We start from the raw sequence: 72,089 nt of genomic DNA on the forward strand, positions 1-72,089 counted from the left end.
ATTTTGGGAAGGTTGATTAGTACTACTTGTCATTTTAAGATTTTTTTTAGAATATAGATCTTTTTTATGTACTTGAATTTTAATTTATTTTTATCATTTTAATAGAAATGGCAGATATGATGCATTTTCATAATATATTATCTTTTGTATGAATCACAATCATATACTTTTACTTTTTCACATATTTTCTTATATCAATTCTTAAATTTCAAATAATAAATATTCAAATAGTAATGACAATAATTCATGATTCAATTTTAAAAATATCATTCATGTTGATAAATTAACATTGTTGATTCATTAGGATTGTTGAATAAAAAAAGATAAATTTGGTAAAACATTTCGCCCACTAAAAGATGAAGTTGATGTAGAACGTGATATTTGTTCTTGGTCAATGAATGTTTTTCATTAAGAGTATTCATATTTGAAATGAAAAATGACCATTTTTTTTTTACCTTTCACAAAAAGAGTAAAATTATATTTTGCTACCCTTTTGAGCCTATTGAAATTTTTTTCAAGAAACCTTGACCAAAGATCACTCCTACATTGGGGGTAAAGTTTGAGAAGCTTAAGAAAGTGAATATCCTTAATGATTTTAGGGGTAAAGCCCTTTTGTGCTTAAATTTTTCTTTAAAACTGATGAAAAGTGCAAGAAAAAAGTAAAAAAAAAATGAAAAGGAGAACAAGAAAAAAAATTGGTGGGGCATAGTATCGAAGTGCTCTATATGAAAAAAATGATCATTGGTTTGACTACCCTTTAAATACAGTTTGAGTCTATTTTATCCATTTCTTTCATAACCTCTCACCCTAGCCTACGTTATGTCCCTTAAAAGTTCATTTTGATCAAATATGATACTCAAGTTAGAGAATTATAAGTTCAACTAAGGTTGGTTTCCAATTGGATTGGTTGGATTTTGATGTCATTGATGGATCAAGGGGAAAGAAAATCAAAAGAAAAATGAAAAAGAGATGTGGAAAAAAAAGCAAAAAAAAAAATTTTAACTAAAAACATGAAAGAGCAGTTTAAGTAAAAATATAAACTCCGAAAAATAGCTTCATTTAAGGTTCTCAAGAATTTTGATAATAATTGGTTCAAAGATCGAGAATATCGATAGAATGTGTTTTTGAGAAAGAATTTTGAGTTAGAGCTCAAAATTGTCTAAACTATCATTATTTTTTATGTTAATATCCCGTTTAAGCATACACAATATTTTTGCTTTTTGATTTGCTTTTTACCAAATTCCTTTTGATAATGAACACCTAATTTTTTTATTCTTTACCAAATGTGCATCCCCTAAATGAATTAAGAAAATTTATCATATTTGTCATGAATTAGAATGATGATAAATAAGTGAATGATAATATCTGTAAAAGATTTTTTAATTCCTTTGAAAGAAATCTAAGATGACAGAAATGAAAGAAGCATGGGAAAATTATATGAAAAGGGTAAATAGGATGATCTAGTGATAAATACAATGATGGATTAGTCAACATAACCTGTGAATTGTGACTAGATGAGCAAAATAACATGGATTAATTGATGAAATTTGTTTTGAGATCATTAGTGTTAAAAAGCCAAAAAGGAATATATGAGATGGTGGAGTCTTAAGAACCCTATTACTACAATTGAAATTTCATGGCATTGATTTAGTGGCATCTACATTACATACATTGTGTTTACATACTTTGATAAATATTTGAATCCTTGGTAATTTGTATCAAGGTTAGGGTATGCATTTACATCATGTAGTGAACATTTGAATCAGGTATGGCATTTGCATTATTGTTTAGGATATGCATTTGCATCATTTAGTGAGAATATAGATTATTGCATTTGTATCATTTAGAAGTCATTTGATTTATCATATACAAGATTTTGTCTTTAATGGGAGAAATGTTTGACATTTGAATATTTGAATGAGGAAGATCTTTCATAATAAAAATTTTTTTGACAATGAAAACTTTTCAATTTAAAGTTATAAAGCCTTTATTTAAAGGAGCCTTTTTTTCAAAAATCTCATGATTTATAAGACCTTTAGGCATAATCACTAAAATTTCTTGAATGAGAATCTTTAAAATTTTAAATGTGAAGCCAAAAAGTTTTGAAAAAAAACCTTTGAAACTTTGGATGTGAATCTCTAAAATTTTTTTAATATGAATCTTTGAAATTTTAAATGTGAATTCTTAAATTTTTCGAATGAAAATCTTTAATTTTGGGTATGAATCTCTAAAAATTTTCAAAAGACAATATTTGAATTCTGAAGTTGAGCCTTGAAATCTTTAATATGAATCCATGAATTTTTTATGTGAAACTTTAAATTTTGGATGTGAATCATTAAAAAAATCTTTTGAATACTAATATTTGAATATTGTATGTGAATTATAGTTTACGAATCTTTACAACAATTAAAATTCTTGCAAACTCGAAAGTTCTTATGAATCTAAAAATTCTAAAAGTTTTTTCAAAACTGAAATTCTTGTGAATCTAAAAGTCTTGCAAAACTTTGAGCTCTTAAGAATTTGAAAAGGCTGAGATATTACAATTCTTGCAAATCTAAAAATTTTTGCGAATATGAAATTCTTGTGAATCTTTGAATTCATACGAACTTGAAATTCTTGTGAATTGAAAGTCATGTGAATTTTTAAGTTCTTATAAAACTAAAATTCTTGCAAACATGAAATTCTTACAAATCTAAATTCTTGAGAATCTGAAAATTTTTATGTACTTGAAATTTTTGCAAATTTAAAAATCTTGCGAATCTTTGAAATCTTATTAATATGGAAAACCTTTACGAAACTTGAAATCTTTGTGTATTTGAAACCTTTGAGAATTTTACAATTCTTACGAATCTTGAAATTTTTTACAAATCTTGAAACCTTGTGAACCTTTGAAGTTTTGTGAACCTTTGAATTTAATGACGAAACTTGAAATTCCAAATTGTAAATCTTTGGATTTCAAGCTAAAAATTTTGAATTTTTTTGGACCTAAGCAAAATGGATGTCTTTTGACATATCATATTTAAAGTTATTTAGCCTCTGTATAGAGGAGCCATTTCTTAATTTAAAGTTATTTAGCCTCTGTTTAAAGGATCCCATTTTTTGATTCATTTTTTAAGTTGCATGCCTCTATGTAAAGGATTTTTGAGTTGAATTGGACACAATGGTTATTTATGTCTTTATGCAATTAATGTTTCATAGAAAATACAAAAAGAGAGGTAACTGTAGATACCTCAGTTTAAAGTTTTTTGGTTTTTAGTCTTAGTTTTGGGTTAATTATCTGGGGAATTATGAGTTTAGGGATTTTTTTTAGATTTGTTTAAACCTTTTGAAATTTGTCTTTAGGATTTAATTCTTGGTGCTTTGAAAAGAATTTTGGGTTTTTTGGGAAGTTAGCAAGTATTCTGGAAAATTCTATGGTTATTCTGAAGTTAAAGTTGAACTTTTGGTATTTTTTTGGGTTTTTTGAATTTTGGTTTTCTGATTTGATTTTTAAAATTGTTTTGAGTCCTTGGGCTTTGGGAAAGTTATTTTAATTCTAGGTTGATGATTTTTTTTTTAGTTTTGTTTGGAAGTTTTGACTTGAATTTCTAGGATTTAAATTAAAATTTTTGGGTTTGGGTTTAAATTTCTAGGCTTTTTTGGGAATATTTTGGGTTTTTCTAGGTTTTATATGAATTTTTTTTATGAAAGTTTAGATTTTCTGATAAGGTTTATGGTGGCTAGAGGATTTCATGGCAACTTGAATTTGGGATTCTCATTGTATTCTAGAATTTGTCACTGGCTTCTAGGTTTTTTCGCTAGGATTTGAAAGAGTTTGAATTTCATAGTTGAATGGGTAGAGAGAAGGTAGAGAGAAAATTTTTAGAGAAAGAAGGGAGAAGACTTATCTAAAGACAAAAGCTAGAATTTTAGCTTTTATATGCAACATCAAATGGTGTCATTTTGGTAATGGGCTGACTCGCTTGAACTCGCGTGGATTTGCACAGATACTCGATTAAAACCCACTCGTTTCATAGGTTTTTCTTTTCTTTTTTTTTGTTTATTTTCTACTTTGATTTTTTTTTTTTTGCTTTATTTCTATCTTCTTATTTTATTATTATTTTTTTTATATATTATTTTTACATTTATATTTTAATATTTATTATTTTAAATGGTTGTTTGAATTAATGTGGTGAGAAAAGAAAAAGAAAAAAAATTCATTTTTGCATGATGTCGTTATGTATTTATTTTTTATTACTTATTTGGCATGAGTTTAATATATTTGCATGATTTTTCTTCATATCTAATTGCATGTTTTTCATATTTATTTTGTGATTTATTAAACTTTTTTGCATAAATACTTGATTATATTTAATTGCATGATAGTTTTTTATTATTGCAGGATATATTATATTATAATTGCATGATATTATTTTGTATGATAATTTTTACTTATTTTAATTAATTTTTTTAATTTAAAAAAGGGCTTTCAAAAAAACAAATTTCTAACCCTATCAAACTATTGGAGAATTTAACTATTGAATTAAGTCTTACTAAACTATTGAAGTACTTAATCAATTTTCTTGAAACAAATAAAATTTTAATCCTATCAATATATTTGAGGATAATCTGTGACAAAAAATCTTACTAACATATTAAAATATATTTTTAAAAATAAAATAATTTTTTAATTAGATTTAGATTGGTTATTACAAATAAATTTTTTTTTCATAAAAATTAAATGAATCCAATGATAAAGCCTTTTTCAGAATAGGACACTCATCTCTATGAATACTCTTGAGGTGAGAAAATTACCTTAAATTACTACCCAACTATTGGAGTAATTTTATGATTAATTTTTAATAATTAAATTATTTGATAAAATTATAAAAATATTTTAAGGCTTGGATGACTTGAAATCAAATTGGTACCATCTTTTGGATAGATGTTATAAGGGTATTATATTTTTCTCATGCATAACCGCACTTTCAAACCTAAATTTGGTTTCATAGACTAGAATCTGTCGTTTAAATATACCTAAAACAAACTTAGGACTCCTCTTCAAAATGGGTTAAATTCAATTAGATGGCTAATCAGATCTAAACAAAAAAGATTGGTGATGACTTCTAAGTTTCTCTAACGATAGGTCCATGGATCTATATATTATGATAAAAAGTGAATTTAAAAATACATGTATCTTTTAGAGTGACGATTTTATTTTTTACACATTAGACATATTAGGAAAAGTTTTATTGATTGCTGATTCTCCATGGTTTAATATTTGTTTGAAAAAGTTATAATTAATGTTACAATTTATGGATGATGCAGTGAAAGTTGGATTTAGGCTTAAATGTATTGTCACATGTATGTTTAAAGCCAAAACTTTTCTTTCTGTAAGAATTAAGACAACTAATGTAGAAATAGAGTTGAAAGAGGTTACAAAAAAGATTACCTCACCTTAAAAGAATTAGAGTCGCAAAGATATCATTAGACTAAGTTATGGAATAAGTTGGAAGCCATTTCTTAATTTAATAGGATTGACTTTTCTTATGAAGTTACATAGTTAGCTAGTAATTTTTTTATTACTTTCTTATTTCAACATTTCTCTTGTTTAGGAATTCTTCTATTTTAGTGTTTGTTAACATTTTTTTAATGATATTGATATCTTTTCTTCATTTCTCTATTGTTAGTAATTTTTTCTATTAGTTGAAGAAAGATAATATGTATGTATGTGTCTAACTAATAAAAAATTCTTTCAACTTTACATCAATGAGAGAGTATCTGTCAACTTGATGTTTAAGCGATTGATTCAATACTTTTGGAAAACGTAAAAGTTACGATCAATGTATGATTTGCATGTATAAACAATAAATCTCGATCAAAATATAAGTGATAAAGTTGCAATTGTAAGTAATAAAACACAACCAAAATATAAATGATAAAGTTGCAACTATAAATAGTGGAATTCAACCAAAATATAATCAATAAACCTAATGTTGAAGTAAAATTTGTTTCTAATTTTATACACTAGAGATAATTCTCAACTTAGAATCAAGGGAGTTCACTTGATAACAATAAAGCTACTGCCAAAGAATGAGCGATAAACTTGATCTAAAAATTGCTCTTATGTTTATCTTCCTTCTTAAACTCATGAAAGTTTACTTCAAATGTGGTAAACACTTTAATAAGCAAGAAAAGAAAAACAAGCATAAAAATTATAAAGATTAAGACTTGAATTGAAGTTTAATTAAGTTCAAAATACAAAGAAAGAATTGAGAAAAAAGTTTAAAAAATTCTCCCAAAAGTTATTTGGATAAGGATTGCAATAGGTTCAACTAAATGGTTGAATTGGCACCAAAATGCTACCAATTTGACTTTAAATCATTATTTTCCCATTTGTTTCATATTTTACATGTAAATTGAATATTTACACAATTAAGAATATTTTTGCCATAATTTCTCAAGGATCAAGAAATAATTCATCACAAAGAAACCTAAAAAGCTATGATAATTTTATACAATAATAGAATTATTAGAGATTTTTTAACTTTTTACTAAGGAAAGTTTTGATTTAAAGCATGAATTGTTAAATTTGGTAGCTAAAAATGGATTCAACATAATGACCAAATTAATTTATCAAACTTGTATCTTAATTGATTTTTTTTTTTAACAAATAAGAACATGTTGGAATTAAGCATAATTAGAAATGATAAAAACTAACCGATTAAACTTTTATTACGATGAGTATGAATGATTGCATTCACATGCCCTCAAGATTTTAATAAGTTGGGAGTGGATTATTTTGAACTCCATTGTTTCAATCAACACTTTTTTTTTCTTGTATTCTCTATGAAATATCTTATGAAAGTTTTTATATTCAGCAAATAGGTGATCAACTACTTGGTGATAATCACAATACCTTTCATTAGCTTTTCTATTGTTAATGGCCATAGAACATATGGTAGGTTCACATTTCTATCTATGATCTATTATTAGAGAAGTGCTTTCATTCTATTTATTGGAATTGAGAATGGTGGAGTCATCTTTTCTAAGGGGCATATTCGGACATTAAGGTTCTTTTATTTCTTTTACCCTTTTTTTAATTGCATTCACTATAAAAATATTCTTGCGAGTGAAACGATTAACTTCTTTTTATGTAAGAATCATGTTATTGGTTATTCATGTAGTTTCAACCAAAATAGTATAGGTTAGAAATGGTAGTTTCTCTAAGTGCACCTTATATTCATCAAACATTTTTTAAATACATATTTTCTCAAGCTTCTTCTCATTATGAGAATCTTGGATATCTTAGCACTTTACCCTAAATCTTTCTTTAACTTTTGATATTCTTTTCTTAAGTCAATTAGAGTAAGCTTCTTTTTGGTAGGAAAATAATTTTTTTCAAACATTCTACACATCTAACTTCAAGATTTTATAGAGCTAGGTGTTAGATTAACATACCAAGTGTATGCCTTTTCAATGAGAGACTTGAAGAATTCTTTCAACTTTAAATTATCGTCTAATCTAGCTATTCCCATAGTTTCCACAAACTTCATGACATGATCATGGGCATCCTTGATCTTGCCATTGAATTGCTTAAATGTAGGACTAATGTAGTCTTTAAAATATGCCTTAATAGCCACAATAGCTAGATAAGGTAATTTGAAATTAAACTAAAAAAGCGTAAGCTTTTTTTATTCTCTTTAAGTAACTTTTAGAGCTCATCTTTCATGACAAAGCCTTATATCATTGTCAAAAGAGAAGTCACGGTAGAAATATTAGCAATTAGGGTGTCATTCACAATAAGATTTTCATTAAGACTAGGATTAGGCACATCAAGAAGTGTTTTCTCCATTCTAATTTGTTAGAGCAATAACTCCATTTGGAGTGTTCCCATTCCCATTAATAACAGGTTGGACTTAAGCGGTTATGGAATTGGAAAATGTAAGTTGGGAGATAGTTTCATCCAACCTTTGCATCATTTTTTAAGAATTTTAAATCATTTTCATTAGTTCCTAGATATATGTTAGGATGTGAACATTTTGATTTCCAATAGAATTTTTCATTTTTTTGACAAAGTAAAAGCAAAAAATGTTTTACTTAATGTAATCACTCATCTTTAGTAAAGTCACCAAAAAGTAAAGGGGGTTCTTTGATAAGAAAAGGAAATATTATAAATAACTAAAACATAATGTACTGAGAGACAATAAAAAAGAAGGCTAGAGCATACCTTGAAGTATTGAATGAAGCGATGGGTGATAGTAGAGGTGAAGTAAGGCTGAGTAAGGAGGAAAATAAGATTGAAAATTCAATTTTGGAAAAAATAATTATAGAGAAAATGTGAGAGAAGGTTGCGTGAATCTACTGAAAGTCTAAAAGTCTCAAAATAAGTTGTGAGAACTCTTATTTATAAGTTTTAAGAATATGAGTTGCATATCTTAAGAATTAAATAAAATAATGGTAAAATTGATAGTTAGAAAAAGTATTAATGTTTTATCTAATTAAAGTTTAGCTTATGATGATAGTGAATAGTGAACAAAAAAATCTATTATTTGTTCTAAAGGAAAAGGAGAAACATTTATACTTTATAAAATGGTTAAAATAAGATCACTTAACTATTTCCATATTGATCCATCAAGTCAATCTTTTCAAAATGTCCCAATAGTAAAGTTAGCCTAAGAATCTTGTTATATTTCGAAATTATTTTCACTTTTTTTAATTAAGTAACATTTGGTTAAGCATCTTTTATAATGTAATTCATAATAAAAAAACTTATGCTAATAGAGTTTTGAATATATGATACCAGTACTGTTCCATGAAAGTGATGTTCCATGAAGATACTGTGTTGTGAATAAGTGTTATTCCAGTGAAGCAAACTTTAGTAGAGTTATTATGTACAACAACCTTCGGTGAAACAACTTTGTTACATGTTTTAACTTAACTTCTACTTTAGCAACTTTAAAAATAAATTTAAAGGAATTAAATATTAGTAGTCAAAATCAAATATCTACAAATTTTAAATTCATTTGTATTTAAATGTTAATACATAATTTTTATATTATCATTCTTTTAGTTGTACTTATTGAAATTTAATTTTAGAAAAACTTGAAAACAATCCAATTCATCCATCTTGGATTATTATCTATAATTGATCTAACATATTTGATCAAATAATTTATAGTTTGAAATGTATGAAAATTTTAATGCTCGTAACATAATATGAAAATCACATAATGAAAAATTATCAGAATATGTCAAATATTAGATTTAATTTGTTTTATTTTAATATATTTATTATATTTTCCATATGGATTCATATTTTACATTTTTAGAATAAAATAAATTGTAGATATATAAATGGCTAAAAAAATTAATTGAGAACCTTAGCCTTAGTATTGCAGGGACAAAATTATAGTATTATCTAAAAACTAATTAATATTTATGTTAAGAGGGTATAAATAGAAGACTTTATTCTGAATTTTTAGTTAAACAAAAAAATTTCACAAATTCATATTTTTAGATATAGTAAAAAAGTGAAAATTTAGGAACATTATTACTCACTTATTTATTAAAATTTAAATTTAAATAGCTTTTTTTAATTTAAATTTATAGAAGCAACCTTACGTTTTGTATTAATTTTGTTTCTTTCATTAAATTTAGGGATATTAATTTTACTTGAATGGAGATGGAGATGGATATAATTTTAAATTTTTATTGGGTACGGAGATGGAGACGAGTAATATAATACTTGCTTCGTATACATACTCTACATATATATTTATATATATTTAGTAGATAATTTTTATTAAATAATATAAATTATTATTTTGGATTAATTATAATTAATGTATTTTTATTAAAAAATATATTAATATATATTTATAAAAAATATTTAAATATATAAAATAAAAAAAAACTAAAAAAATAAATTTTTATTTTTATTTTTTTTACAAAGTTACAGGTACAAAAATTATCTATACCCATTGAATATCTACAAGGATAGAAATGAATATAGATTTGAAATACTCATTGGACATGAGTACGAAAATAGATATAATATAAAAATTTAAGAATGAGGATGAAGATGGGGGTTCTACCTTTTCATATTCTACCCATTATCATCTCTAATCAAACCCTTAGTACTTTACATATGTTAATAGCTTAAAATAAAACCAAAAAAAAAAAAAATTATCAAAAAACACATGAAAAAAATCCTCTTCATTATTTAAAAAATAATGAAAAGCTTTTATTATTTTATTCAAGGGTGATAATTTAAGGGTGATAAGTAAATTTTCAATTAAATCTAAGGTTAATATTTATTCAAATATTTTTTATCTTTCTAATTAAATTTTATTTTTTATATTTAATTTAAAATTATTAAATTTCAATCATAGATTTAATTAAAAATATATAATTTCATTTTTAAAAAAATAATAAAATCTTTTACTATTTTTTAAATATTAAAACGAATATTTTTCAAAAAAACATAAAACCGAAAAAACAAGTAAAAAGGTATTATTTTTTTCCAAAATAATAAAAAAGTTATTGAATTTCACATTTTACTTAAATAAATTCGCTTGCTTTAATTTTAAATAAAATTTTAATCTTTAATTTAAATAAACTCTTAATTTTTAATATTTTAGTTTTTGTAGAAAAAGAAGAAAAAAAAACAGAGATGGCACGATTGAAAAAAATAAAAAAAATGGTAGGTGGTAGTGAATAAAAAGGATGGAAAAGATAGAGGAGGATAGAAAATATTAAACGCAATGGTGGTTTTATACAGTTCTCATGTGTCGCTGTCATACCCTACCTTCCCTTCTTTGTTTTTCTTTTCTTTCTTTTTCTTTCCCATAAACATGGAAAACAAAGCATAATTATTATTTGTTAAAGAAAGAAAGAGATTTTGCAGCACTCTTTTGCTTTCATCTTGGCTTGGTCAGTGCTATTTTTGTTTTTAGGGATTTGGGGTTCCACTTTGAGTAAGAGAGACTTGTTACAAGTTATTAAAAAGCAATGAGAAGTGGTAGAATTCAGAGCTGCACTTCGTGTTCAGCATCATCATCATCCACATTTCCTCATCCTCCATGCCTCTCCTCTGCCTCTCGCCATTGCAAGTTCCCTCTTCTGTATGTCCTTTTCGTATCAACTTTAATGGGTTTTCTTTCTTTGTTTGTCTTTTCCCTTAATCGTTTGCTTTGATAGGCTGTCGCCTGGAGCTCTTTCTCTTTCTCAAAGGGTGTCGAGAAATTGCCTAGTTCCAAGGTATTCCTCTGGGTGGTCTCAGACTCAATTTTCATTTTCTAAACAATCGAATTACAAACAGTTGTTGAGCGTGGGCGTGGGAGCTTTGGTGACTTCAAACACCCAAGGTATCTCCACTGGGACTCTTATTGCCGATGAAAAGATTGGAGTGTTGTTGTTGAACCTTGGAGGTCCCGAGACTCTTGAAGATGTGCAGCCCTTCTTGTTTAACCTTTTCGCCGACCCGGTTGGTTACATTCTTTTGCTTTCTTTTCTGATTTATGACTCATCTTCAATATGCGAACACAACAACTTCAGCAGTTTCTTCTATGGAATACCATCACTTAGGCCTTGCTTGGTTGCTCTAATACTGACCATTGAGACAACTTGAGCTTGTTATGTGAACCATGAGATCATGGAAACAAACATAATTATACTAAAAAAAAAAATACTAGCAAACAACTTGGGCTTTATCACCATGCTAAGTATCCTACCCAAGATCAATTGGCAATAGTGGAGAGATCCAACCTGAATATATAGCCGCAACAAATCCTATATGGCATAACAATACTTAACAATTAGCTTGTCTCGTTAATATATAAATCCTTTGTTTCAAGACGTACTTATACTTTTTGCTGTGCGATTGAGATCATGATGATCCAACAAGCTGTGGTTTCTTAGAGGGAAACATGGTTGGTGTAGTAAATCAAGTACAACCTCAGTTCTTAGAAGAACTTGAAAAGCCAAAGATTAATTCCTTTTGATAAAAAGTAGAAAAGGGTCTAATACAGTTATCTCATAACCTCTATTTACACGCTCTGAGACCGTAATAGCATCTAATAATAACCCTTAGCTATGTCCATGTATTATTATATGCTTCTACTTAAATAAAAAAAATCCAAAACCTCCAAAAGAATTGAATTCCCTTTTGTCCCTGCATCAAGTTACTACGATAATTTTTGTATTCCTTTCTGTTTTATTATGTTAATCATCTAATTGGACAGGATATTATACGGCTACCAAGGTTGTTTCGTTTTTTGCAAAAGCCCTTGGCACAGTTTATCTCTGTTGTTAGAGCACCCAAGAGCAAGGAAGGTTATGCTTCAATTGGTGGTGGTTCTCCTCTTCGACAAATAACTAATGATCAGGCATGATTGTTTTTGTTATCATTAGAGTTTCTGATGGACATATTTATATGTTATAAAACCTACCATTTTCAGTTCACTATCATGCTGATTAAGTAATCCGGAAGAGAAAAATTAAAATTGTGCCCAAACTATTATGAATGAATTTTTACACGTTTGAGTTGTGGCCATGCGCAAACATGTGCTGTAAACATTCACTTTTTGCTTATTTTTTGTTGCTGTTAGCTGGTGTTACCTTTAGTGGTAATATTTTATTCTTTTTTCCCCTCAAATAAGTTCTGTTGGAGGCCTGTATCCTTGCTCTTGCAACTTTGAGGCAAAAGTTGATAGAAACAAGCAAGTGAAATTAATTAAATGTTGGAACTGGTAATGCCAGTTATCAACCTAGAGGGTAATGCTTCTAGATTTGACTTTTCACTGTGGCAACCAATTAATTTTTAAAATTTTTTAAAATATATTCTTTTCTATGTGCAACTGCAAAAATCAATGAGTCAAAATTGTAGAAATTGATTAATTGTTATTTATGAGTTTATTTTGTTTATGGTTTAACTTTTGCCACCAATTTAATTAAGATTTCAAAGAGCAGATAAATAATTGGCATTGTTTTGGCTGATGGTTTGGATGACTCCTTGGCTATCAAAACTGAATATGTAGCTTATGTACATGTTAGTATTTCTTTCGTCAGCTATGTTGCCCGGACTTGAGGGTGACTGTTGGATACTTACTGGTGTATGTCCAACAAGGGTATGCTCGATTTTTTCTAAGTTTTTTTTTTTTTTTTTTTTTTTTTTTTTTTTTTTTTTATTTGGAGGGTCAACCCTCCATACTCCTGTCTGGATATGTGTCAGACACAGGTAATTCAGAGAAATGAAGAGTTAGAGCAACATAGTTTGTCTGTCTATAATTTTTATTGTCCTATCATTACCCATTTCAGGCTGAAGAGTTGAGAAAGTCACTTTGGGCAAAGAATGTCCCTGCAAAAGTCTATGTTGGTATGCGTTACTGGCATCCATTCACTGAAGAAGCTATTGAGCAGGTATTTGGTTGGTATTGGTCTTATTTTTGCTTGACTGTTTGAAATTCTAATGCGGCTGCCTTTTTTGTTTTATTAATTGATGTTATTTCCTTTCTTAACAATGCTTTATGTTTGTCATACATGAGCATGTCAAGGATGTATGAAACCTTGTACTTGGTAGAACTTCATTCTGATGGTAATTTACAATCAAAATCTTATCCATCAGGTTTTTCTTTTCTTTTTTTTTTTTTTTTTTGAGTTGTTAAAATAAACAATGGGAGGGATCTTTGGAAATTTGAATGCTCTTCCTAGATCCTCAATATGGCATGTTGATATTCTTTGGTATCCAAAATTAATGTTTGACAGTTCATATTTGATTAACACATTTCAGAAAACTAGCTGTGGATGTTCTTCTGTCTATTGCCACCTGCTAATATTCCAATATTATGTATCTTTGAAAATGAGTGCATTTAATTAGATCCAGTAACTACAATAAGAGACAAAAAAGCAAAATGGAACAGTGAAAAGTAATTATTGGATGTTTTGTGAAAAGTTAATATGGACTGTTATTTTAGGATGGAGTATCTGCATGTGTCCTTGTGTGTGTTTGCTTGCTTGTATTCTGAGGACTAAAGGATGGTGTATATGTTGCTGCTATACGCCTCTTGAAGCAGTTAACTTTAGCCTCTGATTCGAAATCATTTGAACTTATTTGATGAAGATATTACTTTACCTTTTGGAAGGTTCTGAAATAAATTTTATTCAAACTTGATTGGATTTGAAATTTCTTTAATACTTTTCATGATGCAGAAATAAGTGAAATTACCAAAGTGTTGTTTAACTGTTGTAATGTTTCAACTGTAAGTTATTATTTAATGTGCACATTAAAAGTTTTATTGCTTGCTTTCTGAATTTATGGGTTGCTACTGGATAGCTACTCTGTATGATTGGATTCAACTGACTTCAAGTTGGGTTACTGCTTGTTGTCTTCTATTCTTAAAAATGGGTCCACTTTTTCACAGATAATATTGCTCCTCTTGGTTTCCATTGTGGAATTACTTGTAATAATCTGCTAGTTTCTTTTGGTAGTTCTGCTGTCTATCCGGATTGCCTGTCAATGCATCAATCTACTATAAAAAATAATCTTTCTTTTTTCTCCACCTTCCTTTATTTGAATGTGGGTTCTGGTGATATATTCTTATTTTTACGTTCCTCCTAACAAAAATGTAGATTAAAAGAGATGGAATAACAAAGCTTGTTGTACTTCCACTTTATCCACAATTTTCAATATCAACTAGTGGTTCAAGCCTTCGACTCTTGGAAAGTATATTTCGGTGAGGAATAAGGGCACTTTTCTTGCATTCTTTGATGTAATCTTGCAGTATAATCTTAAATCAATTTTCTTCCTCTGACAATGTAATCATTTGTTTCATCAGTGACGATGAATATCTAGTGAACATGCAGCATACAGTCATACCTTCTTGGTATCAACGTGAAGGATATATAAAAGCTATGGCAAATTTAATTGAAAAGGAGCTGCGAAAGTTTGATCGTCCTGAAAAGGCATGTTTTAAAACTTTTCTTGTATTCTTGTTGACTGAATTTTGGCAAATTGTTCTTTCATGGTTGGTCATGGTCTGAATTAACATGTGATGTAGTTATGTTATTTATTGTTTGATTTACACATCAGAAAAAAGGGTGTTGCATCAAAGTTTCGTATGAAACTGATGCAGTTTTCCTAAGTGAGTTTCTAATTCTCTTTTCATGTTTTACTTCACTATATTGAAAACCTGAAAGCTACCTGATAATATTGTGAACAGAGCTGGTTGACTTCCTCCTGAAGTTCAGAAGATTAGCCTTTTAAATTTGTGCAATACTATTTGAGTAATCAAATGAAGGCAATCGGTTTAGATCTTATTTTTAAAATGGTTTTCAAAATATTGACCTTTTGTGTAATTGGATTTTATTATTATTAGACTCATGGGTTTTGCCTTGTTATTTATTGGTTTGTAACTGTCTTACATGTGAGAAAGAAGAGAATGGTTGGCTTTATATGGACCAAAAAGATTAAAAAAAAAAAAAAGGCTGGGTTTGTTACACATGCAATATGAGAAGGAGAAGTACGTCAGGAATTAAATCCGTCTTTTATTCATAGAAGTCAGACCATTATTTTGCCTCATTACTGATGAGCTAAATAGGTTCTTTCTGGTCTTTCTTGGGTATCCATACGGACTGTTTCTATCCTATATCTCTTCTTGGGGATTGCATGATTTAATCAAATTGCAAGGGAGAACCATGCTGGTTCAGCTATTTGGCAGTTGGGAACAGTTTGAAGACCTATCTGTTTTGGGAGAGATGTTCAGCTATTATTTTCATAATGTGTAAAACAGTATGAGAATATGTCTTATTTCTTAAAAATTATCTATTGCAGAAATTGAATGAATGATGTTTGAAATTTTAGCTCAAGTAGTTAGATTTTCTATTTCTGTTTTATAATATGGCCAAGTTGCAAAAAATTGGTTGGTAAGATTGCTAGAAGCACACATATTAAGTTTTGGAGTGTTTGATTTCCTTGCTTCAGATAAAATTTCCATGCAACAACGTGAGATAGATATTGCTGCCCAGGTGCTCAGCCTGAGCCTTTGGATAATGGGGTTTAAGTTAATTGTTTTTGTTTCTTTGAGGACAATAATTCAAGCAAACAAAGTGGGGCATATATTGTCTGTGTGCTTAGCATAAGTGAATTGATCGTAGCGTTGAAATTTCTTTAGTGTTTATTAATAAAACAATAGTTCTCCTGTAAAATACAAATAGTTTTTTTTTTTTTTTTTTTTTTAATGTAGAAATCTGATTCTCCTACATTAGTGCAGCTTGATTTTTTAATTTATTTTGGAAATATTTCTCATTTTCTCTTATGATTTAGTCAACTATTTTGATTGTGAAGTTTTTAGGGATTTGTTTATATTCTAGAGTAGAATAATTTTCCTTCCTTTTATTATTTTTTATTTTTTGTTTCATGTAAGTTGTTTCCTAATAAGGAACTTCGTTGTTCCTATTTATTTTGATGTACTCGTTCATTGTAGATTGAATAAGAAGAAATAAGGACAAATGTTCTTTAAGTTTTCTATATGGTATTAGAGCAAGTTGGCCTGAACCATTAAACTGTAACCACACGAGTTTCTATTATGGCTAGTAGGAGTGAGAACTCTTCTTCTATAGAGGTATGGCATGAGGAAAGTCACAAAGAGGTAATGCTCCAACAAACCCTTCAAAATAAGTTTGTAACTTTTGGAACTAGTTTACTAGCACAAAAAGGTAATTTCCTAAACGCCTTAAGTGTTCAACGGTAAAATACTCAATTTTGGATTGTTGATTCAAGAGCATCAGATCATATGAATGGAGATGCATCCTTATTCAACACATATAGACCTTGCTACGATAATTATACTGTAAAAATTGCTGATGGCTCTCTTTTTCGAAAGTGGCAGGAATAGGTTCTGTTGTAGTTTCGAAAGACATAACACTTGACTCTATCCTCCATGTCCCTAATTTAAGCTGTAACCTACTTTTCATTAGTAAGCTTACGAGGGATAGATGTTTTGTCACTAAATTTTTTTCCAGCTTGTGTGAATTTCAAGAATTGGGCTTGGGGAAGATTATTGGTAGTGCTAGGATGTGTGCATGGCTCTACCTTTTTCAAGATGATGCACTTGAGAGACCCAAAACTCTTGTATAGCCTTAGCCTCTAGTAGTAGTAAGGATGAGCTTATCATGTAATGGCATTATAGATTAGGACATCCAAATAATTCATACCTAAGAAGGCTATTTCCCTCATTATTCAATAACATCTCTAAAGATTTTCAATGTGAAATTTGTCAACTTTCCAAGCACACTCGAAATACCTACCCTAACCTTTCCTATAAATCATCTCAGCCTTTCTTAATGAGCACAGTGTCATTTGGGCACCATCAAGAGTTAACAATGTCATAGGTTCTAGTTGGTTTGTTACATTCATTGATGATCATACTCGACTCACTTGGGTATTCCTTATAAAAGAAAAACTCGAGGTTAGCCAAGTCTTTCAAAACTTCAATAGCATGGTGCAAACCCAATTCCAAGCCAAAATCTAAGTCCTAAAAACTGACAATAGAAGGGAATATTTCAACTCTGTTCTTGGCCCTTACCTCACCAATCATGGCTTTATCCATCAAAGTTCTTTCTTTAGCACTCCACAACAAAATGGGGTTGCCGAATGCAAAAACAGACATTTGATAGAAGTAACTAGATTCCTCTTGTTGACTTCTAATGTGCCTAAATATTTTTGGGGAGACACTGTCTTCACTGCAACCTATTTGGTTAACCGAATGCCTTCTCGAGTTCTTGGCTTTAAAACACCTTTTCAAACTCTCCTTGCTTCCTACCCACAAACTCGGTTGATCTATTCCATTCCCATCAAACTCTTTGGTTGCATTGCCTTTTTTCATGTTAGCTAACAAAACTGTAGCAAGCTTGATCCCAAAGCCTTAAAATGCATATTTTTTAGTTATTCCCCAAACCAAAAAGGCTATAAGTGTTATTCACCCATCACAAAAAAATTCGATGGCTTTATGGATGTCACCTCTTTAAGAATCTTCCATACTACAACAAGAGTGATATTCAGGGGGAGAATGATACTCAAGAATATCAATTCTTAGCTATTGACTTGCCAATTTCCTAACCAACCCCTTCAAAACCATATTCCCAGCTAGCCCCTTCAAAACTAGAATCTCAACCAGCCCTTTCAAAACCAGAGTCTCAACCTACCCAACCTATCAGCCATGCAGATTTTGAAACCCAACCTCTTCAAACAACTCTTGACTCTACAAACCCTAAGGTTATGCAAGAAAAAACAAAAGAACTAATAGTCTACTCAAGGAAGCAAAAACCATAGGAAGAAGTGGACAATTGCACACAACCCAGCACTAAAAGTCAACCTGATCCGAGTTTCCAAGAACTTGAAACCAACACAGGTAATATCCCTATTGAATCTGAAATTGAAACTGAAACTTGTGAGCCAACTTGTGACTTTGACATTCTTATTGCATTAAGAAAAGGTGTGAGATCATGCACCCGGTACTCTATTTGCAAGTACATCTCATATGACAGGTTACATCCAAACTTTTGAGCCTTTACTACTAACTTTGACAATGTGCAAATTCCAAAAAATATTCAGGAAGCCCTGAATGAACCAGATTGGAAGGCAGTAGTTCTTGAAGAAATTAAGGCACTAGAAGAAAATAGGATATGGGAAATTTCAGATTTGTCCAAAGGTAAAACCCTTATTGGATATAAGTGGATCTTCACAATAAAGCACAATATAGATGGAAGTATAAATAGGTTTAAAGGTAGACTTGTTGCAAAGGGTTTCACTCAACCCTATGGGATAGATTGAGGAGACATTTGCTTTGATAGCCAAACACAATTCAATTAGAGTTCCATTGTTACTAGTAGCCAACTTGGATTGGCCTCTCCACCAACTTGATATCAAGAATGCATTTTTAAATGCTGACTTGGAGGAGGATGTCTACATGGAAATTCCCCATGGTTTCGAAAGGCAAGACAACATGGGCAAAGTGTGCAAACTTCGAAAATTTTTGTATGCACTTAAACAGTCTCCTCGGGCTTGGTTTGAACTGTTGACCAAGGCAATGAAGAGGTATGGATTCTTTTAATGTCAATCTGACCATACTATGTTTGTTAAGTTCACTAATGATGGAAAAAGAGTTATTTTTATTGTTTATGTGGATGATATCATAATCACCGGAGACCATAAGGAAGGAATAGATGAATTGAAGAAACTCCTTGCAAAGGAGTTTGAAATAAAGGACTTGGGGTTCCTTAAATATTTCCTTGGGATGGAAGTGGCTCTGTCTAAGAATGGAATATTAGTGTCTCAGCATAAGTATGTACTTGATCTACTCAAAGAAACCAGCATGATTGGATGCAAACTTGCCGATACACCCATGCACTCAACTAATAAAATTGGAAGTGAAAATGGAAGCTCTCTTACTGACAAAGGGTGATACCAAATACTAGATGAGAAGCTTATTTACTTCTCCCACACATGACCTGATATCGGGTTTGCAATAAGGATGGTGAGTAGATACATGAATAATCCAACCAAGGGGCATCTTAAGGTTGTTTATCACATCTTACAGTACTTAAAGAAGAGTCCTGGTGAAGGGCTATAGTTTAAGAAGTCAATGTATGAGGCAATCAAGGTGTACATAGATGCTGATTGGGCTGGATCAGTAATAGATAAAAGGTCCATTATTGGATATTGCACTTATGTTTGGAAAATTTTGGTCAATTGGAGAAGTAAAAAACAAGTTGTTGTATCTAGGAATAGTGTTAATGCTGAGTTTAGAGCAATGTCCCATGGTATTTGTGAAGGAATTTGGCTGATGAGGTTACTTGGAGAATTAAAAGTTCAAACAACATCTATGACACTGTTTTGTGACAATAAGGCTATTATAAGTATTGCCAAAATCTTGTTTATCATGATAAGACCAAGCACACAGAGCTGGACTGACATTTCATAAAGGAAAAGATAGAAAATGGGTCGGTCAAACTGGCCTATATCCCTACAAGTTCACACATTGCAGATATTCTGACTAAAGCTCTTCCTAGAAGCATTTTTAACGGTTTGAAATCCAAGTTGAGTATGATTAACATTCATAACCCAACTTGGGGAGGAGTGTAGAAATTTGATACTCTTACATTAGTGTAGATCCGATTCTCCTACATTAGTACAACTTGATTTCCTAATTTATTTTGGGAATATTTCTCATTTATTCTTCTGATTTAGTCAGCTATTTTGATAGCCAAGTTTTTAGGGATTTGTTTCTATTCTAGAATAGAATAATTTTCCTTTCTTTTATTATATGTTATTTTCTGTTTCATGTAAGTTGTTTCCTAATAAGGAACTTCACTGTTCCTATTTATTTAGATGTACTCCTTCATTGTAGATTGAAAAAGAAGAAATAAGGACAATTGTTCTTTAAGTTTTCTACATTTTATTGAAACACTTTAATATCTTTTGTTACATACTAGTAGAAATTAGCTTAAATAATCTATCATAAAATAATTCTTTGGAAATATTTTACTAAAATCTTGAATGTAGCTGAATGGAGATGGATTCTTTGTGAAAACTTTGCCTCCTGACTATTGATGGTGAAAATTGAAATCTCCAAAATTTAAGTAGGCCAGTTTGAATTGTCAAGTGACTAGCTTGTTTGCAAGAAAGCAACGACCATGATAACAAGGAACTTGAGGTAATTTTTGGAGAGTTCAAGCTTATCCACATGCAAAGAATGCATTAGGACATTAAAAATATAGTTTTCGTGTATAGAAGGGTTTTATTCTTAGGATGTAGTGGGATCTATTTATGAAAATCTTATATCCAAGACGGTATTTTCTAGTTGTGGGATCTCAAAGGGTTTTCATTGACAGTCTGGTGTTACATGTTGAATGAAAATTTTTGGAAATATGGCTCTAACTTTTAGTGTGGTAAGTTTTGTCTTTGGCACTGCTAGGTAGCTCGAATTTTAATGGCTGGGTCATTTCCTTTTAAGTAGAAGGTATCATCGTCTTGAATGCCTAAAGAGTTGGAAACTCTGATGATTGTTCTATTAGGATGTTATAATGTCCCATTTAATATCTCCAGAACTTCTCACTCTCTTTCTATCTGAGTTGCGGTTTATTAGTTACTAAAGAAATTTCTAGAATAAAACTATTTTATTTTTTTATATTTTTCTTATTACAATGCTAGAATTGCATGAAAATATATAGGTTAAAGACTAAAAATTCTCAGCCTTAAAACCTAAGATTTTAATGCATTAAAATAGCTAATCAAAGGAGTAATTTACTTTCTACATTTAATAAGAAAATATCAAATGGATTTGGTGTAATTACCCAAATCACTTCTTATTCTAAAAATAAGAGACTTAACTAAAATAGATAAAGTCAACTAATCAAGTAATAATGAAGATAAGAGTTTCACACTCCTTCTCAAGCTGGGTGGTAGATGTCAATCATGTCTAGCTTGGATTTAAGATTCTCGAACTTGTTTTGAGAGAGAGCCTTAGTAAGTATGTTTGCAATTTGGAGGCATGTGGGAGTGTAAACTAATCTAACAATTCCTTCTTCTATCTTCTTTTTGATGAAATGACGATCAATCTCCACATGTTTAGTCCTATCATGATGAATAGGATTCTTTGCTGTACTTATGGCAGCTTTGTTGTCACATAATATCTTCATGCATTCTTCTGCAAAGACCTTTAACTCCCCTAGCAATCTTTTCAGCCAAATTCCCTCACATATGCCATGAGACATAGCTCTAAACTCAACTTTCGCGCTACTTCTAGCCACCACATATTGCTTCTTGCTTCACCAAGTAACCAAATTTCCCTATACATAGGTACGTTAACCAGTAGTTGATCTTCAATCAATAACGGATCCAACCTAATCAGCATCAGTGTAAGTTTCAACATTTCAACGTATGTCTTCTTAAAAAATAACCCTTTGCTAGGACTTTTCTTTAGGTATTGTAAGATTCGATATCAGCCCTCAAGTGTTCCTCGGTTGGGTTGTTCATGAATTTGCTTACCATGCTAATTGAAAAACCGATATCTAGTCTTGTATGAGAGAGGTAGATGAGTTTCGCAACAAGTCTTTGATATCTGCCCTTATCTATTGGTGGACTTCCTTCTTCCATTCCTACCTTATTCATTGTGTCCATAGGGGTGTCAGCAGGTTTGCATCCAAGCATTCCAATGTCCTTCAGTAAGCCTAGGACATACTTATGCTATGAAATAGATATGCCATTCCTTGAGCCAGTTACCTGCATGCCAAGAAAATATTTAAGGTGTCCCAAATCTTTGATTTCAAATTCTTTGGCTAGGAGATTCTTCAGGTTGCTAATTTCTTCCACATCACCTCCAGTAAGAATAATATCATCTACATAGATAATAAGAATGCTATATTTCCTTTAGGTGAATGTTTGGCAAATATGGTGTGATTGGTATGGCATTGTGAAAAACCATACTTCTTTTTCACTTTTGTTAGTGTATCAAACCATGCGCATGAGGATTGTTTGAGACTATATAAAGACTTTGAAGCTTACATACCTTGCCAGAATTGTCCTGGTTTTTGAATCCTAGAGGGATTTCCATGTAAACTTTTTCTTCTAGGTTGCCATTAAGAAATGCATTTTTGACATCTAGTTGGTGGAGTGGCCAATCTAGATTTGCTGCCAATGATAATAACACCTGAATTGAATTAAGTTTAGCAATTGGAGCAAATGTCTCCTCACGATAACACCATAAGATTGAGTAAATCCTTTTGCAACAAGGCGAGCTTTGAATCTATTAATATTTCCATCTGCATTGTGCTTGACAATAAAACTCCATTTGCACCCAACTGGATTTTCCTTTTGGGTAGTTCTGAAATCTCCCATGTTTTGTTCTTTTCTAGGGCCTTGGTGTTGAGTACATGATCTAACATCTTTTCTTAGAGCAATTGGTTGATCAAGATCGTCAAAAGATTCAATTGAATTAGATTTAGTAAGAGTGTTACTTGTGTTAGTTTCAAGTATCTCTGGAATCGGTTTAGATTCTTGGTTTTGCTTTGAAGGTGTACATTCTCCTATGTACTTCTGATTTTTTTATCTTCTTGAATAGATAATCAATTCTTTGTTTGTTTTCCCTTGTGTGGACTTCGAGCTTGGAGGATCTGGTTGGATGTTTTGGACTTGAAAGGGAGTTGGAGGATCTGGTTGGATGTTTTGGATGTGAAAAGGAGTTGGATGTTTTGGATGTGAAAGGGAGTTTGAGAAGTGTTTGGTGGTTCGGTAATAAGATCTTCCCAAAGCTGATATTCTCATGTGATTTGATTCTTCTGGCTGTTTTGGGAAAGTAAGGTTCATTTTCAAAAAAGGTAACATTCATGGAATGGTAAAATTTCTTTGTTATTGGTGAGTAACACTTGTATCCTTTTTTATTCGAGGAGTATTTGAGAAATATGCATTTGATGGATTTGGGATCTAACTTGCTTTGGTTTTGTTGGCTGGTAAGAACAAATGCATTGCATTCAAACACTTTAATGGGAATAGACAAAATGATTCGAAGGTGAGGATAGGAACTGAGAAGGGATTGGAAAGGGCTTTAAAATTTCAGGACTTGATAAGGCATTTTGTTTATAAGATATGAAGCAATAAGAAGAACCTCACCCAAAAAATTCTTAGGTACATAGGTGGCCATCATGAGGGATCTTGCAACTTCCAACAAATGTCTATTCTTTCTTTTAGCAACGCCATTCTGATGAGGAGTGTTGACACATGCGCTTTGATGAATTATACCATGCTCCATTAGATATGATCCAAGAATTAAATTGTAATATTCTTTCCCATTGTTAGTTCTCAACACTTGGATTTTGGTTTTGAATTGAGTTTGGATCATATTGTTGAAGTTTTGGAATAGCTGACCCACTTCCGATTTTTCCTTCATAAGGAATACCCAAGTAACCTTGGTGTGATCATCAATAAATGTGACAAACCATCTGGAGCTAGTAATGTTATTTACTTTGGAGGGACCCAAAATGTCATCGTATATCATTGAAAAAGGATGGGATGGTTTGTAAGGCTGATTAGGATATGTGGTATGAGTATATCATTGAATTTGATTTCTCTAGTTTTACACTCAAGGCATTTAGAAAATTACCTTTTTGTGCTAAAGAACCTGTTTGAATAGGAGTGGTAAGGTTTTGCAGTGATTGAGAAACGCTAGCTTCGAGGTTAAAGGTAACCTTTGATGCTGGGTTCTCCTTTTCGTTGGCCATGTTAAACTCTGAATTAAAATTTTCAAAGGTTCAGATTGAGCTCTAATACCATGAAGAAATCTCTAGAATAAAACTATTTTATTTTTTTATATTTTTCTTATTACAATGCTAAAATTGCATGAAAATATTTAGGCTAAAGACTGAATATTCTCAGCCTTAAAACCCAAGATTTTCATGCATTAAAACAGCTAATAAAAGGAGTAATTTACTCTTTACAAATAATAAGAAAACATCCAATGGATTTGGTGTAATTACCCAAATCACTTCTTATTCTAAAAATAAGAGACTTAACCAAAATAAATAAAGTCAATTAATCAAGTAATAATGAAGATTAGATTTCCACAGTTACCAACACATTTTCACAAAGTTTGTGCATTAAGATTGGAAGCAGCCTTTTGATGCTCGAAAAAGTTCCAGTTACTAACTACTGAAGTTTGATTTTGGTCTTGATTGACAAGTTGAAATGATGAACTCATTGAAAGGTTGAACATGTCTATTAATCATCTGAATTTGCATTGGCAGCTAGCAGCTTTGACAACTAAGGTTGCATTTGGTTTCCTGCCTTTTGGCTCCTAATTTTTGAATTACTAATGTTCCTCTGAACTTTAGTTTGTGAGTTAGTCTGAATGTATGTATTGAGGTGTCTAGTAGTCTTTTCCTTTTCTTTCTTTCGTCTATTTATTGACACTTAAAATCCTTTTTCACTGCATAAGAAATCAATATGATATGATTCCCTTCATATCATTCTCTGTTATGTCTCTTGATCTCTTTGTGATTGCTTGGAAAGTTCCTAGGTGAAGAGGGCCTTGGCTATTATCTTTTTGGCAATTTGCAAATCTTTGTTTAAAATTGTGCTTCCTTGATTTTCTTGTTATTTTAGGAGCTTGTATCTTTAAATTTGAACAGTTCTCGCCTTACAATGTTCATCAGCATACTTAAATGAGACTACATATTACAGGTGATAATATTTTTTAGTGCACATGGGGTGCCACTTGCATATGTAGAAGAGGCGGGGGATCCTTACAAGGCAGAGATGGAAGAATGTGTGGATTTGATAATAGAGGAATTAGAGAAGAGAAAGATTGATAATGCATACACTCTTGCTTATCAGGTACTTCTGTTTGGAATATTGCCCGACTTATCTATTTCACTTCTTAATTTTCAAGTTACAACTTCTGATATGTGGTTAAGTTTCGATTTTGAAATTATACGTGGATGGAAAGTAAAATCTTGAACTAAATGGAGGAAAGTTGCTATGTAAATGCTTAAGGAGATTCTACTTTTCTCTTCAGAAGATGCATGTGCTGGTGGGATAATGCTATGGCTAATATTTTTTCCACTATTGCACTATTATTTTAGTTTGATGTGGACTATGCTATGTATTTTTAAGCCTCTATTGTACTAATATTAACGTTGTTTCCATGTAGTCGGCTATCAGTCATCAATATTTTTGCTACTAAGGTAGGTTTACAAACATGGCTGCTTTTTATCCTTGATAAGATGTCTCTAGCTTTCTTTCAAAAACACTTTAACAAAAAGGTAGTTAAATAGTGGTCAGCAATTATGAAGATGATGGAAGAGCAGATTTCATAAGTAAAAGCTCACAATGAAAGGATTAAAGGGTTGACTAGCATTTGTTTGCAGCAATCAGAAGATCTGTCAAGGTGAAAGATGCTGGAGATGTAGACGTAATGATTAATGATGAAATATGTTTTATGGGGATTCAATTCCTTATATGTCTGAAAAGCCTTCAGAGATACTAAATTGGACTTAACAATTGAAAATTGAGTCTTATGGGAAGAAATGCAAGATCAAGCTGAGTTTTTTGAAATTGACACGTATTAGCCATGTCTGAAATTGATTATCACAATTCATAACATTACTTAAATCGTAGATGAAATATATCATCCATAATCTCCTAGATGCTTGAGAAATACTACAATGCGAAATTTTTAGTGTCAAAAATAAAAGGAAACCCCTGGACACAGTAAAATTATTTGCTTCAAAATTTAGACATAGATTATTAATGTAACAAGCAGGGCTGCTTATTCCAGAATTCAAACACGGATGTTTGGCTATGTAACAAGTCTAGTCATATTTATGCTATTAGTTTTATGCATCTCTTCTAGAGCCCTTTGTTGCCTGAAATTGGCACTTTCAGCTGAACCACTCATGTTGACATGACACAACATGAATGCAAGTATACATATATGTTGCTGGCTTCCCACAAATTTCAGGGACACCAGTACTCACCAATTCAATTTGTAAGAATACTATCACTGGAGATGGCATGTGGAAGTAGTCATGCCAGAGATTTTGTTGTGGCTGAAACAAATATTTCCCCATATCCACCAACAATCTCCCCTGGTTTTGATTTGTTTCAGTTTCTAGAGAATATGTCAATGGGAATAGAAGAGAAGAAGAGAGTCTAAAGCTTTTAGGAAAAAAAAATATACAGGTTCACATATCAGACTTCAGAACAAAACTGAGAGAAAAGGAGGAGAGAACAATGGAGATGGAGCACACAAAAAAGAAGAAAAAATGAATTCTTTGGTGTACTCAGGGTCTTTATAGTTTGATTGTTAGGGGTTTTTAGCTCTGTTATAGGGTTTGGTCACTTGGGCCATAATTAAATTAAACTGTTCATGCAAATAGCAACATTTATTACAAAATCTAAAAAAATTAATCCACTCACTTTGGGAAGGAAAATATGTAGCTTCACTGATACATTTATATATTTATTTTCTTGATGTTTTGCAAAAAAGGTAATATTATTATTTGAAAATTACTTAAATGCTTTGGCTTTAGTTGTGCTGAAGGTTTTGTTGGCTAGGCTATATTATTGTTTTTCAGCAAATATGATTAAAAAGTTGATGCAGAAGGTAAAAATTATAAAAGCATTATTGTTGTGTGGTTGACATACTAAATCTATATACAACATTAATTGAAGATCTTGAAAATGTTGTTTTACTATTTGTTGCCTTAGGTATAGTGTTTATACTAATGCAACGTATGCATATATATCTGTACTTGACTTTCAGATCTTCTTTAACCAAATTTGCGGTCCAAAGATGTGGACAATAGGTGAATGAGATACTCAAACACATAGGCAAGCAGGAAACATAGACTTAGCTACTTCAAATAAATGTCATTTTCTTGTTAATTATTCCCTCTCCAATGGATTAGGAATACCATTGAACTCTTCTGTTAGCAATTGACATGCATCCAGTTTCATGCTACCTTAGCTTTGAATTTGGGTAATGGCTCTTACATTCTGGTGTAACCCCAAATCAGTTGAGTCTAAGATTTGCTGAAGCTTTATGTTTAGGTCGAGCCTCTTTTCTTAATGCAAATTGATTTTAAGTTGGATGCTTACATGGTATTTGATCCCAACTTGTATGTTCTTCATTTGTTACTTGTGTTTGTTGTCTTGTTTTCATAGCTTGTGTTACCTCTATTTGTCTCAATTGTTTGCTAAGCCTACTTATGAGGGAAAGTGTTTATTGGTCCTGCTTATGAAGAAAAGCTAACTTATTTTATATGTTTTTATATTTAAGCAGTGTCTTTCCATTTATTGTCAAGTGGTTTTGGGTTATATGTTTAACATTTTTCATCTTCTTCTATCTAATGGACTTGGTTTTTGTGAGGAAGTTCTTCCAGAAAGTAATTTAAAATTTTTATTTCATTTAGACTGATTGTTGTAGTTGTTGGCATTGAGTGAGTTAGGTCAAGTCATTTTGAGTTTGGGTGATTTCAAAATTTTTACTTTGAAAGCCATTTGGGTTAGAGTGGGCTTGGGTCATGACTTTGAAGTTAATTCAAGTTGTGTTTGGATTCTTTCTTTGTCAGCTTTGGGCTGCTTGTGTCACATTTCTACTGACAAGTAGACGTTAATTGACTTTAGCAATTGTGGCTTGGTATAGTGGTTGTTACTCCTCTTTAAAAGGGTTATGGTTTTAGATTCAAATCTACTCCACCCTTAGACTTCCTGGCTATGTACTGAAAACTTTATAATTTATTTCTTGAGTTAGGGTCTCTTTTTTGGTTGTTTTGAATTTGAGTCACTTTGAGTGTGGGTAGTTAACTTTTTGTTTTTGGTGGATCGATGTTGGGTATGATTGGGTTTATGGTGAAGCAGGTCAGGCTGGGTTTCTCACATTTTTCGGATGCAATTTTAAATATCTTATTGTTCCATAGATTTGAATAAGGTCGGGTTGGGTTTATGATGGATTGGCTAAGGTTTTTCCACCTCTAACTGGATGTATGTTTTATTTCTATTGACCATCATTTTTTCCTACTTGATGTTACTTGTTAACATATTTTGCACAAATTCTCTATGATGGCACCTTCTTTTGTTAATGGTTGGTTAATGTTCCTGCAGAGCAGAGTTGGGCCTGTGGAATGGTTGAAGCCCTACACTGATGAGACAATAGTTGAGCTAGGACGAAAAGGAGTTAAAAGTCTTCTGGCTGTACCAATTAGGTAAGTATAATTGTCACAATGATGATAGTGTGATGAGTGATGACATCAAAAAGCTAGTTAAAATTTTCTAGCTTTGTGTTTGTTGCACTTTTCTTCAATCATAACTTCTTTCTTTGGCCGTTGAAACTGCAGTTTCTTTCAAATTTCTTATATTTGATTCACTGCTTTGTGTGAGCATATTGAATCTCTTGAAGAGATTAATGCTGACTTTAGAATCAGGCATACAAAACTAGGATAATGTGATATTGTAATGACATTAAATAGCTTCTATTTAACTTTTTGTAGCTATTAGTGTTGCATTTTTTGTTCAATAATTACTTCCTTCTTTTGGCTACTAAAACTTTGATTTCTTTTGAAAACTTTGATATTTGATTCACAGCTTTGTCAGTGAGCATATTGAAACTCTTGAAGAGATTGATGTTGAGTATAAAGAGTTGGCTTTAGAATCTGGTATAGAAAATTGGGGTCGTGTTCCTGCACTAGGATGCGAGCCGATGTTCATTTCAGACTTGGCAGATGCTGTAATTGAGAGTCTTCCATATGTTGGAGCTATGGCAGTTTCAAATCTTGAAGCTAGACAGGTACGTTACTAGTTTCCACAAATTATTTTAATTGAAGACAAGTGCCTTACGCCCTTACCTAGAACATAGAAATATGGCTTGGGTTTATATAATATTTGAAGCCTCAGTACATGAAAGTATGTGGTGTGTCTGCCTTTTGCTTGAAAGGGGTGTGTTGTTAAGTTGGTTGTTTGTGCATGGTGGAGATGGTTTTTGTTGATGGGTTAATGGAAAAGTAGGAAGCAAAGCTTCCAAAAACTGTGAGCGGATGGAAGAACAAGTTGACCAAGTCTAGCAGCTAGTCATTTGCCTTTATAGGCTGAGAAATTTAAGAATTAGTTAGATTTTAGGCTTTGCTTGGTATAAAGAATGGAAAGGGATGAGGATGGAAAACTTGTTTAATTCAATAATTAAAATCATAACTTTTTTACTTTGTAGCTTAATCATTAGATTAAGAAGTTTTTCGTTATCACCCTTTCCATTCTTCCTACGAAGCAAAGCCTTAGGGTCAATGCTATAGACAAAAAATGGTATGCAAAAACAACACAACCAAATATATCTGTACGTGTGAATGGACCAAATTCAACAGCCAGTCATTTGCATCTTACATAGCATGCATCACCTTTAAATTTGGGTTTGCATTGTTTTGTGTTTGGGTTAATTCGGATTTGTGTCAGATTGCGTTTGGGTGAACTTGGATTTGAGTTAAATGGGTTTGGCTTATGGATTTTTTTTTATCAAATCTGATCAATCAGATTTGTTTGAGTTCGGGAGAGTTGAGTGAGTTTATTGGGCTTAGATCAGTTTTGGCAGCTTTACGCATGGTAGATGTGTGGTTAATTAGTTAAGAAGTATTTAACTAAATTTATTTGTAAGAATATCTAATTGTTAAATTAGTAACTTTTTTTTCGCAGTTTTTTTCTTTTATTACATAGGATGGCAATAACCCAGAGGGGAAGGGGAATAATGAATAACATTTGTTGTGGCAGTGATTCTAGAAAATATATTTATAATGCTACCGTAAGCATGATTTTATTTGACTAGAGATGTTTTATTTTCTGCAGTCGTTAGTTCCCCTTGGCAGCGTGGAAGAGTTATTGGCAACATATGATTCACAACGTAGGGAGCTCCCACCACCTGTGACTGTTTGGGAATGGGGTTGGACGAAAAGTGCTGAAACTTGGAACGGTAGAGCAGCCATGCTGGCAGTTCTTGTGCTACTGCTCCTAGAAGTCACAACCGGGGAGGGATTTCTGCATCAGTGGGGCGTATTGCCCCTGTTCCGCTAAATCAACTTTGATGCTGTTATACAGAAACAAATATTAACAAGTGTAATTTTTCAAAAAAGCAGTAACGTATGTACATTCTATTAGTATATCTTCATGGGTAAATTACATTGGATGCTTAGACATAACAACACCTTTATCACACTGATTCGGTGAATAGTTTAGATTTTAGACACAAGTTATGCCAAAGAAATAAAAATCTGTCAAAGGATTTTGGAAAAGCAAATTGTCTTCATGAACCTTGACCTAAAGGACCAAAATAATGGGCATAGGTTTTTTAGAGTAAATTGTGCGGGAAAGAGAAAATCAGAATATATATATACACGCAGCGAAATTTAAAAATTTTAACTCTCAATCAATAAGATCAGGCAATGATGCTGCTCTGTACAACTTATTAGCAGCTAAAAGGAACATTAAAATTCGACGTAGATATTTTTGTAGATACGGTTATGATGAATAATCAAAAAAAATTTTAGAATTTTTTAGTTGGGTTGTAACGAATCTAAAGTTATCCAAATATTTAGCTTATGATGGTATTAAGTTCATCAAATTCAGTATGAACTTAAGTTCTTGAACATAATTTTTTAAGTTCAAACTAAATTTGATTCAATTCGAAATATTTTTTGAAATATTTTTATATTAATAAAAAATATTTTTATTTAAAAAATTAAAATATTAATATTAAAAATCTTTTAATATTTTAATTTTAAAAATATTTTACACTTCTATTCAAGTAAAACTTTTAAGTTTAAGCTTCATTTGATCCACAATGAAATATTATTATACTAATAAGCATTTTTATTTACTTTTAATAAAAAAAATTAAAATATTCATATTGAAAGTCTTTCAATATTTTTATTTTAAATAATTTTATTTTGTATATTATTAAACATATTATTCAATAATAAATAGTATTATATTGTTAGTTTAATAATAAATGATAATTTATTAAATAATATTAAGAAGCTGATACTACTAATAGCTTCATGAAAGCTTTTGAATAATCTAAAAAAAAAAAAAATTTAATGGGGTTATTGAAGGTATTTCTAGCTAAAAATGCTTTTAATAATCTCCTTATAAATTTTTATGACGTGATTATTCAAGGCATTTTTTGTCAAAAATATATTGAATAATCTTGAAAAAAAAAATTTAATGGGGTTATTGAAGGCGTTTCTGATAAAAAATCAAACACTCTCTAAACTATATTTTCCCAACTAATAACATAAAGTAACATAATTCATAGGGCGAAATGCCCATTGATATAAAAAGAGTTTTAACAAATATTTACAGACCCTTTATAACAATTATCAAGCATATAAGTTAAGTTTTCAAAAATTTTTTAGGATTGAAAAAGATTACACAAAACACAAGTATAAAAAAGAATGAAATAAGCTAAATTATTTTTTAGTTGCCATTTCTATCATGTTCATCACTAACAATTTTATTGTTTTCTTTTAATTTCAACCTAAAAAAACTAATTTCTTTCCTTAATTGCATATTCTCTGTGATAACATCAACTTTATGAACATTTTCCTTTCATTTTGAAACTTCATATTTCAAATTTTGAACATGACTATATAAATTTTTTTTTTTTTTTAGCTCCAAAATAATCTTTTTTGCTCTTTTAAAAATTTAAGATCATGTCATAAATGAAATTCACAAATAGTGCTCTATAATCACACCAAAGAAATATCAATAAATAAATTTAAGCAAAAACACCCAAAAAATACCACTAAATTTATCAGCTTACAATCACACCAAGAAAATATCATAAAACAAATACTAGCAAAAACACTAAAAAAATACTAGCAAAAAAATCAAAGAAATACCAATAAATTTATCGAATATTGTGGGCATCCATAAAATTTTTTACCAAGATTGCTATTCGTCTATTCGTCTATCTAACTATCTTTATATTGTAGTAAAAGAAAATGAGTTCTTCTGTAAAATCCCATTCTACAAGGTGAATAGCTAAAATTAACTTATACGTATTTTGTATCATAAGACTCTCCTCTAGAAACCCTACAATTTTAATATTTTGAAAAATAAATTAAGAGAAAATCAGAGCATGAGAAAAACCAAAAATTTATACCAACATTGAATTTACATTTTTAGATGAATTGATATTTGAAGAAGATATTATATTCAGATATTATTTCAATAGAAAAATTTTCTCAATTTATGATAAAAATGAAAAGAAATGAGGAGAAAACTTTAAACTAAAGCTGTCTTACAGATAGAAACAATAAAAAAGAAAGCAAAAAAAAAAAAAATAGAATAAACTTAAAAATCAATCATAATAAGTTGAAGCTATTATTATACATGGATAAATTAATTTTACGTTATATTTTATTTGTCATAACTTTTACACATGAGCAATTTAATGACATGTAAGATGCATATTTCTTAAATTAAATAATTATTCAAATATTTGATCTTAATTTGAGTATTTACCATTTTTTAGAAAGATCTAATTTTTGGAGAGATTGCTGTAAATTCATTATAGACCGTATCTCCTTGCTCAACCTTTGTAGCGTAATTATTCGAAGAATATGTACGATGGAGCAATTGAGATTAGAATAACTGAGTTCTCTAACGGACGGAAATGATTGTGCATCTTAGTAGGTCCCACCTGTTGTAAATGATGGAGATGCAGCATAGGACATAGAGATGAAGAGGATCCTAGGTGTCTGTTGTCCAACACATCAACGGTTGAATTTCTGCACTTTTTGCGAATTTGCAGTTGCAGTTGGGTTGTTTGGCCCAAGCATTAATGTTAATCATCATCAAACACCCAACAAAGCACATATTTTCTCAAATGAAAATGCCGCCACCTGCGCCGATAATTTCTATGTAACGCCCGTTGGGATATGGAAATGGCATACGATTATGCAGCTAATGAGCACTGATAAGCTTTACAGATTGTAAAATGGAGAGTAGTGGGTCCCAAAATTGAGAACATATGAACTTGACAGCTTGTTTTTCTCCTTAATCCAACCCCACTCCTCTGCATAACCCCCATCAAGCTCTTCTACATCTCTCCCATCTCTTTAAAAACTGCCATCTCTCCCCTCTCAAACAACAAATTGACTCTCTCCCTCTCTCGATCGTTTCCATTTCAGCATCTTAACTTTTTCTTTTTATTTTACATTCCAGTTGAAATCAAGAATCAACATTAGCTATGGCTGACGAAGTTGAGAAGACAGCCCAGGATGGAGTGCCGCAAGCAGACGAGGTGGTTGTTGTTCCTGACATGCCAGAAGCTGAGAAACCTCCAGCGGCTGCAGCAGTAGCGAAAAAGCCACCTCTGGTACCTGAAAGCGATGAAGAACCAGTAAAACCAAACCAGATTGAGGAGGCTTTAGAGACTGAGATATCAAAACCAAATGGTGATGATCAGGAAAATGTTCCTCAGTCGGGTTCTTTCAAGGAAGAGAGCAGCAGGATTGCTGATCTTTTTGAGAATGAAAAAAAAGCTCTCGGAGAACTTAAGCAACTTGTTCAAGAAGCGCTTAACAAACATGAGTTTGGCGAGATAGCAAAGCCACAACAACCAGAAGCAGATAAACAGGACGAGAAAAAAGAGGTCGTGGTGACCGAGGACGAGAATGAACCAGCCGAAATAGAGCCAAAGGATGACGTGGTTACTGATGAACCGAAGCTAGAAACAGAAGAAGAAACAGAAACTGTAGCCGAAACAAAGGATGAACCTGCGAAGGAAGAAAACATTAATCTGGTTGAAACGAAGCTTATTGAAAAAAAGGCTGCTGCTACTGCTGGCTCCGACACTGTGGAAGACGATGGTGCCAAGACCGTAGAAGCCATTGAAGAGACTATTGTTTCAGTCTCTTCTTCAGTTCAACCAGAGCAATTACCAGCAGCTAAAAAGCCTGCAGATGCAAAGGCTGATGTGGTATCGGAAGACGAAGGAAAAGATGCTAAAACAGAGGACAAAGTAACCCCAGAGGAGATATCCATATGGGGCATACCACTTCTAGCAGATGAAAGAAGCGATGTTATTCTCCTCAAATTTCTAAGAGCCAGAGATTTCAAGGTGAAAGATGCATTTGTAATGCTCAGAAACACGATTCGTTGGAGAAAGGAGTTCGGCATTGATGAATTGGTGGAACAAGATTTGGGTGATGATTTGGAGAAGGTGGTATTTATGCATGGTTTTGATAAGGAAGGACATCCAGTGTGCTATAATGTGTATGGGGAATTCCAGAACAAGGAGCTTTACCTGAAAACATTTTCGGATGAAGAAAAGAGGCAAAATTTTTTGAGGTGGAGAATCCAATTCCTGGAAAAGAGTATTAGAAAACTGGATTTCAGCCCCGGTGGCATATGTACTATTTTTCAGGTCAATGACTTGAAGAATTCCCCTGGACCTGCAAAATGGGAGCTTAGACAAGCTACCAAACAGGCTCTTCAATTGCTCCAGGACAACTATCCAGAATTTGTTGCCAGACAGGTATTACTGTTATTGCTATTAATGTTGTTTGTTCTTCCTTTCATGTCATATTATTATCAAATTTATTTTCCTTTTTGTCAATAGTAATTGTTTAGATTGCATTCTTGGATCTTACCTTTCTTCCGAATTGGGGTTCTGGCTGGTTGTTTAGGTGTTCATCAACGTACCATGGTGGTACCTTGCAGTCAATAAGATGATAAGTCCATTTTTGACCCAAAGAACTAAAAGCAAGTTTGTCTTTGCTGGCCCTTCAAAATCTGCAGTGACCCTTTTCAGGTCAGTGTCTAAAGTAAAATTTACTTTTTTTTTTTTTTCTCTCTACCTTTGTTTGTATGAAATTATTTTGTTTTGTACATGTAATTAGGTACATCGCTGTTGAGCAAGTACCGGTAAAATATGGTGGACTGAGCAAAGACGGTGAATTCACCAGCACCGATCCCGTTACTGAGATAACTGTTAAGCCAGCGGCGAAGAAAACAGTAGAGTTACCAGTTACTGGGGTAAGTGGCTTTTCTTTTTGCTCTCTCTCTCTGGTCAAGGGCATCATCCGCTTTTTCAAGAATCCAAAGCAGAAAATTTTGGCCCCAGCCTTTGGGGATTCGGATAGTAGTAGTAACTTTTAATACTGCCTCCATCTTTGGATGCTCTGGACACTGCTTTTGCTTGGTCTTTGCTGGTACCGCTTCCTTCTGGCTTTTGTTCAACAACAGGACAATGGCCCCCCCATAAAAACAAAAAGTCACCAACAATTGAAGTGGACTATGTTTAGAAATTGATGAGAGAATTAAAAACACTTGTCAGAGTTAAAGTATTAGGAGCTTTAATCTATAGTACGATGCCAAAATACAACTAATAACTGTGTAAGTTCAAAGGATAGGGATCACTTATGGGAATAAGTTTTGTATTTTATATTTTTAAATTAAAATTAATTTATGATTAATTTAGATTAAAATAATATTTTAATTAAAAAATAAGAAAGAAAAACAAAATTTGCACTAACATAAGTTCATCCAGCCGTGAATTCAAAAATCTAAGTAGTCGTAATAGTCCTAAAAGATTTTTAGTGACGGCCTTCAACGTAGTATATTAAATAATTTTTCATAGTTAGAACAGAATTGCGAAAATCAATTAAGAAAAGAAAAGAGAAACATTTGTCTGTTATTACTAGTATTTGATTTCTATTAAATCTTAGGCTATGTTCTACTTATTATAGTGCACAATAACTGCAAATTTATTTTAGTATTTTAATTGCTTGAAGCTTAAATCATCCCTACTATTTGCGATGCAGGCATGCTTTCTGACATGGGAGGTCAGAGTTGTTGGATGGGATGTGAGCTATGGTGCAGAATTCGTACCCAGTGCCGAAGACAGCTACACAATAATAATCCACAAGGCTAGGAAGGTTTCCTCTTCAGAAGAACCGGTGGTGTGCAACAATTTCAAGATTGGTGAGCCTGGTAAGGTTGTTCTCACCATAGACAATCCAACCTCCAAGAAGAAGAAGCTCTTCTATCGCTCGAAGACCAAGCCTACAATTGATTAATAGAGGAAAAAAAAATAAAAACACCGAGCATTCACTTCTAAGATCATTATATTTACGTTTGAAAGGATGCATTGGAATTCTGTTTTGCTCTGCTTCTAGTAAAAGACAAGTTTTTAGCATTAATCTTGATTTTTGAAGTTGTTTATTATATAATCAATTATTATTTTACATATAGTTATCGGATTTGTCTATAATATATATCACACACTACCTTCAAGATGTATTCTTTTTCCTAGTAAATTGCGAACTGTTGTTGGTTTCTTGGATTCCCACAGATGAATCGATATGCTTGCTTTTGGGGTTTTGGCCGCCTTAATTTTCAAGGGAAAAAGTCTCTTTATCGTAAACTGGTTCTTCCATTTTCTTAGCCAGGCCTGAGGCTAATTCCCTATTACAGTTTTTTTTTTTTTTTTTTTGAAGTTTATACAGGTGATGAATTTTACATAATTTTATAATATGATTGAATAATGGTAAGATTTTAATATAAAGAAATGAACGTAAAATGCCCTAATGGTAAGAGGAGCTGGAATGCGATCATAGATAAAAAGCCTTTAAATTAGAGATAAAAGATTTGTTGCAAGTGAAATTTATGTGGAGTTTAATTATTGTAATCTCGAAATTTTTTATAATGAATGCCTTTTTTGTTGTGTTTCTTATATTGTTGATATTCTCTTTGTGTATATATTATTTATCTTGAATGTTTTTTTATTGTTGGTTGCTTTTTTTCTTATTTAGAATATTTTTATTGTTGGTGATCATTTTAATTTTTAAGTTGGTTGATTCGATCGTAATCTTCTAGAACTACGGTCTGCGTCATAGGTGTGTAAATCACAATAATCATGCATTCCAGAAGACAAAAGCTTTCAATAGAATGAAATTGTTTATGATAATTACGGTTGGTTTGTGAGAATATCATTTATTTTGAATTTTAATTTAAATTTTGTCAAAATTTTTTTATTTTTTATTATTTTTTAAATTTTTAAAAAATTATATTTGACGTATAACATAAAAATTTGTTTTTAAAAATAAAAATTATGAATATGTGTTTGGTACGTGTATTTTTTAAATAAATAATATAAAAATAATAATTAAATAAATTATATTTTTTAAAAATATAATTAAATAATAAAAACAAATTACAATTAAAATAAATATAAAAATTCAAATAAAAATATTTTTTAATTATTTAATAATTATAAATTTCATAATATAATGATAAGATTTATCTATAATTTTTTAGACAAACTCAATTTTTATATAAAAAATAAAAATGAATCCAAAAAAAACTTTTTTTTTGGGATGCTTTTATGGTGGGAATTTCGAAGCCAGTGAGGACTTCAAGCCATATAAGTGGTGATGGTAAGGCACAAAGAGCTCACGATTTGAACAGGAGAAATTTGGATGCTTTCATGCTACTTTTGGAAGCATACTTTGGCTTTACGATTGCAGAGATTTTATTTTGGAGATCTCAATATTCGAATCTGCTCCCTGGAAATTTGTCTTGAAATAAAAAGAAATTTTAAAAGCCCGTGTTTTCAACTTTTTCATTTTCTCCATTCCATTTTCATTGAAAATGATCAAAACAATTTTTTTATTTTTGATTTATTTTTATTTTCATTTTTTAAAAAAATATTTTCTATTTTTTCAACCAAACAAATTTTTCAATTTATTTTTTATTTTCTATGAAAATGAAAATGAAAAATAACTTTATTTTCATAATCCAAACACATCCCATATTTTCATTTTTCATTTTCATTTTCAAATTTTTTTTACTTATTCGTACAATCTCAACATATATATGTTATAAAAACTTGCTCAAAATGTCTTTTGGTACATTTATTTAGAATATTTTGCCGTTATACACAGTATACGGTTCATATGAATGTAAAAAAGTTATGGAACTTCGTTTTTTCTCCACTAGTTCCGGAAGGTAACATTAATTGCTTACTTGACGATTGTTGATAGAAGATTTCTTGATTTTTTTTTGGATGAAATTTAAATGATCATTTTACTTAAAGATAATCAATTAAATTTATGACCCACTTTTGAATGAGTGTAATTTTATTATTTTACTTTCAAATTTAATTCAAAATTAATAAAATATAAAATATTTATAAAATATTAGTCTTTTATCCACCGGATAAAGGATGAAGATAGGGATAGTAAGGTTCAAACTCTCATCTTACATGTTTTTCTAAATCTTTTTATTTGGCTTAAAAATTTGAAAACTATAAAATATTATTTTATATTTTCAAAGAATATTTTTTACTATTAATTTTCGTGATATTTTTTAATAAAGTAAAAATTTTAATGATAAAATTGCATCCAATTTAAAAATGAGTTCTAAATTTGATCAATTATCTTAAGTATACTAATAAATTTAAAATTAAAATTAAAATTTTTTAAATAAATGCTAAAAAGATCACATATGCAATTTACATAGTTATGTGTTAGGGGGTATTTTTAGTTTAAAGGATATTATGGAGTTTTTTCTCATTACTGTAAGACTACTTACAACAAAAGGTATTTTGATCATTTTGATTAAGCTAACATATCGGGTCAATCTAATTTTGTGGGTTCATGTTCTTTAACAATCTGCAGGCTAGACCCTCACGTGCTAACTTGTCACACCTTAAATTAAGTAAATGAAATAAAAATGTTGGTACCTTTTAAAAGTCTTTTCTGGGTCTTTTGTTAGTCGATGAGAGAGTGTCTTGTCTAGTGAAGGTTTTGTATCTCACTTTTGGTGTAGAGAATTTTCATTTTGACAAGTTCAAGATTATATTCTAAGCCTGTTCTTAAGTCAATTGTTCTTTAACAATCTGCAGATAGATCCCCTACGTGCTGATTTGTCACACCTTAAATGGACAATCAACTGTCAGCTCAGCTCAGACCTACCCGATCATCTCTAACTCTAAAGGCTGACCTCGAGCAACCTAAGCTAGTTGAAATCCTTCATTTCATAGGTATAAATAGCACAATTCATGCAACTTTTAATCATTTTGCTTTTATCACTTTCTTTTTATCTCATTTCTATTTTTTTTCCCAAATCAACCACTAACTGAAGCATTGAAACAAAAACGCTGAGACAACTCCAAACCTTTGTTGTTAATTGTTATTTTTCTCTCTTATTTTTGTAATTTCAAGATTTTACCCCTTAGAGACAATTTGGCACAAACATTTGGAGTACCAAGTAGGGGACCTATTCATATAACTGAGCTAAAAAAGCCACTAAAAAAAAGAGTCGTTGAGGAACGAGAAATAACTACTGTTGGGAAAGATACACAACTTAGCTAACTTAATCCAAATAGACCTACAACAACAAGCTTACCATGGAAAATTTCAAGCCTTAACCCAAAAACTTCGATCCTTAAAAGAAATGATCCAAAACCTTAACCTACCTTATAACTCAAAAGCACCTAATTTGACCACTCTAAAAAACCCACATGTAAAAAAACTACCAAGCTATAACGATATTGTAGCCTCATTGGCATTAGATGACCAATGACCCATTACCCCACACACATCTCAACACAAGTTGCTACTAAAAATCCAAGCAAACCACCTCAAAACCCCAATCGAAGAAAAATCTAGAAGCTCAAATAGAGGCTATGGAGAAGGAATTGAAGAATAAAGCCTTTACCTTTGACAATGAGCTGAGGTTTCTAGAGACCTCTCCCTTTATTAAGGAGATTGATTGAGCAATGCCATTAAAAGGATTCAAGATGTCGATCTTGGAAACATAAGACAATACATCTGACCTTTTTGATCATTTAAAGTTTTATCAGACTAATATGATCATGCAGGGAGCCAATAAAGTTGTGATGTGTAAAGGACTGGCCAAGACAGTAAAAAAGGTAACTCAATTATGGTATTGTAGTTTAAAACCAAGATCAATCATAACTTTCAAATAGTCAATCCTCTACAAGGGAAAAAGATAATGGGGTACCCTTAGGCCAAGAGCCTGAGTCGACGACATAGTAACTACAATGCACTAAATACATTTTAAGAAAGAATTTTTATGCATATTGAAAGGGATTTCGAGCTCAGATGGCCAAAGCCATTGAGATAAATATAAAAAAAAATCTAACAAGAAGATATACTTTCCTCAAAGATTATGACCACAACACTGAAGATCGTATCAACCTAAACAATGAGATTGAGAATTTGATCAAAAGAGGTTAGTTAGACAGGTTTGTAGACTGAAAAAGACAGGGGCAAGGGAGAAAAGATATAAAAAAAAAAAGACCAAGAGGAAAATGTAGTAAGGAACCAGAAAAACAAATGAAGAAAAAAAAATTAAGGTGGTAGCAACTAAAAGATTAAGAAAGAAAAAGATGAGAGGAACAATGTGGACAACAAGATCATAGTAGGTATAATAAATGTAATCATTAAAAAGATTTTTACATCAACTAAGAAGAAATTTGATCTAGGGATAGTGATGGCCATAAAATTAGAAAAGCTAGAGGGACAAGCTATTTTTTTTCACTTCAAAAGATTTGGAAGAGATTCAATTCCCACATGATGATACTATTGTAATTCAAGCTGTGGTTTACAATCATGTGATAAAAAAGATCTTATTTAATAGCTAGAGTTCGATCGATGTCCTATAATATGCCATAATTCTAAGAATAAGCATAACCAATAAAGTATTGAAGCCATTAACTACCACTATAATCAGATTCAAGAACAAACAGGTGCTAGTCAAAAGAACTATCAGGTTATTGATCTCATTGGGCATGAAATTAAGGAGTGTAACCTCAGTCATTGAATTTATGTTAGAGAATATCCTCTCTACCTATAATATGATATTGGGTTGACATAGCCAATCTGTTATAAGAATCATTGGCTTAGCTCCTCATTTGAAGATTAAGTTTTTGACACCTAACAAGATTAAAAAGGTCAAAGAAAACCAGTTTTATGGTGCGATAATGTTATATGACTGTGATGAAAGGTAAAATAAAAAAGTGGACTAACAGTTGGCTAACATCAATGAGTCTCAAAATAGTGGAAAAATGGAGGTTAAGGTCAAATAAATTGGTGTAACGAAAGAAAACAGCTCCAAAAATGGTTTTAGCTTAACTAAATCAAAGAAAATCATACATCAAAGGCCCGATATCAATATTTGTCAATTAGAATGGGTAAGAGACTTCATGCTCGTGCCATTCTATGAAAATGATGTTGAAAAATGTATGCAAATCAAGGTTACACTTGACCCTAAATAGCAGAGAATCTAGCTTTTAAGAAATAATGTCGACCTTTTTGCATATGCCTCATTTAACATGCTTGGGATAAATCCCACGATTATGATCCATAGGCTACACATGATTTGAACATAAAGCCAGTTTGATAAAAGAAGAGGACATTTGCCCTAAAAAAATAAAAAACAATTAAGGAAAATATCATAAAACTACTAAAAGATGGCTTTATAAGGGAAATATACTACCCTGAATGGATTGCCAATGTTGTCATGGTAAAAAAAACAAAATAAAAATTGGAAAATATGCGTAGACTTCACTGATCTCAACAAAACCTGCCATAAGGATAACTTTGCTATTCTTAGCGTAGATTGGCTAATAGATGACAATGCCAAACACGGCTTGTTCAATTTCATGGATGCTTATTTAGGCTACAATCAAATCAATATATTGAAGGAAGATAAAGCAAAAGATAACATTTGTGACTAAGAAAGTCTTATACTATTACAAAGTAATACCTTTTAGCTTGACGAATACAAATACAACCTATCAAAGGTTAGTCAAGAAAGTGTTCAAGGATTAGATTGGCTATAATGTCAAACTGTACATTGATGACATGATTGTTAAATGTAAGAACTTGGTTAAGCATTTAAAGGATCTAGAAGAGACATTTAACATGTTTAAAAAATATAACATGAGGCATAACCCAAGGAAATGCATTTTTGGTGTCACATCAGACAAGTTCCTTGGCTACATGATAAGCTAAAGGGGAATAAAGCAAACCTTAAGATAGTTCAAGCCATCTTAAACATGAAAGCATCAACCTCAGTGAAAGAAGTGTAGAGATTGCTAGAAGAATTACTGTTCTAAGTAGATTTATGTTGAGGTCAGTGGATCAACACTTATCATTCTTCAAAATTTTAAAAATATTTGATATTTTTGGATGGACACCTCAGTGGCAAAAGGTGTTTGAAAAACTTAAACAATTTATCTCTTCTCTTTTATATTGTCTAAATCGAGGTTTGACAAGGTATTATACTTATACATTGAAAGAACAGACCAAGCCATTAACTCGATACTGGTTTAAGAAAGAAAAGGGATACAAAGGCCAGTATATTTCATAAGTTGAGTATTAACAAGGCCCAAAATGAAACTACTTAAAAATAGAAAGGCTGATGTATGTTGTTGTCACTGTAAGCCAAAAAGCTCAAGCTATACTTTTAAACCTATATAGTTAATATTTTGACTGACTAGTCACTCAGGCAAACTTTAGAAAAACCTAAACTATCAGAAAGATTGATTAAGCGGGCAGTTGAGCTCAGTGAATACAACCTACACATTCTATCTAGGTCAGTTCTCAAGTCATAGGTATTGGCTAAGTTCATTGTCGAGTGCACCTCGGTTGAAAATTGATGACCAACTTAAAAGGTTATTAATGGAATGAAGAAGAGACTTGAAAACTTTTTATTAATGGGTTAGCTGTAATCCAAAAGTGTGAGGTTGATCAAATTCTAATTAGCCCTATAAATGGCCAGTTCCAATATGCTCTGAAGTTTAACTTCAAGGCATTAAATAATGAAGTTGAATATGAAGCATTGATCATCGCCATGAGATTAGCTATTAACCTGAATCTAAAAAAATTTATTCTGTACAATGACTCACAATTAGTCACCAACTAAGTAAACAGAGAATTTGGGACCCGAGAAGAAGAAATAAAGAAATAACTAGACAAAACACTAGCATACCTAGTCATGTTTTCAAAGGCCAAAGTAAGAAAGATATCGAGATTAGAAAATACTCTAGCTAACTCATTACACAAACTAGCATCTAGGATTACAATCGATAATTAAGGCCTATGTTTTAGTGAAAGAGCTAATAGAGAAGAGCATTAATGAAAAATAGGTTGGCTAAATCAAGGAAAATGAGTCATGGATGACCTCTATTATAACTAATCTAGTGACAGGTGAGCTACTTGAGAATAAAGTACAAGCTAAAGCTCTAACAAGAAGGGCACTTGGGTACACCATTATCAATGAAAAATTGTATATGAGATCCATCACTTTATTTTATTTTATTTATGTTCTTATTTATATAGTTTTTAATTTTTTGTTTGTATTATTTTTTGTTTTTCTATTTTATTTCTTTTATTTATTTATTTATGTTTTTCTTTAATTTTTATTTTTTTATTTTTGTATTTTTTAATATTCCTTCATTTAGTTTTAATTTTCATTAAAATGAAAAAATAAAGAAAAAGAAAAAAAATTTTGATTGAATTTTTATATTTTTGCATGATTTTATTATGATATTATTGCATGAATTTTTTTATGATATTTATTATGATATTTTTGTATGATTTTATTATGATATTATAGCATAATATTTTAATGATTTTAATGATTATTTGCATGAAATTTTCATGATATTATTATATGATGTTTTAATGATTTTTTCTATGATATTTTTATAGTATTTTTGTATGAAATTATTTTGTAAATAAATAAAAGGATAAATTGGTTCTTTGTCATATGATATTTAATCAATCCGATGACAAAGTTTCTTCAAATAAGCAATGAGTTTCTCTTGAATACTCTTGAGGTGAAAAAATAATTTTTTTTGTGAAAACTTAAGCACTTTTTTCTAATATATAAATATTAAAATTAATAAAAATAAATAAAAAAATCATTTTAATAAAGGCTTAAATAAGATAACATAAAAACTAATTTGGTACCAATTTTAGGCATTGTGGAGGTGCTCAAACCTTTATCACACGTAATCGATTTTCAAACTTAGTTCTATTGATGTAGATCAAAACTTATTCTTTTTAGGAACTCTCAGTTAAGCTTAGTATAATCCTAAAAAAAGATATATTTACACAGATGGCCAATCATACCGAGTTAAAAAGGATTGGTGGTGATTTCATAATTTTTGTGTTTAATAAATAGGTTTTTGAATTTAAATGTTATGACATTTATGAATATTAAAACTTAATTAATTAAGAAAATAATATATGTTAATTTCTGAATTTTACTTGTTTAAAATTCCTCGAGAGTATGTAAAGAATGAACTTAATGCTATGCATTATTGGCGAATATATGATGTATGTCTATTTCTTTAAATATTTACTTTTGGAACTTTAGGCATGGACAAACGTGAAAGAAATTTATCTTGCAAAAAAGGGTGGTCATCATTATACAAGCTTTTTTTAAGTGGTTCATTGCTTTATTTATTTACTACATAAAACTAAAACTTGAAATAAATTACTTTGAACAAAAAAAATTTTTTTTTGCCAATAGTTTTTCTAACGAAAAATGACTTATAGACCAAAACAAAAATTTTTTCCATTAAAGACATATTTTATACAAAATTAGAAAATAGGGATTGATCCCCCTATGGACAAGATCGATCCTTCCTTAATAGAAATTGAGAATTTTGTTTAAAACCCGAAAGCAATCGATCCATTCAAAAATGGATTGATTGGTTTTTTATACAAAAAGGTATTGAACTTGAAAATTGCAAAAATAGATCTATCATTATAAAATGGATTAATAGATTTTTTATACAAAATAAGTCTCAAATTTGAAATTAACAAAATGGATCAATCCCCTCCAAAAATGAATTGAATGGTTTTTCTTACAAAAACTTCACTGATTCAAATTAGCTAAAATGGATCAATCCCTTTTTAAAAAAGATCAATTGATTTTTCTTTTGTAGAAATATGTTTTAGCTTAAAAAGCCAAAACCAATCAATCCCCTTTAAAAATGGATTGATCAGTTCGATCGTAACAACCTTAAATGATCATATATGCTTTTTTTTGTACAACATTTAAGGCATTAAATGAAGGCAACTGATCTTTTTTCCTTTCTATGTATATAAAAAGGTCTCTTACCATATTATGAGCCATAAAGAGCTAACAAAATTTATTGCTATCTATTCTTCATTTTCTTCAATCATTAAAGAGGAAATTTAAGTGAAAAAGAGTATAACTTCCTATCTTGTATTCAAATCTTCCTACTATTATTCATATCTTTTATTTGTACTTCAAATTAGCAAACACCCAGCCTTAGAGAAGTTTTTAAGTTTGCAAAAACACTTGTGTCTAACCTTGAGGTTATGAAAATAGCATATTGTTACCCTTGCTAATGCATGTAAATATAAATTCCTTTTTAAGAAAACACATACTATCATACGTGTATTTCTCTTAGTTTTTCAAGTCAAACTATTTTGTTTTCCTTTCAATAAAGGAAGTTCATTTTTTGTGGATAAACATATTTAGTGAATTAAATAGTTGAAAAGTATTTGTCAACTTATGAATAAGCATTGTGCAAACGATGTATATTTGCTTAATTATATTGGTAGGACCAATGGACCATGAAAATATTGTGTCTCTATGTTGGAGTTCTAAAATTCAAACCCATGAAGATTTCAGTTTAAAATTCAACTAAGGATTAAACCAGTGATATTCATATTCCTTGGTCTTTATTTTAGAAACTATATGTTATACGTGAATATTTTCACATCATTTAGCTATGTTTTGTGAATTGACAATAGCTCCCCGTCTTATCTGTCATTTTTTAAATTGCTAATGCACCTAATATGCAAGGAGATCTAATGATTTTTAGGTGGTTTATTTTTGTACACACATGAAAATCCCAAGTTGCCATTTTTTTATAGATAAATGATTTTAAATGTTAATTTTGTCAAATTTTATTTTATACATTGATCATTTGTAAAATTTTTTAACTCTATAAATAAATTGAAATACCTTAATTTTGCCATGTTACTTTGTCACAGAGATTGTCAAAAAAAGTTCTTTCTTTGTCTTGGACCACTTAAAGATTGTCAAAATAAAAAACAAGTAAGAATTTTAATATAGTTTTGAGTTGCATTATTTATTCTCAGCTGTTAACGAAATCCTTATGTGATGCACTAGCCTCAGGTTCTATCAGAGCATATATATATATATACATATACATATATATATATTGAATGAACCTTGATACCTTTTATGTGTATGTTTAGGAATAAGAATATTTCAATAATGTTTAGGGAATAGAAATATTTCAATAATGCACTAGTCTAGATTTTTGTGTTACCTAATTTCATAAAGTAATTTTGTTTGGCGTGCAAATTCTTTAGGAACATATGATTAATATGGATAAAAGTGGGATGATGGAGTCTAAGTATTCTAACAAGTATATTGTCGGAGTTTTTAACTTTTATGGAATTTGTACGTACCAATATGGAAGCAGAATGTAAAATTTGTTATCGTTGTAGAGTTTGCTTAAATGTATTTACTATAAGTCAAGTGAGGTAGAAGATCATTTACTTTTGAAAGGTATATCAGAAAGCTACACCAAATGGATTTATCATGGTGAGCAATCTGGTTTCATGATGCCAACTTTTGGTAATCAATCTATTCAAAGCACTAGTTCTTACAAAAGAACAATTGTTAATGATGAACCTTTGGATGATGGTATGAATGATCTGTTAGAAGGTGTATTTCCTAGAGTGAATGTTGATGATCATAGTTTTAATTTTAATCTAGGTAAGGAAGAATTGTTCGAAAGTATACATGTTGCATTATTAATGGGGTGAGGTATCACACAAAAAAGAGTTATTTCCATTTGAAAAGTTAGAATAATGGTGTAATAGTTAAAGGCAATCATAAAGATGAGCGAATTGACTTTTATTGTGCTCTCATTGATATAATTCAGCTAGATTACATAAAAGATTGTCAAGTTATTTTGTTTAAATGAGAGTGGTTTGACCTTGATAGTAAAAGAAAAAGAATTCATAAAGATGGTTATTTACTAAGAAGTAACGGTAATAAATGTTGGTATGAGAATGACCCATTTGTTTTATCAATTCAAGCAAAGCAAGTGTTTTACTTAGATGATACCAAGTTAGGGAAAGATTAGAGAGTAGTACAAAAGTTTCATCATAGGCACTTGTATGATGTTCCAGAGATATAGCATGATAAAGTTGGTGAATGTTTAATGTGGAAAAAGATCAAATAGATCAAGAGAATGAAATGTTTGACAGTGATAGGACTATTGATAAAAATGAAGGATCACAGGATAGGGATGATATTGCTCTTGATGTCATTGAGTTTGATTTAATGGAAAAAAAAAATGAAACAGTTAATGATGCATCCATGGAAAAATCCGATCAAGATGGTGAAGAAGGGTTTGAAAATTGTAGTAAAAAAAAGGAATTTGATTGTGATGAATATGATAGTGGTATAGATCCTATGTTGTAACTATTTATGTTATTTTTTATATTATCATAAATACTACATTGATATAGCTTTTTTTAACATTAATAGTTGTTTTATATATTGCTTATTATTTTATCTAGATAACTACTTTTTGAATCATCTTTGCCAACTTTGTTTAAATCTTTGGCCTATGACTATTATTGTTACAACTAATTTAAGGTAATTAGCATATTAATTATTATGTTTTATTTCTTTTTAATTTCATTATACTAAATAAAGATGATTGTTTACATTTTTTTTGTCTATACTTTAGGATGGCATCTAGAAAAGTAAGTAGGTAAATGACCTTTGGATAACAAGTTCAGTCAACTAATGCAATAGCTGTGCAATGTATTTCATTGGAACCACCACATCAAGTCCGATCAACAATGACTCACTAGAATCACAGAGCAAGTCCAATAACCTCATAAGTTAATGGAATCACCACAAAAAGCTAATCAAGATTCACCCATTGAAAATTCTAGTATGAAATCATTTCTTTCAATGTATATGCATTTTTTGTTTGCTAAATGCATAAAGAATGCTATATGCATCAAGGAGTTTTGCTAAATAATATGATTTTTAATGAATGTCTTGTGTACTGTTTCTTGAAACAACAGTGTTAGTTGTAAATTTAATTACTTTGTAGACCATAAAGCCATTCCAAAGAAAATAGCCTTAACAATTTGCCCATAATTTATGGGCAAGTAGTTAAATGTATTTTATGGGTGCTTATAATTATTTTAAGGTTTCGCATTGGTTTATGATGGTTGTTTTAAGTTTTAGGTTAGGTTCATAACTTGTGAAGCTGCATTGTTTCATGATGGGTTTGTCGATTGTATTGGTTCTTAAAAAATAAAAGCTTCTATTCATTATGCTAGTTTAATGTATTGATTTTATAAATGTAGCTTCTATGCCATTTAAAAAGGTACAAGGCCTAACTCAAGGGATAGGAATAGAAAAACTCATCAAAGGGAAAAATAAGTTAGTAATAGACATACCAACAATTAAGGATAGACTTGTTTGTGAAGTTTAATAAGCTAAATTATCTTTTGAAATTGGAGTCATTACTCGACAATTCATCCTAATCCCAACAAAATGGAAAGCTATGAAGGATACAGACAAGTTGCATGCCTTTGAAAGACTTAATGTAAGTGCAAAATATTTTTACAAAGCTTATTACTGGTTGGATTTGAATTTATGTTCTTTGAATATATCAATTAATTCATTTTTTATTTTAGAAAATATTTCAAATTAAATTGGATGATGATTATGTTAAGACGTCTGTCTTGTCAATTTTATCAAAATTATCAAAAAATTAATGGCATAGGCTCTACTTGCACTTCAAAAAGTTTTCAAATGCTGAAGTGGCATGCCAAAACAATCCACCGAAGTATAACTTGACTCAAGAAAATTGGGAAGAGTTTGTGATTTGTTTCGTGATCCTAAATACCAAGTTATTTTCTTATTCACATTTATGTTTAATTGACATTTGGTAATCTGTTTTTTCTTTTTATGTTCTTAATTTTTCATGCATAACATCAATATATAACAATTATTCAAACAAAGCAAAAACCAAATGAAAGCTTGCTTTTTCTTATTATTTTCTTAAGTTTTCATTCTTAGATATTAGATTAGCAATTATGTTTAACTGTTTGAGGCAATTATATAATAATTATTCATTTCGCTCAAATATTAAACACCAATATATTTATATTATTTTATTTTTTTTGAAATGAAGAAAAAGTATGAGACAAATTCAAGAGTTAGAAAAAATGTCAAGTTAACTCATAATCAAGGATTGAAGGCCTTTATTGCTAGTCGCTATTCCTTGGTAAATTTTTAAGTTACAAAAATTGTTTAACACGATTGTTTTCTATTTGAATACTTTTTTGGTCACAAACACTTTTATTGTATGTACAATTTTGTAGTGCAAAAATGATGAAGTACCTAATAGGATGAAATTTTTTAAGGTGACTCATTACTCAAATAATAAAGAATGGTCAACACATGAAGCTTAAGCAGCCTATGTAAGAAATTTTAAATTTAGAGTTATAATTTTATTGTTGTCGTATGGTTTTTTGAGTTAAACAAGATTTCTGTTAAATGCTAGGAGAAAATGGTGGAGTTACAATTAGTTCTTATTGAAAAAGGAATAAAACCTAAAACTATTTATGTATAGTGGATGAAGTGCTTGGTACTAGATAGGGATACATTAAAAGACTTGGATACAAGCCTAAACCTATTACTAAAACCTCATCTACATGTACTACAAACTTAGAAGAAAGTCTTAGAAAGACACAAGAAGAACTTCAGCAATATAAATCAACTTTTAAGTTTTTTCAAGCTCAAATTAAAGTTCTAACAAATGCTTTAGTAGCTACTAGAATCCAAGTGTCCATCCCTCAATTTTCAAGTATACACTTAATTCTGTTGTGGTTGTGATGTTGCAAGTATTATATATCTAGTTGGTGGTGCCTTTTGATACATTGATTCCATTATGGTTATGATGTTGCAAGCATTATATAACTAGGTTTTCTTTGATTCCTAATTCAAAAGTGAGAATTGATACTTTTTTTATCACTCGATTTTTAAAAATCAATTGATTTTTTTTTATTTGCAAAGTCTTCATGAAGTTTACTTTTCAATTTTAAAGTTACAAAAACTCCTATAGTCCTACTACAAATTTTACCTTCTAACAAGTTACAACTATATCTATAAAAGGGAAGCTTCATCTCCAAATTCTCTATCAAAGGGCCATTGCTTGATTCTTGTGATTCTTGATTTGATGTGACTACTTGTGCTGTGTCTATGTGTTTTTGCTTTATTTGTTTGCATGTTTATGTTTTAGTTTAAGTTATTATTACAACTTCTACCTTCTTGTCTTGATTTGGATGATAAAATGTCATTCATATAATGCAAGATATATCAAAGCATGATAATGACATAGGCTCCTTGAAAGTAGGTGCAATTGTAATTTTTCCATGATTTATTTAAATTGGTTTAAAAATAGGCTTGAGATAATGGTGATTACTTGTTTAAATATGAACCATTCATCTTTTGCTTATTTCTTATGATTAGTATCAACATTGCAGATTAAGAAGTTTACTTGTTAATTTCTTGACAAAAAATACTTTTATTGTTTTAATCTTATTGTGTGTATTGTGGTTTGTTTTGATATTGGTTATTTTTTATTTATTGCAGCTTCAAATGACACAAATCACCATCAACTTAATCACCCTCAACACAAGATTTGAATTGAAAGCTTGAAGACAGGATTTCGATGACTACCTATTTCATAGTTATGACTCTTGATTTTTAAAACAATATTATTTCTATATGATTTAAAGGTAGACTTCAAAGAATATACTATATTTAAAAACCAATTTAAATATTTGATGGATTTACAAGAACAATGCATTGGATTATTCCATAAAAATGTTTTTATATGTAGGATTTAATGACGTTAATTATGTCACAAATACAGTGAAAATTTACCTTTTGTCACAAATATATCGAATTTATCATTTATTTTGTATGACATTTTTTCATAAATAGCTAACGAAACTAACGTCACAAAAAAAATAATAAAGCATAATGTGACATTTGATTTTATTGTCACATTTGACTTTATCTTACAATCATTTATGATAATAATTGTGATACAAATACTGTGATGATTTAGCTTTTATCATTAATATATCTGATTTTATAATTTATTTGTGATGATTATAACCTTCAATGATGTTCTTCTTATAGATAGTTGATGAAAACTAACGTCACAAAAAAAAGCATAAAGGGACATTTGATTTTATTGTCACATTTGACGTTATCTTATAATCATTCGTGATAATAATTGTGTCACTAATATTATGATGATTTATCTTTCGTCACTAATATATCTGATTTCATCATTTATTTTGCAACGATTTAGCCTTTTAATGATGTTTTTGTTCATAAACAGCTAACCAAAACTAACGTCACAAAAATTAAAGCATAAGGTGATATTTGATTTTATTGTCACAGTAGATATTATCTTATAATCATTCATGATAATAATTGTGTCACTAATATTATGATGATTTATCTTTCGTCACTAATATATCTGATTTCATCATTTATTTTGCAACAATTTAGCCTTTTAATGACATTTTTGTTCATAAATAGCTGACCAAAACTAACGTCACAAAAATTAAAGCATAAGGTGATATTTGATTTTATTGTCACAGTAGACATTATCTTACAATCATTGGTGACAATAATTTCATCACTATTGTTGTGATGATTTACCTTTCATTACTAATATTTTGAATTTTCTCATTTTTTGTGACGATTATTACTTTCAATGACTTTTTTTTTCATAAATAGTTGACGAAAACTAATGTCACAAAAAATAAAAACATAAGGTGACGTTTTATTTTGTTGTCATGGTAGATTCACAATAAGTGACGATATTTTATTACCATCATATTAGACCTTTAGTGATAGTGTAAACGTGACTAACGTGACTAACGTTTAATTTTTTGTCACGAAATATATAGGGTGACTAAAAACAAATATTTAGTGACATTATTTGATGTGCCACTAATGACCAAAGTTATTGTAGTACACGGAAGACTATTTTAATTTTATTTGTTTAAAACTAAAAAAATTTTTAAGAAAATTTTTTATGTAGTAAAAAAATGAAAAATAATATAATTAATATTAAATATCAATAATTAGAACAAACATCTATATGCACTATGAATATATACATTAATCTAAAAGTGAGATGTATGCAAATGATAATAAAATGTGGATTTTAGGAATTAGAATTTTAAATATAAAGAGACTACCTGGACTCTCCAATCATTAGGTAGAGTTTAGGTAAGACTATTTATATTCAAAATTATATTTTATTATTTTTATTCTTTATTCTTTATTTCATTTTTATTTAAGTTATGCAAATACATGAGAAACTTTTAACAAAATAAAATTTTCTAAATACCCTATCATTTAGGCAGCTTTCAAGAACATATTATTTTATAACAAAATTTCAATATGAATCCTTAAAATTTAAAATGAATTTGGAGTTTTGGGTATATTTAGGGCTGCAAAATTTAATTTAACATTTCAATTAAGGCCTAAGGTTAGGATTTCACCTTGGATTTAACGTTTCAGATTTCATTTAGGGTTTTGATTTTATGATTTTATTTAGGGTTTCGACTTTAAGGTTTCATTTAAGGTTTTAATTTGGGTTTCATTTAAGGTTTTATTTTATGGTTTTAATTTTACGAACTTTTCTAAAAATCTCCAACATCTAAGCAAACATTCGGAGCAAGCTCATTTTTTATGATTTTTCTAAAAATGATTTTTATATTTTCACATATGTTCATTTTCATTAGAATTTTATTATTTTTATTATTATACTTTTTTACCTTTTTTATTAAAAGTTTATTTCTTATTATTTATTTTTATTTTCCCCTTTCTCATAAAAAATTATTATTTATTACTTTTATTATTATTTATTTTTATAATTTAATAATTTTTCAACATCCAAGTGAAATTATTAATTAAAATTTTGTTTTTAGACATGATTTTTAATTCCCTCTAACATTTAGGCAAGGATTTTCAAAATATTTCCTCTTTATTTCTAAAATCATTTTTTTAACACTATTATTATTATTATTTTAAAACATTACACATTTACTGGATATTTGATAAATAGGAAGCGAAATGAACCTTATAACGAATTAATAATCATGCCCTTCAGACCTCTACCTCTTGCACGTCTCTATCAGTTTTTTAGTTTTTCTATCTCCTTCACGTTTTAACCTCCCATGTACATGCATAATTTCTATTCTCCTCATTTTTAGTGATATTTAGCTCCAATATAAGGCCGAACTGAATGCCCCATTTGTAGTCTACTTGGCCCGTCAACAAAGGCCTAATGTTTTAGGGCTTTAATTCATTTTTTTTTTTTGGCTTTCAATTTTTTTGATTAAGTTCTTTTTTTGTTTTGATTTTTATATTTTTATTATTAATTATATTATTAATTATTTTTTAAATTTTTAATTTTTTATGGTCAATAACGGACCATTAATGGGCTTTTAAAAATAGGCTTTTGTCGAACCTTTTATCGGGCTTAAATCAGACCATTTAAGGTATTATTCAGGCTTATACAACGAGCCTTACTATGGGGCTCACATTGGGACTCATCCTCTTGCATCTAAAAGTGGACCTTCAATGAACTCAAAAAATTGAAGATCGAAACCCAATTATAAAAACACAATTTTAAAAAAATAAAATATTTCAAACAAAATTAAGTGTCTATATAAGTACTATGTATATATCCTACATGCATTATATAATACCCTAAAGGAGTTCTTCCATTGAAGAGTTGTAATTTCCTACAAATTATCCTACAAATTGACTATCTTGGAACTGTAACATGGTTGTCTTTGAATGCTAACATAGTTTTGTATGGCTTCATTATTTATAGATCACTAAAGGGTTATAATTTCTTTGCAACTGATACTTATATTGATTTACTTAATTGTTGAATATGGTTGATTAACTTTGTAGTTAATGCTTATATCTAAATGCACTAAGAATTATATAGGTGACAAACTCCCCACATAGATTTTACCTAATAAAGTTAACATTCAAAAACACATTTACATTCACCCTAATCCAAACAATTAACCCCAAATAGCAATTCAATAAATCAATTATAGCAATTAACGAAAAAAAACCCTAAATAATAGAAACCAATTAACAAATTTAGTAAATTAACTAGATTTTAAATTTTAAAATTTTTAACCTAAACCAATTTACCCTAAATAGCAACCAAATAATCCCAACTACATAATCAAAAAGAAAATGAAATTAGAGAGTAATAAAAACGAGCAAGAGAACCTATCCTTACCCTAATAAGCTTGATTAATGCATTTGGTTGAAAACAACAAGTCGAATAAAGAAGATTCTCAATTATGGGCTTGATTCTGAAAATAAATAGTGAAAAGGGTTAAGCAGATTATGGACTTTGTGATTTCTTTCTTTTCTCGTTTGATTTTGATTTTACAAAAAAAATAAAGGTGAAAAAAGCAAATAAGGAACAAAATTTTTGAATGAAAACAATAGGATAAAAGATAAGAGGAAAAAAATCATAAGGTAGAAAAATAAGGATAAGGAACAGAAGAAGTGCTTAGTTTTTACTTAAAGTCTAAATAGTAAAATCAATTTTCCTTTTATTAATTTCAATTTTAGAATTTTCTTTTGAGTAATTAAATTTTTTTATTAGATCAAAATATTAAAATTCCTATAATACCTACATTTTTGTAATTTTACTTTTAATTGTTGCTTTTTATATAAAGCTTGTAAGTGCACAGATCAAGTAATAAAGTGAAGTATTCTAAGTATCGGCTCATTAAGGATTATAGAACGTGATATTGGGTTGTTCACAATTACCAATGACAAAATCTTGAAATCCTATAACTAAGAAAATGGAAACTTGGGTTTTGATTGCAAGAAAAGAACAGAAAGATTTAAAGCAATGTAAGCTTAACTAATTGTCACTTAGTAAGTTAGATACCAGAGCCAAAACAAGGTCTAAAGAAATAAGTGAAAAACTTGAGAACAAAAAAAGATTAGGATTGCTGAATTACTTGTAAAGATCTTAAACAAAGATTGCATAAAAGCTTAAACTTGTAGAGCATCAAAAGAATATGGCCGAACTGGTAAAGAAAAGCTTGACTTGAAATTGTAAAATAAAAAAAATGTTTTACAGAAAATAATAATGTAAAAACAAGATTTGAAATTAAAAGCAATTGAAGAAAAGATCTTGAAAAAAAATACTTCTTTAATTGAAAAAGAATTTAAAGAACAAAAGCTTTGTTATTGGCAAATCTATCACCTAAGCTAATAACTCAACTAAAAAAATAAAAGAACTAAGAAGTAAAAACTAGAAAAGAGAAGAGAAGTGGGAAGTAGGATGTTGGAATAGGGGGAATGGCCTCCTTATTTATAGAGTAAGATTCGACCAAGGGAAGGGATAAGGATACAAAAGTTTAAGTGCTATTCAAATGCTAAGAGATAAACTCATCTTGATCTTCAAAGTAGGCTTGGCCGATTGAAACTCTTGTGATTTGAATGTTTTAGCCAAATGATCTTTGGGGAAGCAATCTTGGCCTTTGATATTGCTTGAAGTCTTGAAGTTCATCTTGATGCAATCTTTTTCATGTATTCAGCTAAAGTAAGCTTACAATAAGATGTCCATAATACATGAGTAAGCATAATTGGATTAGGTAAAAACAAATGAAGGGATAATAATCAAAGAAAAGGCTTATTGGACTTGTAATATGGCTAAGTAAACAAAAAAATGAAATATAAAAGGCTCAAAATAAAGGTGCTAGGGATGCATCATTAAAGAGTGGTTTGAAAAAGGCTCAAATGGTCTAAATAACTAGTTAGATCATTTTTTGAATCAAATATAGTCACGGATTTCACCTCAATGGTTAAGTAGGTGAATTCTAGAGTACTTATTCATATCCTCAAATCTCATGCAAATCCATATCTCACAAACTTTTTCAAAAATCATTGCATTTCATTAAAAAAAAATAGAAATATATGCATAAAAATCATATCCAAAGAAAAGCATGCTTAAGAATTCTTTTCAAATTTCACTACATTTATAATTAAACTTTATATCATACTTTAGTCAAACTTGAAAAATATATGCAATTTCAATTAAGTGCACATAATAACAAGATACAATATATTAATTTGGTTTGAAAGGAAAAATATGATCACAATTTTCAAAAATATTTTAGTTCAAAAAGCTTTCTTTTTTCCCCACCCTTAAATTGAACAATGTATCAAATAAGAAACAAAGAAAAAAGAAATACTTCCAAAATTTACTTAAGACCGAATGTTTATTTTTGTGAGGCATCATCCTTGCTTCACTTCATCCCTATAAAAAAAAGTAACTCAAACAAAAACATTAAAACATACCTACCTTACAAAAAAAAAAAAAAAGGCACAATCATTAGAGTAATACTTAGGTTGCCTCTTAAGCAACATTAGTTTTGGTCAAACTTGGCCATATCTTTTTCCAAAACGGGTTACATGATTACCCCACACGTAACACCAACATCCATCCACTTTATGGTATTTCTTCTTAACACATCTTCATTAACAAATTTTAAATGGTTGTAGGGCTTAATTATTGTGCTAAGATTTTCCATCTCTATCAATGTTTTCATTATAGTTGGACTAAGGAAGGTGGGCAATGGCTTTGGTATAGCGAAAGAGGTTCAACTATGGAAACTATAAGGTTGGTTTCAAAGACTAAAGGTTTTTTCACTGTTGGTTTCATCGGAATGGGTGATGTGATCTCATCCTTTTCTTTAAGCTTAATAGGGGTGTTTTTAAAGGTGTGAGCAACTTTTCCACTAAACAATTCTTCTCATTAGGTTTTTCATCTTATTCAATTCAAAATCAAGATCTTTATAAGTTTGGGGAATTGGCAAAGGTAAACTATAAGGCACAGGTTTAACTTTAGTGGCACCACTACTAAACTCCTTCAAAATGTTAGATCTTTGAGTCGATTTTACCTTTATTGTATCAGGATGATCTTTCATTTCCATCACTTCTTTATATTTCTTCTTACTAGATGTTAGTGTCATAATTGGTACCTCATTGTCTTACTCTTCTTTGGTTGTTTTCTTTTCTTAAAAATCTAGATCTTTCTCAATTTCATACATTTCCTCACAATTATCTTCTACCTAATATTCTATACTAGCCAAGAGTGCTCTTGCAACTAGGATGAGTTTTTCATCTTTATTTACAGAATTCATATATTGATTCTCATCTTTTCGTAAATCTTTCTCTGGGTCATCTTTCTCCTTAAGTACTTTCACCAAACTAGGTAAGTTCACCGACATAAGTTCATTTATTAGATCTTAATTATCATTATCAGAAAAATAAATCTTTTTTCCCCATAAAAGTACATATCATTCAATGCTTTTCTGTATTATTTCTTAAGGTTTGACTTGGTATTACTAGCAAGGTTTCTAATGGTCGATTGGCTATGGCTTGAACTAATTGACTTATTTGGGTTTGCAAGTTCTTAATGTATGCAATTTGGCTTTGGATTTTTACATTATTGGATTGCATTAATTAGGTCAATAACTCCAAGTTTGACTTCTTTTCTTGAGGTAGATTATATGAAAAGGAAAGTATTGTTGAGATAAAGGGGTCATGGGGTAGGCTAGGTTATATATGGATAATGGCTCTTGACTACTTCCCCATGCATAATTAGGATGATCCTTTCTATTTTGAGTATAGGTGTTTAGGTAAAAGTTGGATTGTTGAGAATATTGACACCTATCACTAGACTATTCCTCATCATAAACATGATAATTATCAAAAGAGCTTTGAATTGAATAAACATGATTAAGATTACACCTTCTTTCAAGATCATTTACCTTTTTAGCCAAAAAGGCTAATTGTGAGGTTGTGATTGTAAGTGGGTCTTCGTCATATCTTTCAAAAGCGCTCTATGATTAAGCAATTTAGAATGGTAGTTAGATATGAGAATACCCAAAAGTTGGCTCGTCATAATCTCTAAAGGTTCTAGCCTCATTGCAATAAAAGTCTAACATAATAGAAAAAGAAAAGAAAACACATTAAAGTAAGTAAAACTGAAAAATATGTTTAAATTACAAAAGTTTAGGAAATTTTTATTGATATTGAAAACACTGCTATAATCCATGCCAATGGCACCAAAAAACTTGATTGCTACTTTTTATATAGCCTATAATTACACACATCAAGTAATAAAATAGAAGTATTTCAGTATTATTTCCCAAGGGATTATAGATTGTAATGCTAAGTTGCTCTCAATTACCAAAGTTGAAATCTTAAAATCTTATATGTAAATAATTAAATTTAAGGTTGATTGCAAATATGAAAATAGAAGAATATTGTTAGCTTAGATCTTGACTTCACCAATTGTCATTTAGGAGGTAAAAAAATAAGAGCCAAAACACTAGATATAAATAGAAATCTTTAAAACAAAGAAACTTGAAATTAATTAATGTAAAAGATTAATGGGAACAAGAGCGTGAAATTTAAAAGCTTGTAAGAAAAAGAATTATGGCAAAAACCAATCTTGCATAAAAGAAAACTTGGAGAGCAAAAATTGCATGAAAACAAATTAAATTGAAAAGTGAATATGATTACCAAAAATGAAGAAGTAAAGAATAAAACTTAAAAGAAAAAAAAAGAAAAAAATAACTTGAAAAATACTTTTTGGATTTAAAATAAAAGAATTACAGAAAAAAAAAACTTTGGTTATTGGCACAACTATCACCTAAGCTAATATCTAATCTAAAGAAAAACTAAAGAACTATGAAAGAAAAAAGGAAGAAGAGAAAAGAAGTGAGGGATGATGAAAATGGTTGAATGGCCTCTCTATTTATAGTGAAGGATTCGACCATATGGGAGATGATTACAAGAGTTTGGTTTTAATTCAAATACAAATGGATAAAATTTAATTTTGATCTCCAAAGCATTATGGTCAAATAGGACTTTTAATGGTGGAGTGTTCTTGGCCTTTGATTGAATCATGATCAAATCTTGATAAATCTCTTCCCTTGGATTCGTCTAAGGCTTGTGAATTCAAGAATAGTTTGATTTTTATCCAAGTCTTAAAATTCAAATGGATAAAATCCTACTCCAAGTCAAAATCTTCAAGGTGAAACAACAAGCTCATGGTAAACTTCAAATGCTTCTTAGTCGATTGTATCTAGCCTTTATTATGGAAAAATTACATTGAGGCTCTCTAAGATGGTTTTGGCCGAATAAGCTGGTAAGTGAAGAGTCCATGATCTTACAAATTAAGCTTTTCTCTTGCATGGCCGAATAAATAAAGTCCTTATGCAACATAATTTCTTAATGGCTAAATAAAGGAGTCATGCTTGGATCGCATTTCTTTCTTGGCTGAACATGATAGAGTCCAAGTAAGCTTAGAATTGCATGCAATTCTTTTTACATATGGTCGAATACATCATGAGAGAGTTCTTGTGCAAGTAAAACTCTATGATTACATGAATGTGGATCAAGGTAAGTCAGTAATAAGCTTCTAAAATTAGGCCAATATTTCTCCTTTACATGCTTATATGCATGGTTTGCATGAAAATGAAGTTCTTGAGCTTAGAAACCTAAAACCATGAAAATAACATGAAAAGCACCAAAAATCATCCAAAATTTAAAATTTAGCTCCATTTTTTATATGTGAAAACTTTATATGTTTAGGTCCTATCATTAGTCATAAGTAATATAACCCCTTCCTAAAATCCTTAAACTGCAATTTTTTTTCATCCATACTCAAAAACTCTCCCTAGACATTTGTAATGTTCCTAAAGGTAGAGTAATCTCATGCACGAAGTGGATTACTAAATCTCATAACCCAAGTAACTTAATGCTTTTTTCAAGTATGATCATCGTAAAGCTTTATCTAAACAAACCTTTTTTTCAACCACAACCAACCAAGATTTTTCATGATAGCCACTACTTCCAAGTCTTCGAATTTAATGAGAAACTGCCTCCTAGAGATTTTTTTGGTTGATATATCAAAACCCTATCTATTTAAAATTTTCATCATCTAAGTTTCATAATATCCCCTTACTATACCAATAAGATAATTTTCTAATCTAACAATCAACTAATCCTTGACTACACCATCACACTATTTTATTTGAATTAAGCGTCCTCCATATATGCCTGATATTATGACATTAGAAGTTTTAACCTCTTCTATTTTAAATGATGGCACCTTTTATCCAATAAAACCTTAAGATACATTTTTTCCAACCTAGTTTGCTCCCCATTCCCTTTGATTTCCAACTATCTACCCTTTCCTTCTTGACAACATTGTTTTTCCTATATCCGTTCAATGTTTGAAACACTAGAACTCTCCCTAGCTCATGCTTTTAGTGATTCTTGCTTTCCTTCAAAACTTCATTCTAACATTAAATCTAACTAGGTTAACGCTAATGTGAAAATCCAACAACCAAGAACATTGAGTCGAGATATTACTCTCCTTGCCTTTGCTCCATCCTTGAACCAAATGAAACCAAATCTCTTACCATTCACATTTCTTTTCTTAGGTGTAAACACATCAATTACTTGACCATGATTCTAAAAGATCTACCATCACCATTTACAAAGAATGCATGTTGAAATATTGTTCACAAACATTGTTGCTGTAGTAATTACTTTTGTATCAATTATGTAACTCTATCTCTACATAGTAAAGTTTTGTTTCTTATAACAAAACTGAAATAATTGAAATGTTATTGTAAACTCAATTTGTATAACAAATTAAGTTTAATTGAGTTTACAATAACATTTTAGTGATTTCAACTTTGCTATATAGTATAATAAATTTGAAAAAGATTTATTTTTACATAATAAGTTAATAATATTTATACTATTTATTTTTATGCATTTTATTTTTAGTTATTTTATTTATAAATTTCTAAAATATAAGTTTACAATTAGATTAAAATAAATAAATGCAATTATTTTTAGCAACAAAATTATGTTATATTATATTTTTCATCATTAATTTTCTAAATACTTTGAATGTAAACAAGTATGACTTATATGGTTGAATGGATTAAAGGATACATTATGATGAGATTGCCTCTAAATGATGAAAATAGTCAAAGAATCAAAGGAGATTAGAAAACAATGGCATTATAGGAATTTTTACAATTTGATTTAATGAAAAAAGTAATTACCCAAAAAGAAATAATAAATTTTAAAATTAATAAGGACACTGGATTTACCTTTTTTACCTTAAATAAAACCCAAACATTTCTTCCTTCTATCATCTTAATTTCTTTGCTTTACCATTTTATTTTCGCCTCTCTCTATTCGATTGTTTTCATTACAAATCTTTGTCATTCTTATATCTTTTTTCACTATTTTTTTTCTTTCTTCATTCTTGTATTTTCGTTCAACTATTTTCATTTGAATGATTCATAGCTCAAAATACTAGAAAATTTCTTTAAAAAATTTAATGTAAGAATGATTCATAACTTAATGTATTAGAAAATTTCTTTAACACGAGGGATCTCTACTATAACCTTATCAACATTTATCAACCACGTATAGAAAGTCAAACAGCTTGAAGGAAGAAAAATCATGCTTCCAATAAAACTCTTATATTTGTATCACTTTTTATTATTGTTAGGATTACTTGTTTATGAATGTCTAACTCATGATGTATTTAGTTGTTTGTATCACTTTTTAATGTTGTTAGAGTACTTAGTTATGAATGTCTAACTTATGATGTATTTAATTATTTACACTAAATATAATAAATTTATAGAATCCTGGATCTTTGCTTACCACTTCTTTTTTTTTTTTCTTACTGAAAAATAAGAACTTTCAATTTATGATACAATGTACATATAGTTATATCTAAATGTACCTATCTTATAAGTATTATGTATATGTAGTTATAGTAACTTATACATATAGTTATAATAACATGTACTATAGTTGTAGTAAATGTACATATAGTTATAGTAACATATATGTACAATTATAATAACATATACATAGTTGCAATAAATGCACATAATTATAGCAAATATATATATAGTTATAGTAGTACATATTGTTATAGCAAATGTACATATAGTTATAGTAACATATACATAGTTTTAGTAAATATACATAGATAAAGCAAATATACATATATTTATAGTAACCTAAATGTATAGTTTTAGCAAATGTACATATAGTTATAGTAACATATACATATAATTTAGTAAGATGTACATATAGTTGTAGCAAATAGACATATAGTTATAGTAACGTACATATATCTTTTGACATATGTACCAATAAACATCAATATCATGTTTGGTAAATAGCTTTCATGAAATAATAAATTAGGTTCAGTCATTACAAATATGCAAGAAATCACCCAAATTAGATTTAGTCATTCATTATAGGTAAAACTATGTTTGGCTACAACAAATCTTTTTCCAATATGTTAGGTTCAGTGCTAATTCCATTTAAATTTGATATGTCTACAGTGAACATATGGTTTGGATGGTCAAATGGTGCTTTTGGTTTCCTTTTGCTTTTCTTTTGACCTGATTTCTAATTGCAAATGAATGTATGTCTGGTCTTGTAGGGTTTAAAATCCTCAATAGTGACCAATTAATTGTGTCTCCCATCTTTGGTGTCGTCATGTGTGTAAGTGAAAATTTTTCTATTGTCTTTTCTGTCTAAGTGAAAAAGTGAATGATAAGACCCACTTTTACATTGAAATTTAATGAAAGTTGATTCCCTTCATGGTAAGCATGGATGATATCATGGCTACAAAAGAACTAACCAACTAAACACTGTAATTGTTTACTCCTTTTAAATTCTCAAAAAATACATTTGCAAGCACAGGTTTTGAGTTTTTAATTTAATGGCATACTATAATTTTTATACATTATATATAAAAAAACATATGTTTATAGAAAGCTAAATCTCTACTGCAATTAATGAAAGCATATAAAGTAAAAGTGAAAGCACCAATAGATTAGCAAACAAGCTTTCGACAAGTAACTCAGCACTTAAACAAAAAGAAGCAAAAATAAACAAAAAATAAAAAGCAAATCATGTGCTAGATTTTTTTTTTGTTAGGCAAACTTTAGAAATCTTTAAAAGGTTGAAAAATTTTTATCTAACAACAAAGACAAACAAATTAGAATTTAAAAATCTAAAAGGAAATCACAGTATATATATGATTCTATTACTAATATTATCATCATTGGTTTAATAATGAGAATATTGCTAATGGAAAAGAGAATTTCTCAATATAAAACATGGGAAAGGTGATTATTCTAATCTCTAATATTTTGAAATAAGATGATTTGTATGTCATAAATCACATTGGGGTCAATAGCTATTATTTTTCCATTTCATGGGCAAGCATACTACCTATTAAGCATCATTTCTTCAAAATAAATGAGTTTGATATGATTTTCATGTTATTTTTTCAGTCTTAAACTCATTCTAAAAATTAACCTATCTAGAAGAAATATTTGCAAGTGTTAACAAAGCTACATCAATTTTTATAACAAGCTTATAAACACTATTCTCCATAAAGATCACTCCCTAATTCTTTTAATTTAAAAGAACATAATTGATCAATGAGACTAATAGTCATCAATTACATTATTCAAATATAAATGTTAATAAAATTATTTTAATTTTTTTTTGTCTTGAGAATCTAACTCTTCATGTCATTCGCTCATTACAAGTTATAAACAAAAACAAATAGCAAACTAAAAAACCAAACTAAAATTCTTTAACAAACCTAAAAAATCCAAAAAGAAAAAGAGAAGAAAGAACCAAATGATAAGAAAAAAAAATCTTTTCATAAAAAAGAAACTCTACTATTAATCCATAAGTCTTTAGTTATAATGGACCTTAAAACTCTTATGAGTGAACTTCTAAAACTTAGAAGATCATTTTGCCAATAGCTTTTCTTTTTGTTGCAATAATACCTTATGTAAACTAGAAATTTAATGTAATATTTAGAGATAGGTATTCAAAGCATGAACCAAAATATTATGTTCTGCAAGCATCACACAATAAAGCTATAACAATACCTTACATTAATAATATGAAAGTATTATGTAAATGGACTTCATAGCCAAATATAGATGAAATATCTATTACCATGAGTCAAAATTGCAAGCTAGAAAAAGTTGGGCTCAATAGACCATTAAAATTAGCTAAATGGCCCAATCCAATAAATAATAATTAGTTTAAAAATCTAATAAGGTTAGTTAAGGTTAGATCTAGTGTCTGTTGTTATTAATTTCTGAATTAGTTATGTTTGCCAAGTCTGTTAGTATTTTTCCTTCAAGCCAAATCATTTTTGAATAAAATATTGTCATATTTGTGATGCTTTAATATTTGATATCTTATAAAGGTTTTAATTATTTATCATTCAGGTTGTATACATGTATTTTTATTATTAATTCTTGCATGATAAAGTTTGTGGAATATAAATAAAATTTTGTAAGAGAATTACAATAAAATTGTAATTATGAGATCATCATTGCATAAAACATATATGTTCCAAAATAGCTCCTAATCGACGTTTATAAATAAGAAAATATTGACAAAAACTGTTGAAACTAGCATATAGTTATGCTATTGCTTATAAAGTAAGCACCTGATCTCATAGGTTGAAGTTTGGATAAACTTAAGTTAACATGTAGATGTTTCTTAAAAGAACAAGTTCACTAAACTTGATAAAAAAAAGAATGCTATATGATGGTTCACATAATGTTTATAGCTACATTCTCATATGATGTTTGTATAAGTAATTCTTTGACTTAAGATTACTTATGATCTTACATGATGAATGTTATACTTTGACTTTACTAATGGTTCTAACCAAGATTACTCCAGTCAAGTATTATTAGGTATAACGTGAGGCATAAAATGATACATGAAGTAATCAAGATGGGATTCATTACCTTGTTTGATAAAGAGAGTATCTTAATTAGTTTTTATTGAATTAACTTAATAAATCTTTGACTAAAACAAAATAAGAGTTTATAATTGTTCTAAAGCTTATTTATAAATTAATGTTAAAAACAAGACTTAACATGATTGAACAATATTGAGTATGCACAAAACCATTCTTAATGTTCAAGTTGAGATACTAAGTGATGAAAGGATATTAATTATACATTAAGATTATTTATGGATAGGTTGTTAAGCCACATTGATATTTTTTAGCAATTAGGGATAATGACAATATAACTAGCATTTATCATGATTATAAATATAAGATTGCCTAATTGGAGAATTAGTGATGAAGTGAAAAGGTTTGACTCATCTCAGTTGAATATAAAAGATTACGACACTTATGTTTATTGTCAACATGCTAAGAAATCTAATGGTTCACACACAATAAAACAATTGTGAAATATTAAAATTAAGACAAATTAAGTTGAACTTAATTTGGTACAGAGGAAATAAAACAATAAAGACAATGTATCTTTATTATTTGTATTCGGCTAGCATAAAGGTTAATTGGGAATTATGCAACTTATGCACAAACTTAATTTGGCCAAACACTCTTTTATAAAAAGAACATGAACTGCCCCTATTGTAAGAAATAATAAGACATTAGATGCAAAGTTAAGCTAAGTGCAACTCAAAGAGAAAACTTGAGAGAAAAACAAAAGACTTTCAAAACACTCACTAGTTAAAGTGTGGTTTATGGTTTTCCTATCCCTATAAAAGGTTTTTCACAAGAGTTCACATGAATCACCATTAGAGGCTATACATTTGGATAGCTTTTGGCTTTGAAAGCAGTTTCGATGATCACTAGCTTAGAGCAAACCAAAGTTAGCATAGAGGTATATTCTTTTTAGTCGAAACCCATATTATATATATGCATGTTATGCTTGTGTGATCTTATTCACTAATCATGGTTTTAGGAAATTAAAAATTTTAAAAATTTCGCTACTATAACTTTGATGTCGATACATAATTCCATTCGGAGTCATGTGCTACTAGAGAGATTTAGGAGAGGTCACAATGACTGTAAGGCATTTATGATTGTTGACTACAATTCTAGTTAAGGAATTGAACCAATAGATTTCTTCTTCTTTTTTCTCTTTCTCTCTTTATCTTCCTCTACTTACTCTACTATTTCCCTCTCACTAGCTTCTTGCATATTATAAAAGCTAATTTCTCTTCTTTACTCCATTTAACTAGTATCATATATTCTAAAATAAATAAATAAATATTGAAAAATAAAAAGATTTTACTAGAAACTAAGTTTTACTATTATTATGCCAATACTTTAGCTTTTTTTAACCCATATATCTCTTTTAACGAGTTAAAGTCACCTAATTGATGACCAATTTTAAATCTTTTTACAAACATATGATTTCCATTTTAACTTTTTATTTAGTTCAACAAAAGCAAAACAAGTAGTTAAATCATTTTTAGGAAATTTTGTGATATCTTAGAACTTTAAAGAAACCAAACCTCTTCTTAAAGCAAAATTTTCAACTATGATATGATATAACATCCAATTTCTACTAAGTTGATAAAGAAGAGCTTTTAATCACAAGATCCAATTCCATTTTGAATGGTGACAATAACATATGAGGATTCGAGTACATTATGATAATATTAACAATGAACAAATTTAAAATCTAAAAAAGCAAAAAAGAAGAGACTTCAAATATCATAAACCCAATGCAATAAAATGCTCACACATAATGCGTAAGTCATCAATTATTGGAAAATTCATGAAACTACACTAGTGAGCATGACACAATCTCCTATTAATTCATACATAACAAACACAATATAATAAATTAAGACTTTAAGGGAGAAAACATAAATTTAAAAGAGAGTATTGAAAAGTACCTTAGAATAAAAAAATTTTAACATGTAAGGGAACAGCTTAAGAGGAATCTTGCTAAAAGTTCCAATCTCAATTATTTGATGGACAACTTTATTGTTGTTATTCTTCACTTTGGCCAAATTTGTATTCAAACAAAAAAAAAACCCCTTTCTCTTTCGTGTGATATAACGAAGGCGATCAAAAGGATAATTCGTCGGCCAACAATGGAATTGGATTTTTTTAAGAAGTCGAAGAAAAAAAAGATGCCAATGCTAAGAAGCAAACGAAAAAAAAAAGTTGGTGGAAGTTGATTGTTGCTAAGCTCTCGCAATAGGGTGGAATGGGTACATCTAAAAGAGGAGGAAGGAAATTTTTTTGCCTTTTCTTTACATTAGGGTTAATAAGGCAAAATTAATTTCCTTCTTATTAATTTTTTAACTTCAAATTTCCTTTTGAATAATAATTTAATTTTACAATATCAATTAATAAAAAATTTGTGATAGAACACTTCTTTTTCCTAATTACCCCAAAAATAATTGATTTTAGCAACAATAGTTTTATAAACGTTACATTTGATTTAAGCGTAGTAAAATATCATAAATTATTACAAACAGATGACAATTAGGAGAATTATATGGACAAACTTTGCAAATATAGTTATTTTTTCTTCAAATGTCAAATGTTAAAGTAGATATGATAATCTTAAATATGATATAAAAAGTAAAATAAACAAAGAAAGACAAAAAATGGCATGGTTTAAAATTTAAGTAAAGCCATACATGGATTTGGAAAAAAAATCAAAAAATATATTTTATGTGACGTGTCAACATGAAATATGACATTAAAATTCTTATGTTTTACATGTATTAAATATGAAATAAACCAATACGAATACACAAATTATCATTTTTATGTTAAAGTGACATTTGTTAGAACTATCACTTACAACACTAACAAGGAAGTTTTGGATGGGTTCTTTTGTTTGATACATTGTTAGCTTATGCTAATTATTTAGTATTTTGGGTTGCTTAATAAATTTATTTGCCTTTTAAAAAAAAATAGTTAAGTAAACTATTGTAACAACTTTTATTAGAAACATTACGATTGAAATATTGTAATAAAAAAGATTATATCAATGAATATATTAAAAACTCATATATTAATTCAATTAATTCATGTAGTCATCCTTAAAAATTGACATATAATAAATCTAGGGGCAAATTATATCAGAGATCCTTATATTTTATGAAAATTTGAAATTTAATCCTTATATTATAATTTATACAAATTTAGTCATCATATTCTCTCATAATATTCTATCCCAATATTAAAAGATTTATCACAATATTTTACATAACTTTTATATATTATCACCAAATCTGTTACAAAATTTTGTTACCTATATAAAATACTGTTATTAATTCTATCACTATTTTTTGTTACATTCCGTCATAAAATATAAATCTGTTACTAATTTTGTTACAATTTTCTATTACAATTGTAGTACATTATGGTCATATAAAAAAAATCTTACACAAATCTATTAAAAATCTATCTCAAATTTGTCAATATATGACACAAATCTTTCAATGTCTAATTTTAATGAAATTATTTTTTATTAATTTATTAAATGAATTAGAATTATAATCACATCTCATAAGGATAAAATTATCTATCAAATAGTGTTTCTATTCTTTTAAACTAAATCCTATTTAAATGATTTTTATAATCAAATCTAGATTCAAGATTCTAAATACATTAAAGTAATTTACTAAACTTTGGTCATGTTTGATGTATAGGATGTTGGATAAAATAGTATAGTAATTCTTCTATGTTTGGTTTGTATCTAATTGAAAGTGATAGGATTACAAGTAGAATTATTATCCTCTTGGTATAGGATGATTCAATCCTTCCAAAGTGAAGACAATTATTTTTAATCTATGAAATTAAACTCACATTTCTTATTATATCCTTAAAAATTACATTAATAATTTAAATTATATAAACTTTAAGGAAAGATAATTTTGATCAATAAATAAATTATTTTATCTTAATCCTTATGCACATCAAACATAAAATAAGATGACATTATTTAATTTAATTATATCCTATCATAATCTTGTGTATAAAAAATGACCTTAATCTATATTAATTTTAAAATTAATCTTATTTTTTAGTTTAACATAATTATTTAAATAAATTATGTTAAAACTCAAAAAATTAAAAATTATAATTATGATTTGTTTTATTAAAAAAAATTGAATATTGAATTATTAAGTGTTGCAACAAATGTTGCAAAATATTAAACTATAACAATTGTCATTTTAGACTCATTTTCCAAATTTTTAACGATTTTTGAAAAAAAAAATATTGTCAAAAAATCACAAAAGAGCTTTTTATTTGTGGCTATAACCAAGATGAAAGTATGAAATTTTCTGGAGATGCAAAATTATCTTCATTTTTTTTTTCCTCAGTCAACAAAATTTTATTGATCGGAAATAGACTTTACACCTGATAACAATATTTCCAGAAACTACCTATTCACCACAGGAAATATCATCATATTACAGCCATGCATAAAACAAACTAAGACTATTTACCCCCATCCTTGCCAATTAATCAGCAAAGTAATTGGCCTCTCTAAAAATGTGTACAAACTAAACCTTTCCTATGATCTCCACTAGCTTATCAATTTTCGCAATTATCAGCCATTGTTTCCATGGTCTGGCATTCTTATTACACACCCAACTCACTGCTAGTTTTGAATCAGATTCCAAAACTGGAGCTTCCTTTCCCCGCCAAGGTGAAGAAGAAAACTTTTGAATTGCAGTCTTAATGGCTAAAACTTCTGCTGTATTTGATTCCTGATCACCAAGAAGGCCATAAAACAAACCTCTAATATTCCCCTCGCAGTCTCTAAGAACACCACCACACCCTGCTTTTGCTGGCTTACTTCTGGCAGATCCATGGACGTTGAATTTCAGTATGTTTTCTCCTGGACATCTCCACTTGACTCCCTCCCTACTATTTTGCCTACGCGCTATTTCCCCCAAATCTTTTGGGCTCAGCCACCATACTGCTTCATTCACAACAGCTGCTCCCCCTTTTGCCTTAACCCAGAAAAGAGATCTTAGCTTGATGAGAAATAAGATTGCTTAACCATCCCAGCTTGTCCTGTCGAATACTGATTCGTTTCTTGCTTGCCACAATGCCCAATAGTAGCCCCACGCACCGAAAGCCATCTCTTCGTAGTAACTCCATAAAATTGCACCGCTTCACATTGGGATGATAGATCCTTAACATTATTTGGCACCACCCAATTCAAACACCACCAGTTGAATATGGCACTTCATACAACCCATGAAAATTGACGTGTAATTAGGATACGAGAGCAATCTTCTTCAATATTTTTGCACTACTGACACAAACTTTGGTTATCATCCAAGTTTACACCTCTTGATCTAAGAAAACATTTGGTAGAAATCCTTTTTAGAATAGCTAACCACATAAAACTCTGAACTGGACTGAAATTGTATTTCCAAATTGCAGAAAAGCTAACCTGTTGATCCTTAGAAAAATGGTTACAATCAAGGGATGTTGATAATCTTTTCACCGAGAATCTTCCTCTACTGTCAGCTTCCCATATCAATCTATCCACCTCATTTGACCTCAAGGTTACCTCTTGAAGCAGAACTCGTAGACTCTTTAATTGCTCATTCTTCCACTGATGCAAATCTCTTCTAAAATCAAAAACCCATGATCCTGTCAATCCATTCACTCGATCTACCACTTTGCATTCCTTATCCACTGCCAACAGAAACAATCTAGGGTATACTTCCTTTAAAGGCTTCTCTCCTATCCATTTATCAAGCCAAAATAGGATACTATCTCCTTTTCCAATGATCCACCTATTACCTTCTAAGCCTATCATCCTGTGGACTCCCTCCTTGTCCTTCATGTCTATCACATTCTTCCATACCTTCGACATCTTCCCCCCCTGCAAATCTGATGGCATCCATAGAAATTTTTTTCTGTCATATTTCTCTTCTATCAGCTCCTCCGTAGAGCCTCCTTTTCAGTTCCGTATCTCCACCACCATTTACACAGTAGAGCTGTATTCTTGTTTATTAATTTCAGAATGCCCAGTCCCCCCATACCTTTTTGGAGTGCAAAATACTGCGCACTTAACCTTTGGAATCTTTCTTCTTTCTTCACCCCCACCCCACAAGAACGCTCTTCTTATCTTCTCCATCTTCTGTATAATTCCTTTTGGTGCTTTGAAAACGGACAGATAATACAGAGGTAAAGAGTTTAGCACAGAGTTAACTAGAGTTATTCTCCGCCCTAACGACGAGTACTTTCTTTGCCATAACGGCAGTCTTTCCTTCATCTTATTTATCACCGGTTCCCATATCTGCCTATTCCTGGGGTTTGCACCCAATGTAATACCCAAATATAGAAAGGGTAATGAACTCTTTGACATTGCATTATTTCTGCCATACATTGTCCCACCTCCTTGTCGATTCCCACTGGATAAACTCTAGATTTAAAAAAAAAAAAAAAATTCTCAATCCCGATATTATTTCAAAAACTCGAAGG

At 29.8% G+C, this 72,089-nt stretch overlaps 2 protein-coding genes across 4 annotated transcripts; both read left to right on the top strand.

Moving 5' to 3' along the window:
• The first annotated feature begins 10,627 nt into the window (after positions 1 to 10,627).
• Positions 10,628 to 30,804, top strand: LOC111299699 (ferrochelatase 2). Of its 3 annotated transcripts, XM_022895077.2 has the most exons (11): positions 10,731 to 11,105; positions 11,182 to 11,241; positions 11,303 to 11,467; positions 12,225 to 12,368; positions 13,300 to 13,401; positions 14,611 to 14,714; positions 14,817 to 14,943; positions 25,214 to 25,366; positions 28,637 to 28,737; positions 29,117 to 29,318; positions 30,362 to 30,804. In XM_022895077.2, exons 1-11 carry the CDS (start codon positions 11,064 to 11,066, stop codon positions 30,584 to 30,586), a joined length of 1,425 nt encoding a protein of 474 aa, XP_022750812.1. In that variant the 5' UTR covers positions 10,731 to 11,063; the 3' UTR covers positions 30,587 to 30,804. The 3 variants fall into 3 exon arrangements, with proteins under 3 accessions (XP_022750811.1, XP_089603806.1, XP_022750812.1); XM_022895076.2 differs by having other exon boundaries at positions 10,628 to 11,105; positions 11,182 to 11,467; XM_089747680.1 differs by lacking the exon at positions 25,214 to 25,366 and having other exon boundaries at positions 10,628 to 11,105; positions 11,182 to 11,467.
• A 2,539-nt stretch (positions 30,805 to 33,343) lies between these two features.
• LOC111300600 (patellin-3-like) lies at positions 33,344 to 36,772 on the top strand. The gene is made up of 4 exons (XM_022896224.2): positions 33,344 to 35,054; positions 35,206 to 35,330; positions 35,419 to 35,554; positions 36,343 to 36,772. Exons 1-4 carry the CDS (start codon positions 33,765 to 33,767, stop codon positions 36,595 to 36,597), a joined length of 1,806 nt encoding a protein of 601 aa, XP_022751959.2. The 5' UTR covers positions 33,344 to 33,764; the 3' UTR covers positions 36,598 to 36,772.
• Positions 36,773 to 72,089: the final 35,317 nt, after the last annotated feature.

This window comes from Durio zibethinus, chromosome 18 (assembly GCF_047325235.1).
Source record: "Durio zibethinus cultivar Kanyao isolate XHJ-2024 chromosome 18, ASM4732523v1, whole genome shotgun sequence".
Taxonomy (NCBI): domain Eukaryota; kingdom Viridiplantae; phylum Streptophyta; class Magnoliopsida; order Malvales; family Malvaceae; genus Durio; species Durio zibethinus.

Coding starts and splice junctions, on each gene's coding strand:
- LOC111299699 (XM_022895076.2), top strand. CDS start 10,993: ATGAGAAGTGGTAGAATTCAGAGCTGCACTTCGTGTTCAGCATCATCA. Junction 11,106..11,181: donor CATTGCAAGTTCCCTCTTCT/GTATGTCCTTTT, acceptor TTGCTTTGATAG/GCTGTCGCCTGGAGCTCTTT. Junction 13,402..14,610: donor CTGAAGAAGCTATTGAGCAG/GTATTTGGTTGG, acceptor ACAAAAATGTAG/ATTAAAAGAGATGGAATAAC.
- LOC111300600 (XM_022896224.2), top strand. CDS start 33,765: ATGGCTGACGAAGTTGAGAAGACAGCCCAGGATGGAGTGCCGCAAGCA. Junction 35,055..35,205: donor CAGAATTTGTTGCCAGACAG/GTATTACTGTTA, acceptor CTGGTTGTTTAG/GTGTTCATCAACGTACCATG. Junction 35,331..35,418: donor TCTGCAGTGACCCTTTTCAG/GTCAGTGTCTAA, acceptor ACATGTAATTAG/GTACATCGCTGTTGAGCAAG.